The following is a 72,089-nucleotide window of genomic DNA, read 5'->3' on the forward strand; positions in this document are numbered from 1 at the left end:
TACCCCTAGTTGTCATCTTTATCTCTCCCTCCGTTTCTATCCACTTTTTCAATAAAGTGGCTAAATCCTGTCCAGCTCCCTGTGTCTCTTCCTCTCTACCTGCCTCAGCTCCCTGAGGACCAGCATATGGGGGAGGGGGTATTGGTACGGGCGGCACTTGATGTGGTAGCCTCCGTCTCACTACCACCACCTCGTCATCTGGGTTCTCCCGCCATCCCTGGTCAGCCAGGGAGGGGTATAATTCGGGTTTAGATGGTGTCTCTGTGGGAGCCGTGGGAGTCCTCTCTGTCTGCTCCTGGCTACCCAAACATTCATTTTTAGTAATTCCCTTACTTTTGGCCCCCTCCGCTCTCTTTCTAGCTTCTGCCAGCCAAACCCGAGCAGTGTCAAGGCCCTCTGTGCGCTGCGTCTCTGTCTTACCCCCACTGACCTTATGTTGTCACACTTATCTTCGTCTTCTGACGATATTGCGAAATCGTCGTCTGAAAAGGTAGACCAAAACGCAGCAGGCATGCGGTTGTTCATTTTTGAACATTTATTCACTCCAAAACGAACACAAAAAACAACAAACAAGGGAACGAACGATCTACTGACAGTCTGCAAGGTACAAGGCTAACACAGAACAATCTCCCACAAATAACAAACACACCCTAATATATGGGACTCTCAATTAAAGGCAAATAGACAACACCTGCCTTCAACTGAGAGTCCCAACCCCAATTAACCAAACATAGAAACAGACACACTAGACTAAATATAGAATACATGAAAACCAAACAGTGCCCAAAAACCCCGGAATACTTAAATCAAATGCCCCTTCAACAAACACACCACCCCGAACCACATAAAACGAATACCCTCTGCCACGTCCTGACCAAACTACAATACCAATTAACCTTATACTGGCCAGGACATGACATATGTATTTGTTTTACCATTAATTGCAATCTTTCAACATTCAGACATCCATCAAAATTGTATTTCTTTCTCCATTTCGGCCCAAAATAAATGTTCCTCTTATCTTTTCCCAGCATAAAACGTTCATCTCCCGTCAATACCGGGATTTCCTGTTTGTTTTCGTTATTAAACCTATAATTTGGAGAATATTTATTCGCACGCTATATTTCAAATTGCTTCTATCTCATCGCTCAAAAAGGACAAACGGCTTTTATCTTGCGCCTGTTGATTCTAGCAATATGTTTTCGTCTAGAATTTGGGGAATAATTATTCGCATGCTAAATTACAAATTGCTTCTATCTCATCGCTCAAAAAGGGCAAACGGCTTTTATCTTGCGCCTGTTGATTCTAGCAATATGTTTTCGTTATTAACCTTCTATTCGCAATATAGAGTTGTTCTGCTAGAATGATTATACGTATCTATCCTAACCCGGTCTTTATCTCGCTCATAGACAAACACTGCAACCCGTTTTATTTTTAGGTTTTTACTGTCTGTCTTTTTCTCGCGATTTATTGACAGAATTCTCCTCACACGCAATCCCTCATCCCAGCATAGTTACTCTATCTGTCTCAAAACTTTATCTACAGAGGGGACTGTCGATCAGACATTAGGTCGCATACGTATGCAACTATAAACTACTTTCCAGGGGTCGTAAAGCCCTAGTTAACAGCCTATTTATCTGTTGCTTCATGTAACTGTTGACACTAATATCTGTTTCTCACTCCACCATATTAGGTCTCACTTCACCCATAGATATCAGACCTAAAGCCGTATTTAGGTACCGACTATCCCCTTATGGTTTTTTGACCCTTGTGCTACGTTATCAGGTCTCACCACAAGCCCTAGTTTAGTTTTATGCAGTGGCCACAGTTGCTCAGGGTCGATTTCGGACCCTGCCTTGTTTTCGAATTCGCCGTTTTGAATTTACAACTAATTTCTGCCTTCCATTCGCGCAGAATACTTGATTCCCTTTAAAACCGATTTTTCTCCACGCGAACTTCTGAAGCCAGATCACCAGCTATAACATTCCCGACTTTCAGCGTCTAACACCCAGAGTACATTAAAATCCTCTACTTTCACTCTTATCAATCGCTTTTGCCTTTCATTCACAACAATCGCTTTCGCCTTACACTCTCAACAATTGCTTTTGCCTTTCATTCACAACAATCGCTTTTGCCTTTCATTCACAGCAATCGCTTTTGTCTTTCATTCACAACAATCGCTTTTGCCTTTCATTCACAACAATCGCTTTTCCCTTTCATTCACAACAATCGCTTTTGTCTCTCATTCACAACAATCGCTTTTGTCTTTCACTCACAACAATCGCTTTCTCATCAAATGCCAACACCCAATTGTGTCCCTTATTCCATCATGCAATGCAGACATACAGGTGTATTTCCCATTTCATCATACAATGCAGACATACAGGTGTATTTCTCATTTCACCATACAATGCAGACACACAGGTGTATCACTCATTTCACTATGCAATGCAGACCTATAGGTATATCACTCACCCCTTATTTAATGTAATCATACAGGTGCTATTCCCCCAAAAGTATGAATAAAGTCTACTAACCTTATAATTTGCAGCTGAGGTTTTCAATGTTCGTTGAATCTCGTCACCACCTCTGTCGCGTACCAGTTTGCCACCGGCCTGTAAAGAACCCACAGAAAAGGGCCAGGTCTTTGATTTACGGATATTTCATCCGCCCGTGCACGGTTTCGGTGTCTCCTTGGAACGACAGCGGCAGTTTGAGATCCGGCTCGAATAGGACCAATTGTTAAAGGAATTTTATATCTTGATGATAATAATCAATAATCAATTCGCCTTGACTAATGCCCAAGGTTTGTAAGTCAATGGGTTATAATAATTAGGCAAGGACTCAGCTTTCTGCAAAAGGTTTCTGTAGCTTTATTCATGAGAACGTTCTGAGGTCAGGATAACAAAACAGTCATTATAGTTCTTGCTTTCTTACGCACATGCATTTACACACAAACTGTTGGTGACATGCATCCCCCATAGACTTCACACACTTGTTTATCACTATCCAGAGCTCAGCCTGTTCTTTTCCCTCAAGGTTAGGAACTCTTTGAAGCTTTTACTCCCTTGACCATCTGTCTCCTGCTGCCCCTCCTAATGGCATACACACATTTCTTTCCCTCTCCAGTGGTTCCTGGACTTTCCGGAACTAATCAGACTAATCGATCCCTACATTGATCATTACATTGATTATTCATTAAACCTGCTATATGACTAATAATTCATCATGGTTTATTGATTCATTTACCTTTATTAGATAATTCTCTTATCACTCAGCCCCATAGAGATGACCCTACTGACAACATGCTAACTCAGCCCCATAGAGATGACCCTACTAACAACATGCTAACTCAGCCCCATAGAGATGTGACCCTACTGACAACATGCTAACTCAGTCCCATAGAGATGTGACCCTACTGACAAAATTCTAACTCAGCCCCATAGAGATGTGACCCTACTGACAAAATTCTAACTCAGCCCCATAGAGATGTGACCCTACTGACAACATGCTAACTCAGCCCCATAGAGATGTGACCCTACTGACAATATGCTAACTCAGCCCCATAGAGATGTGACCCTACTGACAACATGCTAACTCAGTCCCATAGAGATGTGACCCTACTGACAACATGCTAACTCAGTCCCATAGAGATGTGACCCTAATGACAAAATGCTAACTCAGCCCCATAGAGATGTGACCCTACTGACAACATGCTAACTCAGCCCCATAGTGATGGGACCCTACTGACAACATGCTTACTCAGCCCCATATCAAAGGTGTCACATGCACAGAATACAACAGGTGTATACTGTACCTTTTCAGTCAAACCCAGATATGGTCTCATCCTAACTCTGCCCAGTCAAACCCTAATCCCACAGTGTCCTGCCCAGATATAGTCTTATCCTAACTCTGCCCAGTCAAACCCAAACCCTAATCCCACAGTGTCCTGCCCAGCTATAGTCTTATCCTAACTCTGCCCAGTCAAACCCTAACCCTAATCCCACAGTGTCCTGCCCAGATATAGTCTTATCCTAACTCTCCCCAGTCAAACCCTAATCCCACAGTGTCCTGCCCAGCTATAGTCTTATCCTAACTCTGCCCAGTCAAACCCTAATCCTAATCCCACAGTGTCCTGCCCAGATATAGTTTTATCCTAACTCTCCCCAGTCAAACCCTAATCCCACAGTGTCTTGCCCAGCTATAGTCTTATCCTAACTCTGCCCAGTCAAACCCTAATCCTAATCCCACAGTGTCCTGCCCAGATATAGTCTTATCCTAACTCTCCCCAGTCAAACCCTAATCCCACAGTGTCCTGCCCAGATATAGTCTCATCCTAACTCTCCCCAGTCAAACCCAAATCTAATCCCACAGTGTCCTGCCCAGCTATAGTCAAACCCTGACACTTTCTGAGGGCCTTGCAGTCTTGTTAGTTCAGCTGGTTGGTGCAGTTGGTTAATGAAGAGAGACATTAAACTATTCACAGCATACACAGTGGTGAGAGGTTTAAACTCACGTTGATCTAAATCACCTGTCATGTGTTTTTGATTTGCAGGTTTGTTGATGTTTCATGACTTCCTGGAAGGGAGATAACTGGAACCTTGAAGCAGGAGAACAGCCAATCAGAACGTGTGTCTGCAGCTTTCACGTTAACGCATGGTTTTTACAGCAAGACCACTTTATTTGATTTCGCATGAGCATGATGAAAAACGTACTTTTCTGTCCACAACCTGGGCTCCAGCCGTGACCTGTCGTTACCACGGTGACAGGAGAACAGGGGTGTGGTCTTGCTCCATCATGGCGTCAGGACGACAGTAGCCACACCTCCAAGCATCTTCTCGGAACCAATCAGGCACAACAGGACGTTTGATTGACAGATTAGAGAAACACTTAGAGTCACCTTCTACAAACCTTATATTTTCTGTCCTGTAGCCACACCACTGGGGTGGGTGTATAATGTGGCTGTGTTTTTTAATGATAACGGGGGGTTTGGTTGGATATAAACGACACTGTAAAACCTTCTGAAGTTAGTCACTGATAGAAAGTTCTTTCTGCTCTGGTAGGAAAGCTTCGCAAAGCATTGGAATGAAATGCAAATATTTGATTCCACCTTTATGAAAACGCTTGGGTGTTACTGCACATGTCTAATTATCAGCAGGAAATGTTTGTCAAATCAAAATGGTAGCTTGATTTTAACCTAACTCCACTGCAACTCTCAAACATCACTTCTGTGAACAATATTTCCTCAGAGTACTAATATTTTGATGCATGAGATTCACCTGGTTTGACTTAGTTTTCCTCATTTGCGAACATTGTATTATGAAATAAGGTGTTTATTTCTATCAGTCTGTCTACTCTGCTCTGGCACTGACTGTTTTAAAGAAACATGAACTCACACAGCCACCTGGGGGACAGCAGGACAGAGAGGGAACCTTCATTCTAATGCTTTATGAGGGCCCGCTGTGTAACCTGGAATATGCCTCTACTATTAAAGACCTGGAGATATGAGAACTCCCAATTTATAATGTAGACTGGCACATTGGAAAGGGTTAGAGAGCTATTACCCCAATTTATAATGTAGACTGGCACATTGGAAAGGGTTAGAGAGATATTACCCCAATTTATAACGTAGACTGGCACATTGGAAAGGGTTAGAGAGCTATTACCCCAATTTATAACGTAGACTGGCACATTGGAAAGGGTTAGAGAGGTATTACCCCAATTTATAATGTAGACTGGCACATTGGAAAGGGTTAGAGAGGTATTACCCCAATTTATAACGTAGACTGGCACATTGGAAAGGGTTAGAGAGCTATTACCCCAATTTATAATGTAGACTGGCACATTGGAAAGGGCTAGAGAGCTATTACCCCAATATATAATGTAGACTGACACATTGGAAAGGCTTAGAGTGTTTACCCCAATTTATAATGTAGACTGGCACATTGGAAAGGGTTAGAGAGGTATTACCCCAATTTATAATGTAGACTGGCACATTGGAAAGTGTTAGAGAGTGTTTACCCCAATTTATAATGTAGACTGACACATTGGAAAGGCTTCGAGTGTTTACCCCAATTTATAATGTAGACTGGCACATTGGAAAGGCTTAGAGAGTGTTTACCCCATTTTATAATGTAGACTGGCACATTGGAAAGGGTTAGAGAGGTATTACCCCAATTTATAATGTAGACTGGCACATTGGAAAGGGTTAGAGAGGTATTACCCCAATATATAATGTAGACTGGCACATTGGAAAGGCTAAGAGAGCGTTTACCCCAATTTATAATGTAGACTGGCACATTGGAAAGGGTTAGAGAGCTATTACCCCAATATATAATGTAGACTGACACATGGGAAAGGCTTAGAGCGTTTACCCCAATTTATAATGTAGACTGGCACATTGGAAAGGGTTAGAGAGCGTTTACCCCAATTTATAACGTAGACTGACACATTGGAAAGGGTTAGAGAGCATTTACCCCAATTTATAATGTAGACTGGCACATTGGAAAGGGTTAGAGAGCTATTACCCCAATTTATAATGTAGACTGGCACATTGGAAAGGCTTAGAGAGCGTTTACCCCAATTTATAATGTAGACTGGCACATTGGAAAGGGTTACAGAGGTATTACCCCAATTTATAATGTAGACTGGCACATTGGAAAGGGTTAGAGAGGTATTACCCCAATTTATAACGTAGACTGGCACATTGGAAAGGGTTAGAGAGCTATTACCCCAATTTATAATGTAGACTGGCACATTGGAAAGGGCTAGAGAGCTATTACCCCAATATATAATGTAGACTGACACATTGGAAAGGCTTAGAGTGTTTACCCCAATTTATAATGTAGACTGGCACATTGGAAAGGGTTAGAGAGGTATTATCCCAATTTATAATGTAGACTGGCACATTGGAAAGTGTTAGAGAGTGTTTACCCCAATTTATAATGTAGACTGACACATTGGAAAGGCTTCGAGTGTTTACCCCAATTTATAATGTAGACTGGCACATTGGAAAGGCTTAGAGAGTGTTTACCCCATTTTATAATGTAGACTGGCACATTGGAAAGGGTTATAGAGGTATTACCCCAATTTATAATGTAGACTGGCACATTGGAAAGGGTTAGAGAGGTATTACCCCAATTTATAATGTAGACTGGCACATTGGAAAGTGTTAGAGAGTGTTTACCCCAATTTATAATGTAGACTGACACATTGGAAAGGGTTAGAGAGGTATTACCCCAATTTATAATGTAGACTGGCACATTGGAAAGGGTTAGAGATGTATTACCCCAATTTATAATGTAGACTGGCACATTGGAAAGGGTTAGAGAGGTATTACCCCAATTTATAATGTAGACTGGCACATTGGAAAGGGTTAGAGAGGTATTACCCCAATATATAATGTAGACTGGCACATTGGAAAGGCTAAGAGAGCGTTTACCCCAATTTATAATGTAGACTGGCAAATTGGAAAGGGTTAGAGAGCTATTACCCCAATTTATAATGTAGACTGGCACATTGGAAAGGGTTAGAGAGGTATTACCCCAATATATAATGTAGACTGGCACATTGGAAAGGCTAAGAGAGCGTTTACCCCAATTTGTAATGTAGACTGGTCCATTGGAAAGGGTTAGAGAGCTATTACCCCAATTTATAATGTAGACTGGCACATTGGAAAGGCTTAGAGAGTGTTTACCCCATTTTATAATGTAGACTGGCACATTGGAAAGGGTTAGAGAGGTATTACCCCAATATATAATGTAGACTGGCACATTGGAAAGGCTAAGAGAGCGTTTACCCCAATTTATAATGTAGACTGGCACATTGGAAAGGGTTAGAGAGCTATTACCCCAATATATAATGTAGACTGACACATGGGAAAGGCTTAGAGCGTTTACCCCAATGTATAATGTAGACTGGCACATTGGAAAGGGTTAGAGAGCGTTTACCCCAATTTATAACGTAGACTGACACATTGGAAAGGGTTAGAGAGCGTTTACCCCAATTTATAATGTAGACTGGCACATTGGAAAGGGTTAGAGAGGTATTACCCCAATTTATAATGTAGACTGGCACATTGGAAAGTGTTAGAGAGTGTTTACCCCAATTTATAATGTAGACTGACACATTGGAAAGGCTTCGAGTGTTTACCCCAATTTATAATGTAGACTGGCACATTGGAAAGGCTTAGAGAGTGTTTACCCCATTTTATAATGTAGACTGGCACATTGGAAAGGGTTAGAGAGGTATTACCCCAATTTATAATGTAGACTGGCACATTGGAAAGGGTTAGAGAGGTATTACCCCAATATATAATGTAGACTGACACATGGGAAAGGCTTAGAGCGTTTACCCCAATGTATAATGTAGACTGGCACATTGGAAAGGGTTAGAGAGCGTTTACCCCAATTTATAACGTAGACTGACACATTGGAAAGGGTTAGAGAGCGTTTACCCCAATTTATAATGTAGACTGGCACATTGGAAAGGGTTAGAGAGGTATTACCCCAATTTATAATGTAGACTGGCACATTGGAAAGTGTTAGAGAGTGTTTACCCCAATTTATAATGTAGACTGACACATTGGAAAGGCTTCGAGTGTTTACCCCAATTTATAATGTAGACTGGCACATTGGAAAGGCTTAGAGAGTGTTTACCCCATTTTATAATGTAGACTGGCACATTGGAAAGGGTTAGAGAGGTATTACCCCAATTTATAATGTAGACTGGCACATTGGAAAGGGTTAGAGAGGTATTACCCCAATATATAATGTAGACTGGCACATTGGAAAGGCTAAGAGAGCGTTTACCCCAATTTATAATGTAGACTGGCACATTGGAAAGGGTTAGAGAGCTATTACCCCAATATATAATGTAGACTGACACATGGGAAAGGCTTAGAGCGTTTACCCCAATTTATAATGTAGACTGGCACATTGGAAAGGGTTAGAGAGCGTTTACCCCAATTTATAACGTAGACTGACACATTGGAAAGGGTTAGAGAGCGTTTACCCCAATTTATAATGTAGACTGGCACATTGGAAAGGGTTAGAGAGCTATTACCCCAATTTATAATGTAGACTGGCACATTGGAAAGGCTTAGAGAGCGTTTACCCCAATTTATAATGTAGACTGGCACATTGGAAAGGGTTAGAGAGCTATTACCCCAATTTATAATGTAGACTGGCACATTGGAAAGGGTTACAGAGGTATTACCCCAATTTATAATGTAGACTGGCACATTGGAAAGGGTTAGAGAGGTATTACCCCAATTTATAACGTAGACTGGCACATTGGAAAGGGTTAGAGAGCTATTACCCCAATTTATAATGTAGACTGGCACATTGGAAAGGGCTAGAGAGCTATTACCCCAATATATAATGTAGACTGACACATTGGAAAGGCTTAGAGTGTTTACCCCAATTTATAATGTAGACTGGCACATTGGAAAGGGTTAGAGAGGTATTACCCCAATTTATAATGTAGACTGGCACATTGGAAAGTGTTAGAGAGTGTTTACCCCAATTTATAATGTAGACTGACACATTGGAAAGGCTTCGAGTGTTTACCCCAATTTATAATGTAGACTGGCACATTGGAAAGGCTTAGAGAGTGTTTACCCCATTTTATAATGTAGACTGGCACATTGGAAAGGGTTATAGAGGTATTACCCCAATTTATAATGTAGACTGGCACATTGGAAAGGGTTAGAGAGGTATTACCCCAATTTATAATGTAGACTGGCACATTGGAAAGTGTTAGAGAGTGTTTACCCCAATTTATAATGTAGACTGACACATTGGAAAGGGTTAGAGAGGTATTACCCCAATTTATAATGTAGACTGGCACATTGGAAAGGGTTAGAGAGGTATTACCCCAATTTATAATGTAGACTGGCACATTGGAAAGGGTTAGAGAGGTATTACCCCAATTTATAATGTAGACTGGCACATTGGAAAGGGTTAGAGAGGTATTACCCCAATATATAATGTAGACTGGCACATTGGAAAGGATAAGAGAGCGTTTACCCCAATTTATAATGTAGACTGGCACATTGGAAAGGGTTAGAGAGCTATTACCCCAATTTATAATGTAGACTGGCACATTGGAAAGGGTTAGAGAGGTATTACCCCAATATATAATGTAGACTGGCACATTGGAAAGGCTAAGAGAGCGTTTACCCCAATTTGTAATGTAGACTGGTCCATTGGAAAGGGTTAGAGAGCTATTACCCCAATTTATAATGTAGACTGGCACATTGGAAAGGCTTAGAGAGTGTTTACCCCATTTTATAATGTAGACTGGCACATTGGAAAGGGTTAGAGAGGTATTACCCCAATATATAATGTAGACTGGCACATTGGAAAGGCTAAGAGAGCGTTTACCCCAATTTATAATGTAGACTGGCACATTGGAAAGGGTTAGAGAGCTATTACCCCAATATATAATGTAGACTGACACATGGGAAAGGCTTAGAGCGTTTACCCCAATGTATAATGTAGACTGGCACATTGGAAAGGGTTAGAGAGCGTTTACCCCAATTTATAACGTAGACTGACACATTGGAAAGGGTTAGAGAGCGTTTACCCCAATTTATAATGTAGACTGGCACATTGGAAAGGGTTAGAGAGCTATTACCCCAATTTATAATGTAGACTGGCACATTGGAAAGGCTTAGAGAGCGTTTACCCCAATTTATAATGTAGACGGCACATTGGAAAGGGTTAGAGAGGTATTACCCCAATTTATAATGTAGACTGACACATTGGAAAGGCTTAGAGAGCGTTTACCCCAATGTATAATGTAGACTGACACATTGGAAAGGCTTAGTGAGCGTTTAGTCCAATTTATAATGTAGACTGGCACATTGGAAAGGCTTAGAGAGCGTTTACCCCAATTTATAATGTAGACTGGCACATTGGAAAGGGTTAACAGTTATCATATGTATTGGCTCTAAACCAATCATTGGTCATTATTTTATCAGAATAATGTTATGTTTTTAGCCTGCTGTGGTTTAAAGGGGCATTTTGGGTTTTGGTGCCATATTTCCTTCCGTTGTATCTATTCATATGAGACCACCTAAAGCATTGATTGATGATCTGGTAACATATGTATGACAACCAACATGGATGATCCAATTCATTATTTAAGCAGAAATAAATTGTGATTAAACTGAACATATCTGAGGTTGTGTTTTCATTCATTTCTACTGTATTTTCTAAATACTTTTGGGGATTTTATTTAACAATTTGCCAAGAATGTACATGTTGCAATACAGAAGGCCATATAAAAACATCTACATACATACTGTTTGAATAGTGTTCAGTTATGAGGTTGACTGTCATTTGTAACATACACTGAGAGTACAAAACATTAGGAACACCTGCTCTTTCAATGATAGACTGACCAGGTGAATCCAGGTGAAAGCAATGATCCCTTATTGATGTCACTTGTTAAATCCATTTCAATCAGTGTAGATGAAGGGGAGGAGACAGGAAGAATTTTTAAGCCTTGAGTCAATTTTCGTATTTGTATTTATTAAGGATCCCCATTAGTTCCTGTCAAGGCAGCAGCTACTCTTCCTGGGGTTTATTATGGATCCCCATTAGTTCCTGCCAAGGCAGCAGCTACTCTTCCTGAGGGTTTATTATGGATCCCCGTTAGTTCCTGCCAAGGCAGCAGCTACTCTTCCTGAGGTTTATTATGGATCCCCGTTAGTTCCTGCCAAGGCAGCACCTACTCTTCCTGAGGGTTTATTACGGATCCCCGTTAGTTCCTGCCAAGGCAGCAGCTAATCTTCCTGAGGGTTTATTACGGATCCCCGTTAGTTCCTGCCAAGGCAGCAGCTACTCTTCCTGAGGGTTTATTACGGATCCCCGTTAGTTCCTGCCAAGGCAGCAGCTACTCTTCCTGAGGGTTTATTACGGATCCCCGTTAGTTCCTGCCAAGGCAGCATCTACTCTTCCTGAGGGTTTATTACGGATCCCCGTTAGTTCCTGCCAAGGCAGCAGCTACTCTTCCTGAGGGTTTATTACGGATCCCCGTTAGTTCCTGCCAAGGCAGCAGCTACTCTTCCTGGGGTTTATTGGTTCCTGCCAAGGCAGCAGCTACTCTTCCTGGGGTTTATTATGGATCCCCATTAGTTCCTGCCAAGGCAGCAGCTACTCTTCCTGAGGGTTTATTATGGATCCCCGTTAGTTCCTGCCAAGGCAGCAGCTACTCTTCCTGAGGTTTATTATGGATCCCCGTTAGTTCCTGCCAAGGCAGCACCTACTCTTCCTGAGGGTTTATTACGGATCCCCGTTAGTTCCTGCCAAGGCAGCAGCTAATCTTCCTGAGGGTTTATTACGGATCCCCGTTAGTTCCTGCCAAGGCAGCAGCTACTCTTCCTGAGGGTTTATTACGGATCCCCGTTAGTTCCTGCCAAGGCAGCAGCTACTCTTCCTGAGGGTTTATTACGGATCCCCGTTAGTTCCTGCCAAAGCAGCAGCTACTCTTCCTGAGGGTTTATTACGGATCCCCGTTAGTTCCTGCCAAGGCAGAAGCTACTCTTCCTGAGGGTTTATTACGGATCCCCGTTAGTTCCTGCCAAGGCAGCAGCTACTCTTCCTGAGGGTTTATTACGGATCCCCGTTAGTTCCTGCCAAGGCAGCAGCTACTCTTCCTGAGGGTTTATTACGGATCCCCGTTAGTTCCTGCCAAGGCAGCAGCTACTCTTCCTGGGGTTTATTAGTTCCTGCCAAGGCAGCAGCTACTCTTCCTGGGGTTTATTATGGATCCCCATTAGTTCCTGCCAAGGCAGCACCTACTCTTCCTGGGGTTTATTATGGATCCCCATTAGTTCCTGCCAAGGCAGCAGCTACTCTTCCAGGGGTCTAGCAACATTAAGGCAGTTATACACAATACAAATATTACATGACATTACATAACACTTTTCACAACGCACTGTGTTCCCTCAGGCCACTACTCTACTATCACATATATACAATACAACATCCATGTGTATGTGTGAGTAGGGACATGGATTGTGTATGTGTGTGTGTAGAGACATGGATTGTGTGTGTGTGTGTGTGTGTGTGTGTGTAGAGACATGGATTGTGTATGTGTGTGTGTGTAGAGACATGGATTGTGTGTGTGTGCCATTCAGAGGGTGAAGTTGTAAGGGCCATTGAGCTGGTATGGTAGCAGGCACCAGACACACTGGTTTGTGTCAATAACTGCAATGCTGCTGGGTTTTCACGCTCAAACAGTTTCCCGCGTGTAACAAGCATGAACGGTCCACCACCCAAAGGACATCCAGCCAACTTGACAGAACTGTGGGAACCTGGGCCTTAGAGTCAACATGGACCAGCATCCCTGTGGAAGTCTTTCAACACCTTGTAGAGTCCATGCCCCGACGAACTGAAGCTGTTCTGAGGGCAAAAAGGGAGTGCAACTCAATATGAGGAAGGTGTTCTTAATATTTTGTCCACTCATTGTGGATGTAGCGTTGTTATTTCTGGACCATTCATTTGAGCAGTGCCTCCTGCATTTAATAATATCCTCTTGAAGCGCTCGTCCCGCATGCGGGATCAACATCCAGCGAAAAATCATATCGCCATATTCATAACCGAACCATAGCAAAATGTAATATTTTTTTTCTTCTCAAATATAGGACTATTTTATACCGTTTTATAGATACACCTCTCCTGAATCAAACCACGTAGTTCCACAGGTGGCGACGGGGGGGGGGGGGGGTCACTGTCTACACAAACATCATCACAACAGTCAACATTAACCACTCCGTTCTGTTGACGTTGCAGGAAGGCCGATGGCGGACTCTTCTAGTGAGAGCCGTCCTGACGGGGCCTGGCAGCAGTTCATCTCCTCGTCTAACGTGTCCAAACCAGGCGTACTAATTTCTCCGCTCAGAACAACCGACTCGCTAGAGAGTGTTGAACATCGAGCTAGAAACATCCAGACAGAAATATACAGCAGGAAGAGAACAGGGACCTACGCCAAGCTAGCAGCAATATTATGAGTAGTAGCTAGAAACATCCAGACAGAAATATACAGCAGGAAGAGAACAGGGACCTACGCCAAGCTAGCAGCAATATTATGAGTAGTAGCTAGAAACATCCAGACAGAAATATACAGCAGGAAGAGAACAGGGACCTACGCCAAGCTAGCAGCAATATTATGAGTAGTAGCTAGCTTTGTGTAAATAAAGTGTGAATTCAAAACTGGCTAATGTAATGTAACAGCTGGCCAATCTAACAGGCATCTATAAATATTAATCAACAAGGTTGTCATGAGAGTATTTCCATTTATGTTAACTGGGTTATGCTTCATTAGTCTCATCACCTAACTAACGTTAGCTTAGCAACTTGCTACACAAAATCAAATGTTATTGGTCACATTTGATAAGAATATATGAGTATAAAATATATGGATGAGCAGTGACAGAGCGGCTAAGACGCAATAGATAGTAAAGACTAGATAGTGAAGGATACAGTATGCAGTATATGCATATGAGATGAGTAATGTAGGATATGTAAACATTATTAAAGTGGCATTATTAAAGTGACTAGTGTTCCATTATTACAGTGACCAGTGTTCCATTATTACAGTGACTAGTGTTCCATTTATTAAAGTGACTAGTGTTCCATTATTAAAGTGACCAGTGTTCCATTATTAAAGTGGCCAGTGTTCCATTATTAAAGTGACTAGTGTTCCATTATTAAAGTGACCAGTGTTCCATTATTAAAGTGGCCAGTGTTCCATTATTAAAGTGACCAGTGTTCCATTATTAAAGTGACCAGTGTTCCATTATTAAAGTGACCAGTGTTCCATTATTAAAGTGACCAGTGTTCCATTATTAAAGTGACTAGTGTTCCATTATTAAAGTGGCCAGTGTTCCATTATTGCAGTGACTAGTGTTCCATTATTAAAGTGACCAGTGTTCCATTATTAAAGTGACCAGTGTTCCATTATTAAAGTGACCAGTGTTCCATTATTAAAGTGACCAGTGTTCCATTATTAAAGTGACCAGTGTTCCATTATTACAGTGGCCAGTGTTCCATTATTAAAGTGACTAGTGTTCCATTATTAAAGTGGCTAGTGTTCCATTATTAAAGTGACTAGTGTTCCATTATTAAAGTCTGTAGGTAGGCTGCCACCTCTCTAGTGGTGTCTCTTTAACAATCTGATGGCCTTGAGATAGAAGCTGTTTATTAATCTGTCCCAGCTTTGATCTGTCCCAGCTCTCTGTCCCAGCTTTGATCTGTCCCAGCACTCTGTCCCAGCTTTGATCTGTCCCAGCTTTGATCTGTCCCAACTCTCTGTCCGAGCTTTGATCTGTCACAGCTTTGATCTGTCCCCGCTTTGATCTGTCCCCGCTCTGATCTGTCCCAGCTCTCTGTCCCAGCTTTGATCTGTCCCAGCTCTGATCTGTCCCAGCTCTGATTTGTCCCAGCTTTGATCTGTCCCAGCTTTGATCTGTCCCAGCTTTGATCTGTCCCAGCTCTCTGTCCCAGCTTTGATCTGTCCCAGCTTTGATGTGTCCCAGCTTTGATCTGTCCCAGCTTTGATCTGTCCCAGCTTTGATGCACCTGTACTGACCTCTCCTTCTGGATGATAGCGCGGTGAACAGGCAGTGGCTCGGGTGGTTATTGTCCTTGATGATCTTTTTGTCCTTCCTGTGACATCGGGTGGTGTAGGTGTCCTGGAGGGCAGGTAGTTTTCCCCCGGTGATGCGTTATGCAGACCTCACTACCCTCTGGAGAGCCATGCGGTTGTGGGTTGTACAGCTGCCGTACCAGGCGGTGATACAGCCCGACAGGATGCTCTCGATTCTGCATCTGTAAAAGTTAGTGAGGGTTTTCGGTGACAAGCCACATTTTTTCAGCCTCCTAAGGTTGAAGAGGCGTTGTTGCGCTGATGCGTGAACCATTTCAGTTTGTCGGTGATATGTACACAGAGGAACTTAAAACTTTCCACCTTCTCCACTGCTGTCCCGTCGATGTAGATAGGGGGGTGCTCCCTCTGCCGTTTCCTGAAGTCCATGATCAGCTCCTTTGTTTTGTTGACATTGAGTGTGAGGTTTTTTTCCTGACACCACACTGCGAGGGCCCTCACCTCCTCCCTGTAGGCCGTCTCGTCGTTGTTGGTAATCAGGCCTACTACTGTTGTGTCGTCTGCAAACTTGATTGAGTTGGAGGCGTGCATGGCCACGCAGTCGTGGGTGAACAGGGAGTACAGGAGAGGGCTGAGAACGAACCCTTGTGGCGCCCCAGTGTTGAGGATCAGCAAAGTGGAGGTGTTGTTACCTACCTTCACCACCTGGGGGCGGCCCATCAGGAAGTCCAGGACCCAGTTGCACAGGACGGGGTCGAGACCCAGGGTCTCAAGCTTAATGATGAGTTTGGAGGGTACTATGGTGTTGAACGAATTGCAAAAATCACTGAAGCTGGACTCTTATATCTCCCTCTCTGACTTTAAGCATCAGATGTCAGAGTAGCTTACCGATCACTGTACCTGTACACAGGCCATCTGTAAATAGCCCATCCAACTACCTCATCCCCATATTGTTATTTTCCTCTTGCACCCCAGTATCTCTACTTGCACATCATCATCTGCACATCTATCACTACAGTATTAATGCTAAATTGTAATTATTTCACCTCTATGGCCTATTTATTGCCTTACCTCCCTATTCTTCTACATTTGCACACACTGTACATAGATGTTTCTATTGTGTTATTGACTCTACATTTGTTTATATGTAACTCTGTGTTGTTGTTTGTGTCGCACTGCTTTGCTTCGTCTTGGCCAGGTCGCAGTTGTAAATGAGAACTTGTTCTCAACTGGCCTACCTGGTTAAATAAAGGACTTGTTCTCAACTGGCCGACCTGGTTAAATAAAGGTGAAATAAAACTGTTGATGGCTATTTAACAGTCAGTCAATCAATCAATCAAATGTATTTATAAAGCCCTTCTTACATCAGCTGATGTCACAAAGTACTGTACAGAAACCCAGCCTAAAACCCCAAACAGCAAGCAATGCAGGTGTAGAAGCACGGTGGCTAGGAAAAACTCCCTAGAAAGGCCAGAACCTAGGAAGAAACCTAGAGAGGAACCAGGGTAATAGGTGGTGGCTAGGAAAAACTCCCTAGAAAGGCCAGAACCTAGGAAGAAACCTAGAGAGGAACCAGGCTATGAGGGGTGGCCAGTCCTCTTCTGGCTGTGCCGGGTGGAGATTATAACAGCACATGGCCAAGATGTTCAAATGTTCATAAATGACCAGCAGGGTCAAATAATAATAATCATAGTAGTTGTCGAGGGTGCAACAAGTCAGTAACACAAGAGTAAGTGTCAGTTGGCTTTTTCATAGCCGATCATTGAGAGTATCTCTACCGCTCCTGCTGTCTCTAGAGAGTTGAAAACAGCAGGTCTGGGACAGGTAGCACATCCGGTGAACAGGTCAGGGTTCCAGCAGGTCTGGGACAGCAGGTCTGGGACAGGTAGCACATCCGGTGAACAGGTCAGGGTTCCAGCAGGTCTGGGACAGCAGGTCTGGGACAGGTAGCACGTCCGGTGAACAGGTCAGGGTTCCAGCAGGTCTGGGACAGCAGGTCTGGGACAGGTAGCACGTCCGGTGAACAGGTCAGGGTTCCATAGCTGCAGGCAGAACAGTTGGAACTGGAGCAGCAGCACGGCCAGGTGAATTCCTCCCCGAGGCTGGTGGTGTCTACAACCACTATGATTATTATTATCTGACCCTGCTGGTCATCTATGAACGTTTCAACATCTTGAAGAACAATCTGGCCTTAATGGCCATAAACTCTTATAATCTCCACCCGGCACAGCCAGAAGAGGACTGGCCACCCCTCAGAGCCTGGTTCCTCTCTAGGTTTCTTCCTAGTTTCTGCCTTTCTAGGGAGTTTTTCCTTGCCACCGTGCTTCTACATCTGCATTACTTTCTGTTTGGGGTTTAAGGCTGGTTCTGTATAAGCACTTTGTGACATCGGCTGGTGTAAAAAGGGCTTTCTAAATACATTAGATTTGGAACAGGCAACACTACCTGAACCGCAACAGGGTTCTCCTTTGGACCGTATCTGTTGGCCTCATTAACCTCAGAGAACTCAAGTTCAAGTCTTGTGCCCCGAGGCTGGTGTTGTTTTAGTCAACTGAGTTTGAATTCCTCCCCAAGGCTGGTGTTGTTTTAGTCAACTGAGTTTGAATTCCTCACCGAGGCTGGTGTTGTTTTAGTCAACTGAGTTTGAATCAGAAATGACCTTCTACATTTCTATGGTGGAATCTGTAATGCTTCTGCTTTCCAGACTGAATAGGGTTACAGCATACCGACGTCCTGGTAGGATACATGGATAAAGCCCTAAGGGTCCCAACATACCGACATCCTGGTAGGATACATGAAACAGTTTGATCAGAAGAGATGTGTAAAGTCCCTAATTTTACATTTTAGTCATTTAGCAGACACTCTTATCCAGAGCGACTTACAGTAGTGAATGCATACATTTCATTTCATGCATTTTTTTTTGTACTGGCCCCACGTGGGAATCGAACCCACAACCCTGGCGTTGCACACACCATGCTGGCGTTGCAAACACCATGCTCTACCAACTGAGCCACAGGGAAGGCCTAACAGGTGTATAATACCTTATTTATTATAATAATATAGCAGTGCATTCTATAGTTTTACTACGCTATAATCTGCCAGTTGGGGAGGACTCCTTTTGACAGGTCTCATGGCTTCAGTCTACTCAGAGGTGTGGGTGAGAAACTCTCTGTGTTTGATGCCACCTGGGAGTGATGCAATGTGAACTCAATACTGAGGATACACTCTTAGAAAAAAGGGTTCCAATGGGGTTCTTCAGCTGTCCCCATAGGAGAACCCTTTTTGGTTCCAGGGAAAACCCTTTTTGGTTCCACACATACCCTTTTGGGTTCCATGTGGAACCCTCTGTGGAAAGGGTCCTACTGTATATGGTACCTAAAAAGGGTTCTACCTGGAACCAAAAGGGTTCTACCTGCAACCAAAAGAGTTCTACCTGGAACCAAAAGGGTTCTACCTGGAACCAAAAGAGTTATACCTGGAACCAAAAGGGTTCTACCTGGAACCAAAATAGTTCTACCTGGAACCAAAAATAGTTCTTTAAAGGTTTCTCCAATGGGGACAGCTAAAGATCCATTTTAGGTTCTAGATAGCACCTGTTTTTTCTAAGAGTGTACGGCATGAGACACCGCTACAAATGGCTCAAAATTCAACTCTGTGCAAACCTGCCCTGTCATCAAGAAGCCCCAATCAGAACCATGTCAGATTGGAACAGCTGATTGCAGTAGAATTCAATCTTGTTTTGTGTCTCTGCATGTCAACCAACATCAACTGTTGAATTGTTGTGGTTCAGTCAGTTGTGGTTAAATGTGACTCATTTCTATCCGATCATGCGTCCTGGTTAGGATCTGTTGTACACATCTCCTCTGATAACACAAACAGTTTGAATGTTAGCTTTACCACACGCTCATTTAGCATTTACTGACTTAGCAGTTTGAATGTTAGCTTTACCCGCACGCTCATTTAGCATTTACTGACTTAGCAGTTTGAATGTTAGCTTTACCGCACGCTCATTTAGCATTTACTGACTTAGCAGTTTGAATGTTAGCTTTACCGCACACTCATTTAGCATTTACTGACTTAGCAGTTTGAATGTTAGCTTTACCGCACGCTCATTTAGCATTTACTGACTTACCAGTTTGAATGTTAGCTTTACCGCACGCTCATTTAGCATTTACTGACTTACCAGTTTGAATGTTAGCTTTACCGCACGCTCATTTAGCATTTACTGACTTACCAGTTATTTAGTTTAGAATGTTTCTAAAGCTATCCCTTGGCTGTGATTTCAGTCTGGTTCACTTATTTTTTATACAGTAAAAATAAATATTTTTCTATGTTCGTTTTGTGATGTTTATTATGTTGAACACAGGATAATGTGGTTTCTGTTAATGATGGTAATACATATAACACAGAACCCATCAGACATCAGACTGACATCAGTGTAATGCTGCAACCTGCCATGCTTCAGGCTGGGATTCAATCCCAGCGCGGGTTTAAAGGCATTGTTCCTTCATTCGTGGAGATCCCATTCACTGGAAACGCTGCATATATCAGCTCCATAGGAACTTGTCTTTAAAAACCGCAATACCTATAACCCGCGATCGGAATGAATCCCTGCCGTAGAATCATCCAGAAATCACATTCCATTTCAAGATAACATTAGAATGATCCAGTAATCACATTCCATTACAAGATAACATTAGAATGATCCAGTAATCACATTCCATTACAAGATAACAGAATGATCCAGTAATCATCACATTCCATTACAAGATAACATTAATCACATTCCATTACAAGATACCATTAGAATGATCCAGTAATCATCACATTCCATTACAAGATACCATTAGAATGATCCAGTAATCATCACATTCCATTACAAGATAACATTAGAATGATCCAGTAATCACATTCCATTACAAGATAACATTAGAATGATCCAGTAATCATCACATTCCATTACAAGATAACATTAGAATGATCCAGTAATCACATTCCATTACAAGATAACATTAGAATGATCCAGTAATCACATTCCATTACAAGATAACTGTAACGGTCGTCGTAGTAAATGGACCAAAGCGCAGCAGGTTGAGTGCTCATAAAATATTTATTTTGAACACTTAAGAAAACAAAACAAGAAAACGTACGAACGAACAGGATTACAGGCTAAACCCCTTTTATGCAATCACAACTTCCCACAAAACCCAAACGAAACACACCCCTCTATATAGGACCTTCAATCAGAGGCAACGTGGAGCAGCTGCCTCCAATTGAAGGCCAAATCAATAAACTAAACATAGAACTAAAACGACTAGAACATAGAAATATACTAACATAGAACATAGCCCAAAAACCCCGGAAAACACTAACCAAACACCCCTCTACATAAACACACACCCCGAACCACATAAAATAAATACCCCCTGCCACGTCCTGACCAAACTACAATAACAAATAACCCCTTTACTGGTCAGAATGTGACAATAACATTAGAATGATCCAGTAATCACATTCCATTTCAAGATAACATTAGAATGATCCAGTAATCACATTCCATTACAAGATAACATTAGAATGATCCAGTAATCATCACATTCCATTTCAAGATAACATTAGAATGATCTAGAAATCATCACATTCCATTACAAGACAATGTTACATAATACTAATTCATTATGCCTTGTTGAAGCTGTTACCACAGCTTGTTTCTAGCAGCTTGGTCAAGGTGTTGTTACCTTTGGCATATCATTACATTGCACCTGTATAATATGACTGATGTCTGTTAGAATCACCACAGCCAATAGGATTAGAGAATCACCACAGCCAGTAGGGTTAGAGAATCACCACAGCCAATATGGTTGCAGAATCACCACAGCCAGTAGGGTTAGAAAATCACCACAGCCAGTAGGGTTAGAGAATCACCACAGCCAGTAGGATTAGAGAATCACCACAGCCAGTAGGATTAGAGAATCACCACAGCAAATAGGATTAGAGAATCACCACAGCCAGTAGGGGTAGAGAATCACCACAGCCAGTAGGGTTAGAGAATCACCACAGCCAGTAGGGTTAGAGAATCACCACAGCCAATAGGGGTAGAGAATCACCACAGCCAATAGGGGTAGAGAATCACCACAGCCAATAGGGTTAGAGAATCACCACAGCCAATAGGGGTAGAGAATCACCACAGCCAATAGGGTTAGAGAATCACCACAGCCAATAGGGGTAGAGAAGTATTATTATCCGTAGAACTGCAGGGACCCCGTAGTAACACCCCCTCCCTCCCCCACAGTTAGCCGGTTAGCGTCCCACGCTAATGTTGCAGGTCTTGCAACTGGGGTCCTTCTTAGCATTGATGGTAGACATGCTACTGAGCTGGTGTCCTTGGATCTCCTCCACGCTGCCTAGGGCCAGGTCCACCTCCAGAATCACATCCTGGGCGTGGTGGAACACCAGCCGCCCCTCCTCCTCCTCCTGGGTGCATGTCAGGAAGCGGTTGTCTGAAATGTCCAGCGCCGGGAGGCGGCCCTTACAGAATAGGTCCCCTGGATAGCCCTCTGGGGCCAGCACCAGAATCACGTAATGGTAAGCTGTGTACATGCAGTAGAAGTCCCCGAAGTACAGGTTGGTCTTGGTGTTGAACAGGGCCTCGGCCTGGATCTCGAAGCGGTAGCGTCCGTAGGGGGAGTCCTGCGGGGGCTTGCCTGTGTTGAACTCCGTGTTGCAGCTGAAGTAGATGCCTTCCAGCTTGCCACTGATGGGAGAGCCGTGGCTGCCACTGTTGTCCTTTACAGCCGGGAGCATCCGGTTGTCCTGTGTCTCTCTGGAATCACAAGAGGGGCTTATCACCACACCAGACCACGTTAATCAACCACAGAGACAGACAATCAGCAAGGAAACAGAACTCTGAGTCTACAACAGGTCATCTTCCCATTAGTCCTATCCTGCTTGAAGGACAAGCAAAAATAGCTTTTAGGAACACAAACCTTTCCTCGTTACTCACCACGGGTCACTTTTACAATGTCAGAATGTATCTCAACAGAATCACACTTTGAGAATCTTAATCATTTGACAGATACTGAGAGAGGTAAGAGGTTCCATAATGCAGAACCAGAAGCTGTCAGTGTCTGCTGAGGAGGAGAGGCTTTGACCTGAGTGCTCTTCACTGTGATAATACTATAAATAATAAACCAGATCAGATATTTCTATCTGAGATAATACTATATATAAATAAAAAAACAGATCAGTGCTACATTAGTCTGTTACTGGCTGATGTTTGGATCACAGGAGAGCAATATTATTATCAATACAATTATTTTTTACCTTTATTTAACTAGGCAAGTCAGTTAAGAACAAATTCTTATTTTCTTATTTTTCGCCCTTCCATTTCTCATATGTCCATTTGTTTTGTCTTGTTCCATACACACCTGGTTCTCATTCCCCAATTAATCTACATGTATTTAGTCCTCTGTTCCCCATCATGTCTTTGTGTGTAATTGTTTATTGTTATGTGCGATGTTCACGTGCTATACTTTTGTACATATTCCGTGTTTTCTTTTGGGCACTTTGATGTCATTTTGTGCCTCTTTCTTGACCGGAATAAAAGTGCGGCTGTTAAATCTACTCTGCTCTCCTGCACCTGACTTCGCCTCCCGTACACAGCCGTAACAGAATTACACACCGAACGATGGAGTCAGCAGGAGCAGGTACCCCGGTTAGAGGAGTCGAGGAGTGCGTCCAGGAACATTCGGCTATGTTACATCATCTTGGTCCCATGATGGATCGCGTTGTCAAGACTATGGACCACTGGGAGAGACAGGAAGTCTCTCCAGTGCCTCGACCAGCGCAACCGAGGTTACCTCTACCCGTCCCATTTGGAGCCAGTTCCAGTGGGATACGTCTCTCCCTTCCCAGGGAGTATGATGGGACGGCCACACAGTGCCAGGGATTCCTGTTACAACTGGACCTATACCTGGCCAATGAGCACCCAGCTACCTCGGGAAGGGAGAGAGTGTCTGCCCTCGTCTCATGCCTCTCAGGGAGCGCTCTGGAGTGGGCAAACGCCGTGTGGGGAGAAGATGACACGTCGTTGGACCACTTCGAGGAGTTCACCCGTCGCTTCCGGGCCGTCTTCAACCATCCACCCGAAGGGAGAGAGGCGGGAGAACGGCTCTTCCATTTGAGGCAGGGGACAAGGTGCGCCCAGCAATTCCGGACCTTGGCCGCCGGAGCAGGCTGGAGCAACAGGGCCCTCATCGACCAATATCGGTGCAGCCTGCGCGAGGACGTCCAACGTGAGCTGGCCTGCAGGGATGCCACCATCTCCTTTGACCAACTGGTGTATTTGTCCATCCGGTTGGATAACCCGCTGGTCACCCGCGGATGTCCAGAGGGGGCTCTGTCGGTGCCATCTTCCAGCACCCCCGCTCCGGTACCCATGGAGTTGGGAGGGGCTGCGCGTAGGGAGACTGGAGGAGGAGCCATCACGCGCACCATCTGTGGCCGTAGAGGGCACACTGCTGGTCGGTGCCGTGTCGGTTCCTCTGGGAGTCGAGGTAACAGGTAGGGCACTCTGCCGTCACCCCAGGTTAGTCTGCACCACACTCATCCAGAGTCCTCTGTTGACCACCTGTTTATACCTGTTTGTTTCCCTGATTTTTCCCGGCATTGCCAGCATAAGGCGCTCGTCGATTCAGGCGCAGCTGGGAATTTTATCGACAGAGCGTTAGCCCTTAGTTTAGGGATCCCCATTATTCCTGTAGGTAGACCTTTCCCGGTTCATGCTTCTGGATAGTCAACCATTAGAGTCCGGGCTAATCAGGGAAGCCACCATCTCCCTGGCCATGGAGACACAGGGGGGTCACGAGGAGAAAATCAGTCTCTTTCTCGTTGACTGTCCTGCGTTTCCCGTGGTACTGGGCCTTCCCTGGTTAGCTCATCATAACCCCACTATGTCCTGGCAACAGAGGGCTCTCACGGGGTGGTCGCGAGAGTGCTCGGGGAGGTGTGTAGGGGTTTCCGTTGGTGCTACTACGGTGGAAAGTCCAGACCAGGTCTCCACCATGTGCATCCCCCCAGAATATGCCGATTTGGCTCTCGCCTTCTGTAAAAAGAAGTACCTCGTGGAGTGGGAGGGGTACGGTCCGGGGGAGGTGCTGGATTCCGGTTGCGGATGTGTTGGACCCCGAACTGCTGCGAGAGTTTCACCGTCGTTGGCCGGATCGCCCTGCGCTTCGCCCTCCGGGTTGTCCCCGAGGCCGCTGGAGCCGCGCGTCAAAGGGGGGTACTGTCACAACTTCCGCCGAAGTCGGCTCCTCTCCTTGTTCGAGCGGCGTTCGATGTCACCGGCTTTCTAGCCATCGCCGCTCCATTTGTCATATGTCCATTTGTTTTGTCTTGTTCCATACACACCTGGTTTTCATTCCCCAATTAATCTACATGTATTTAGTCCTCTGTTCCCCATCATGTCTTTGTGTGTAATTGTTTATTGTTATGTGCGATGTTCACGCGCTATACTTTTGTACATGTTCCGTGTTTTCTTTTGGGCACTTTGATGTCATTTTGTGCCTCTTCCTTGACCGGAATAAAAGTGCGCCTGTTAAATCTACTCTGCTCTCCTGCACCTGACTTCGCCTCCCGTACACAGCCGTAACAGCGATTCGATCTTGCAACACTATTACCTAAACTATTATTAATACAATACTAGTACCAATACAATTACGAATACAATACTATTACCTAAACTATTATCAATACAATACTATTACCAATACTATTAAGAATACAATACTATTACCAATACAATTATGAATACAGTACTATTACCTATACTATTATCAATACAACACTATTATGAATACAATACTAGTACCAATTCTATTAAGAATACAATACTATTACCTATACTATTATCAATACAATACTAGTACCAATACTATTAAGACCACAATACTATTACCAATTACTATTAAGAATACAATACTATTACCTATACTATTATCAATACAATACTAGTACCAATACTATTAAGAACACAATACTATTACCAATACTATTATTAATACTATTATCAATACAATACTATTACCTATACTATTATCAATACAATACTAGTACCAATACTATTTTTATTTTTTTTACATTTTACATTTTAGTACATTTAGCAGACGCTCTTATCCAGAGCGACTTACAGTAGTGAATGCATACATTTCATTTTATGCATTTTTTTTTGTTTTTGTTCTGGCCCTCCCGTGGGAAACGAACCCACAACCCTGGCGTTGCACACAGCATGCTCTACCAACTGAGCCACAGGGAAGGCCACTATTAAGAATACAATACTATTACCAATTCTATTAAGAATACAATACTATTACCAATAATATTATAAATACAATACTATTACCAATACTATTACCAATCCTATTATGAATAAATTACTATTACCTATACTATTATCAATACAATACTATTACCAATACTATTACCAGTACCATTAAGAATACAATACTATTACCAATACTATTATCAATACAATACTATTATCAATACAATACTATTACCAGTACCATTAAGAATACAATACTATTACCAATACTAGTATCAATACAATACTATTACCAATACTAGTATCAATTCAATACTATTACCAATACTAGTATCAATTCAGTACTACCATCTACTCTCTCATTACCAATAGAAAGCTGTTGAGCTTTTAAAGGATGAGAGATAATGCTGTAAGAGATAATGCTGTAAGAGATAATGCTTTACGTACCTCGTTTTATTGAAGTAGTCCTCCTGCTGGTTCCGATAAAACACTGAGAAGCTCAACATCCTGCCAGCTACCCCCTCAGCCTTCTCCAGCAACTGTGCCAGATGCACAGCAGAGTAGTCTGAAATAATAATAATGCACAGTAGAGTAGTCTGGGAGAAAATAATAATAATGCACAGTAGAGTAGTCTGGGAAAAAATAATAATGCACAGTAGAGTAGTCTGGAAAAAAAAAATTATGCACAGTAGAGTAGTCTGGGGAAAAATAATAATGCACAGTAGAGTAGTCTGTGAAAAAATAATAATGCACAGTAGAGTAGTCTTGGAAAAAATAATAATGCACAGTAGAGTAGTCTGGGAAAAAATAAATAATAATACTAGTTATTTGAATCAAATCAAAGTTTATTTGTCACATGCCCTGAATACAACAGGTGTAGTAGACCTTACAGTGAAATGCTGAATACAACAGGTGTAGTAGACCTTACAGTGAAATGCTGAATACAACAGGTGTAGTAGACCTTACAGTGAAATGCTGAATACAACAGGTGTAGTAGACCTTACAGTGAAATGCTGAATACAACAGGTGTAGTAGACCTTACAGTGAAATACTGAATACAACAGGCTCTAACCAATAGTGCAAAAAGGTATTAGGTGAACAATAGATAAGTAAAGAAATAAAGCAACAGTAAAAAGACAGTGAAAAACAGTAGTGAGGCTATATACAGTAGTGAGGCTATATACAGTAGAGAGGCTATATACAGTAGAGAGGCTATATACAGTAGAGAGGCTATATACAGTAGAGGGGCTATATACAGTAGAGAGGCTCCATACAGACACCAGTTAGTCAGGCTGATTGAGGTAGTATGTACATGTAGATATGGTTAAAGTGACTATGCATATATGATGAACAGAGAGTAGCAGTAGCGTAAAAGAGGGGTTGGCGGGTGGTGAGACACAATGCAGATAGCCCAGTTAGCCAATGTGCGGGAGCACTGGTTGATCGGGCCAATTGAGGTAGTATGTACATGGATGTACAGTTAAAGTGGCTATGCATATATGATAAATAGAGAGTAGCAGCAGCGTAAAAGAGGGGTTGGGGGGGCACATAATGCAAATAGTCCGGGTAGCCATTTGATTACCTGTTCAGGAGTCGTATGGCTTGGGGGTAAAAACTGTTGAGAAGCCTTTTTGTCCAAGACTTGGCTCTCCGGTACGCTTGTCATGCGGAAGCAGAGAGAACAGTCTATGACTGGGGTGGCTGGGGTCTTTGACAATCTTTAGGGCCTTCCTCTGACACTGCCTGGTGTAGAGGTCCTGGATGGCAGGAAGCTTTGCCTCAGTGATGTACTGGGCCGTACGCACTACCCTCAGTAGTGCCTTGTGGTCGGAGGCCGAGCAGTTGCCGTACCAGGCAGTGATGCAACCAGTCAGGATGCTCTCGATGTTGCAGCTGTAGAACCTTTTGAGGATCTCAGGACCAATGCCAAATCTTTTTAGTTTCCTGAGGAGGAATAGTCTTTGTCGTGCCCTCTTCACGACTGTCTTGGTGTGTTTGGACCATTCTAGTTTGTTGGTGATGTGGACACCAAGGAACTTGAAGCTCTCAACCTGCTCCACTACAGCCCCGTCGATGAGAATGTGGGCGTACTCGGTCCTCCTTTTCCTGTAGTCCACAATTATCTCCTTAGTCTTGGTTACGTTGAGGGATAGGTTGTTATTCTGGCACCACCCGGCCAGGTCTCTGACCTCCTCCCTATAGGCTGTCTCGTCGTTGTCGGTGATTAGGCCTACCACTGTTGTGTCGTCTGCAAACTTAATGATGGTGTTGGAGTCGTGCCTGGCCATGCAGTCGTGGGTGAACAGGGAGTACAGGAGGGGACTGAGCACGCACCCCTGGGGATCTCCAGTGTTGAGGATCAGCGTGGCGGATGTGTTGTTACCTACCCTTATCACCTGGGGGTGACCCATCAGGAAGTCCAGGATCCAGTTGCAGAGGGAGGTGTTTAGTCCCAGGGTCCTTAGCTTAGTGATAAGCTTTGAGGGCACTATGGTGTTGAACGCTGAGCTATAGTCAATGAATAGCATTCTCACATAGGTGTTCCTTTTGTCCAGGTGGGAAAGGGCAGTGTGGAGTGCAATAGAGATCGCATCAGCTGTGGATCTGTTTGGGCGGTATGCAAAATGGAGTGGGTCTTGGGTTTCTGGGATAATGGTGTTGATGTGAGTCATTACCAGCCTTTCAAAGCACTTTATGGCTACGGACGTGAGTGCTACGGGCCTGTAGTCATTTAGGCAGGTTGCCTTTGTGTTCTTGGGCACAGGGACTATGGTGGTCTGCTTGAAACAGACCAAACTTGCACTTTTTGATAAGCTATTCAACAGGGGATTAAAACCTGAGGAAGTTGTCATTTGGTTGCCAGTTGGTTGTCAGTTGGTTGTTGTGACCCTGGAGGATTGGAGCCGTCTGTCTCTATGACGATGACTTTGGTGCTATTCATAGTCCTCCATTAAGAAATCACTGTCACATCTCTGCTGCTATGTAACTCTAAACCATCAGCTGTCTGTCTGCTCATTGACACGGTTCTTCCCTCAATTAAACTCTCTCTCCCCCACCAGCTCTCTCGAATTATCCCTCCACCTCTTTCTACATCTTCATGCACTCTCTCTCCGGTTTCTCTCTCTATTTCATCACTCTTTCTTTTCTGTTTGTCACCCCGTCTCTCCTCTATTTCATCACTCTTTCTATCTCTGTTTGTCACCCCGTCTCTCCTCCCCTTGTTCTCACCTGCAGTGTAGAATTCAATGATCTCACTCCATTCAGAGACAGCATAGTTCCCGTCACTCTGCTTGGAGGCGGTCTGGACAGCTACAGTGTAATCTGTCCTGGGGCTCAGGAACCAGTGGCCTCTCACTGTCATGGGCAGTGGCACCGCCTTCGCCACCAGCTTAGTGGGGACATCCTGAAACACAGGGACAGACAACCAGTTTAACTTTTTAGTGACAGGGGGCAGTATTCGGAAATTCAGATGAATGACGTGCCCAAATTAAACTGCCTGCTACTTGGGCCCAGAAGGTAAGATATGCATATTATTAGTATTTGGATAGAAAACACTCTGAAGTTTCTAAAACTGTTTGAATGATGTCTGTGAGTATTACAGAACTCATATGTCAGGCAAAAACCTGAGAAAAATCCAACCAGGAAGTTTGACCTCACATGGTTGTAGTCATTTCAAATGATGTTCTATCTAAACTACAGTGTCTGTGATGTCATATTGCACTTCCTAAGGCTTCCACTAGATGTCAACAGTCATTAGAACCTTGTTTGAGGCTTCTACAATGCAATTTGATTGAATAATACCTGGAACAGTAAGTGGTCGACCTGGTGTCATTGACTTACCTCGTGCGCACTCACGTAGGGCTAGCCATTTTTATTTTTCTTCTGTAATGAATCTGCTATTGTCCGGTTGGAATATTATCAAAATTCTATGTGAACCTGTTAGGGCTAGGGGGCAGTATTTACACGGCTGGATAAAAAAACATACCCGATTTAATCTGGTTACCACTCCTACCTAGTAACTAGAATATGCATATACTTATTACATATGGATAGAAAACACCCTAAAGTTTCTAAAACTGTTTGAATGGTGTCTGTGAGTATAACAGAACTCAAATGGCAGGTCAAAACCTGAGAGATTCCTTTACAGGAAGTGGCCAGTCTGACCATTTCTTGAACTTCTTTTCCATCTCTATCTTTTACTAAGGATCTCTGCTCTAACGTGACACTTCCTACGTCGTCCATAGGCGCTCAGAGCCCGGGAAAAACCTGAATGTCGTCATCCCAGCCCCAGGCTGAAACACATTATCGCCTTTCTCAAGTGGCCGATCAAGGGACTCTGGGTTTAGGCGCGTGACCTGACCGCCCCCGTCTTTGTGATTTTTTCCTCTGTTTGCCGAAAAGGAGATTCCCGGTCGGAATATTATCGCTTTTCTACGAGAAAAATAGCATAAAAATTGATTTTAAACAGCGGTTGACATGCTTCGAAGTACGGTAATGGAATATTTAGAATTTTTTTGTCACGAATTGCGCCATGCGCGAGACCCTTCTTTACCATTTCGGATAGTGTCTGGAACGCACGAACAAAACGCCGCTATTCGGATATAACGATGGATTATTTTGGACCAAACCAACATTTGTTATTGAAGTAGCAGTCCTGGGAGTGCATTCTGACGAAGACAACAAAAGGTAATCAAACTTTTATAATAGTAAATATGATTATGGTGAGTGCTAAACTTGCCGGGTGTCTAAATAGCTAGCCCGTGATGCCTGGGCTATGTACTTAGAATATTGCAAAATGTGCTTTCACCAAAAAGCTATTTTAAAATCGGACATATCGAGTGCATAGAGGAGGTCTGTATCTATAATTCTTAAAATAATTGTTATGCTTTTTGTGAACGTTTATCGTGAGTAATTTAGTAAAATGTTACCGAATTCCCCGGAAGTTTGCGGGGGGTATGCTAGTTCTGAACGTCACATGCTAATGTAAAAAGCTGGTTTTTGATATAAATATGAACTTGATTGAACAAAACATGCATGTATTGTATAACATAATGTCCTAGGGTTGTCATCTGATGAAGATCATCAAAGGTTAGTGCTGCATTTAGCTGTCTTCTGGGTTTTTGTGACATTATATGCTAGCTTGAAAAATGGGTGTCTGATTATTTCTGGCTTGGTACTCTGCTGACATAATCTAATGTTTTGCTTTCGTTGTAAAGCCTTTTTGAAATTGGACAGTGTGGTTAGATTATCGAGAGTCTTGTCTTTAAATAGCTGTAAAATAGTCATATGTTTGAGAAATTGAAGTAATAGGATTTTTAAGGTTTTGAAAATCGCGCCACAGGCTTCAAGTGGCTGTTACGTAGGTGGGACGAATTTGTCCCGCCTAGCCCAGAGAGGTTAAAAACACCCTAAAGATTGATTGTGAACATGGTTTGACATGTTTCTACAAACGCTGAGGGAACTTTATAACTTTTCGCCGACGGTGGATAGATGCATTTTGGAATGGTGATCTGGATGGAATGGTGATCAAAACGGATTTATTTCGACATAAATTATGGACTTTATCGAACAAATTAACATTTTTTGTGGAAGTGGGAGACCTTCCGAGTGCATTCAGCCGAAGATCAGCAAAGTTAAGATAATATTTTTAACATATTTCAGCGTTTTGTGGATGCCGTGGCTGGACGACTAACTGAATAGCTTGGGGCTCAGTACTCAGAATATTGAACAATGTGCTTTCTCCGTAAAGTTATTTTGAAATCTGACAAAGCGGTTGCATAAAGGAATAGTTCATCTATACTTCTTTAATTAATTATATATTTTGTCAACGTTTATGATGAGTATTTCTGTAAATTATGGTGCCCATTCACCGTAAATTTTGGGGTGAATACATTTTCTGAACTTCACGCGCCACTGTAAAATGGTTTTTTTGGATATAAATATGAACTTGATGGAACAAAAAATGCATGTATTGTCTAACATAATGTCCTAGGAGTGTCATCTGATGAAGATTGTCAAAGGTTAGTGCATAATTTTAGCTGCTTTTGTGCTTTTGGACGGATGTCCTTGCTAGGAAAATGGCTGTGTTGTTGTTTTTTTGCTGTGGTGGTATCCTAACATAATCTAATGTTTTGCTTTCGCTGTAAAGCCTTTTTGAAATCGGACAACGTGGTTGGATTCAGGAGAGGTTTATCTTTCAAATGGTGTAAAATAGTCGTATGTTTGAGAAAATTGAATTGTGGTATTTTAGTTGTTTTTGTATTTCGCTCCATGCGATCCCATTGGCTGTTGGCTAGGGGTTCGCTAGCGGAACGCCTAGATGTAAGAAGTTAAGGAGAAGTGTATCTATAATTCTTTGAATAACAGTTTAATATTTGATCAATGTTTATGATGAGTATTTCTGTAAATTGATGTGCTCATTCACCGGAAGTTTTGGGAGGCAAAACATTACACGCCAATGTAAAATGGGGTTTTTGGATATAAATATGAACTTTATCGAGCAAAACATACATGTATTGTGTAACATGAAGTCCTATGAGTGCCATCTGATGAAGATCATCAAAGGTTAGTGATTAATTTCAGCTGTATTTCCGGTTTTTGTGACACCTCTCCTTGCTTGGAAAATGGCTGTGTGGTTTTTCTTGTCTCGGCGCTGTCCTAACATAATCTAATGCTATGCTTTCGCCGTAAAGCCTTTTTGAAATCGGACAATGTGGTTGGATTAAAGAGAAGTTCATCTTTAAAATGGTGTATAATAGTTGTATGTTTGAGAAATTTAAATTATGAGATTTTTGTTGTTTTGAATTTGCCGCCCTGCTATTTCACTGGCTGTTGAATAGAGTGTCCCGCGGGTGGGACGCTAGCGTCCCACATTTCCCAGAGAGGTTAATGAGGACATAATAAAACACAAGGAGAGACAACCAGCTTAGTGGGGACATCCTGAAACACAGACAGACAACCAGTTTAGTGGAGACATCATGAAACACAGGGACAGACCACCAGTTTAGTGGAGACATCCTGAAACACAGACAGACAACCAGCTTAGTGGGGACATCCTGATACACAGAGACAGACAACCAGTTTAGTGGGGACATCCTGAAACAGAGACAGACAACCAGTTTAGTGGAGACATCCTGAAACACAGACAGACAACCAGCTTAGTGGGGACATCCTGAAACACAGGGATAGACAAACAGTTTAGTGGGGACATCCTGAAACACAGAGACAGACAACCAGCTTAGTGGGGACATCCTGATACACAGGGATAGACAAACAATTTAGTGGGGACATCCTGAAACACAAGGACAGACAAATCCGTTTCATGGGGACATGGACTGAGGCAGAAAGCAGGATGTAGTAAACCATGATATAGTGTATGCTACCCTGCTGGAAGCTACATTCTGTCCTCTAACCCTAAAGTAAGCCTTATTTGTATTTTGTATTTATTATGGATCCCAATTAGTTCCTGCCAAAGCAGCAGCTACTCTTCCTGGGGTTAATTATGGATCCCCATTAGTTCCTGCCAAGGCAGCAGTTACTCTTCCTGGGGTTTATTATGGATCCCAGTTAGTACCTGCTAAGGCAGCAGCTACTCTTCCTGGGTTTTTTTACGGATCCCCATTAGTTCCTGCCAAGGCAGCAGCTACTCTTCCTGGGGTTTATTACGGATCCCCATTAGTTCCTGCCAAGGCAGCAGTTACTCTTCCTGGGGTTTATTATGGATCCTCGTTAGTTCCTGCCAAGGCAGCAGCTACTCTTCCTGGGGTTTATTATGAATCCCCGTTAGTTCCTGCCAAGGCAGCAGCTACTCTTCCTGGGGTTTATTATGGATCCCCATTAGTTCCTGCCAAGGCAGCAGCTACTCTTCCTGAGGGTTTATTACGAATCCCCGTTAGTTCCTGCCAAGGCAGCAGCTACTCTTCCTGGGGTTTATTATGAATCCCCGTTAGTTCCTGCCAAGGCAGCAGCTACTCTTCCTGGGGTTTATTATGGATCCCCATTAGTTCCAGCCAAGGCAGCAGCTACTCTTCCTGGGGTTTATAATGGATCCCCATTAGTTCCTGCCAATGCAACAGCTACTCTTCCTGGGGTTTATTATGGAACTCCATTAGTTCCTGCCAAGGCAGCAGCTACTCTTCCTGGGGTTTATTATGGATCCCCGTAAGTTCCTGCCAAGGCAGCAGCTACTCTTCCTGGGGTTTATTATGGATCCCCATTAGTTCCTGCCAAGGCAGTAGCTACTCTTCCTGGGGTTTATAATGGATCCCCGTTAGTTCCTGCCAAGGCAGCAGCTACTCTTCCTGGGGTTTATAATGGATCCCCATTAGTTCCTGCCAATGCAACAGCTACTCTTCCTGGGGTTTATTATGGAACTCCATTAGTTCCTGCCAAGGCAGCAGCTACTCTTCCTGGGGTTTATTATGGATCCCCGTAAGTTCCTGCCAAGGCAGCAGCTACTCTTCCTGGGGTTAATTATGCATCCCCATTAGTTCCTGCCAAGGCAGCAGTTACTCTTCCTGGGGTTTATTATGGATCCCAGTTAGTACCTGCTAAGGCAGCAGCTACTCTTCCTGGGTTTTTTTTACGGATCCCCATTAGTTCCTGCCAAGGCAGCAGCTACTCTTCCTGGGGTTTATTACGGATCCCCATTAGTTCCTGCCAAGGCAGCAGTTACTCTTCCTGGGGTTTATTATGGATCCTCGTTAGTTCCTGCCAAGGCAGCAGCTACTCTTCCTGGGGTTTATTATGAATCCCCGTTAGTTCCTGCCAAGGCAGCAGCTACTCTTCCTGGGGTTTATTATGGATCCCCATTAGTTCCTGCCAAGGCAGCAGCTACTCTTCCTGAGGGTTTATTACGAATCCCCGTTAGTTCCTGCCAAGGCAGCAGCTACTCTTCCTGGGGTTTATTATGAATCCCCGTTAGTTCCTGCCAAGGCAGCAGCTACTCTTCCTGGGGTTTATTATGGATCCCCATTAGTTCCTGCCAAGGCAGCAGCTACTCTTCCTGGGGTTTATTATGGATCCCCATTAGTTCCAGCCAAGGCAGCAGCTACTCTTCCTGGGGTTTATAATGGATCCCCATTAGTTCCTGCCAATGCAACAGCTACTCTTCCTGGGGTTTATTATGGAACTCCATTAGTTCCTGCCAAGGCAGCAGCTACTCTTCCTGGGGTTTATTATGGATCCCCGTAAGTTCCTGCCAAGGCAGCAGCTACTCTTCCTGGGGTTTATTATGGATCCCCATTAGTTCCTGCCAAGGCAGTAGCTACTCTTCCTGGGGTTTATAATGGATCCCCGTTAGTTCCTGCCAAGGCAGCAGCTACTCTTCCTGGGGTTTATTATGAATCCCCGTTAGTTCCTGCCAAGGCAGCAGCTACTCTTCCTGAGGGTTTATTACGAATCCCCGTTAGTTCCTGCCAAGGCAGCAGCTACTCTTCCTGGGGTTTATTATTAATCCCCGTTAGTTCCTGCCAAGGCAGCAGCTACTCTTCCTGGGGTTTATTATGGATCCCCATTAGTTCCTGCCAAGGCAGCAGCTACTCTTCCTGGGGTTTATTATGGATCCCCATTAGTTCCAGCCAAGGCAGCAGCTACTCTTCCTGGGGTTTATAATGGATCCCCATTAGTTCCTGCCAATGCAACAGCTACTCTTCCTGGGGTTTATTATGGAACTCCATTAGTTCCTGCCAAGGCAGCAGCTACTCTTCCTGGGGTTTATTATGGATCCCCGTAAGTTCCTGCCAAGGCAGCAGCTACTCTTCCTGGGGTTTATTATGGATCCCCGTAAGTTCCTGCCAAGGCAGCAGCTACTCTTCCTGGGGTTTATTATGGATCCCCATTAGTTCCTGCCAAGGCAGTAGCTACTCTTCCTGGGGTTTATAATGGATCCCCGTTAGTTCCTGCCAAGGCAGTAGATACTCTTCCTGGGATTTATTATGGATCCCCATTAGTTCCTGCCAAGACAGCAGCTACTCTTCCTGGGGTTTATTATGGATCCCCATTAGTTCCTGCCAAGGCAGCAGCTACTCTTCCTGGGGTTTATTATGGATCCCCATTAGTTCCTGCCAAGGCAGCAGCTACTCTTCCTGGGGTTTATTATGGATCCCCATTAGTTCCTGCCAAGGCAGCAGCTACTCTTCCAGGGGTTTATTATGGATCCCCATTAGTTCCTGCCAAGGCAGCAGCTAATCTTCCTGAGGTCCAAAATTATTAACCTCTATGGGCTACTCAACAGCCAGTTGAATCCTGTGGCGCGTTATTCAAATCCTTAGATATGCTATTACTTCAATTTTTCAAAAATATGACTATTTTACACCATTTTAAAGATAAGAGTCTCGTTAATCTAACCACACTGTCCGATTTCAAAAAGGCTTTACAACGAAAGCAAAACATTAGATTATGTCAGCAGAGTACCGAGCCAGAAAAAAATCAGACACCCATTTTTTAAGCTAGCATATAATGTTACATAAACCCAAACCACAGCTAAATGTAGCACTAACCTTTGATGATCTTCATCAGATGACAACCCTAGGACATTATGTTATACAATACATGCATGTTTTGTTCAATCAAGTTCATATTTATATCAAAAACCAGCTTTTTACATTAGCATGTGACTAGCATGTGACTAGCATTCCCACCGAACAGTGCTGGTGAATTTACTCATGATAAATGTTAACAAAAAGCATAACAATTATTTTAAGAATTATAGATACAGAACTCCTCTATGCACTCAATAAGTCCGATTTTAAAATAGCTTTTCGGTGAAAGCACATTTTGCAATATTCTCAGTAGATAGCCCGGCATCACAGGGCTAGCTATTTAGACACCCAGCAGGTTTAGCACTCATCAAAGTCAGATTTACTATAATAAAAATGTTCTTACCTTTGTTGTCTTCGTCAGAATGCACTCCCAGGACTTCTACTTCAATAACAAATGTTGGTTTGGTCCAAAATAATCCATCGTTATAGCCAAACAGCGGCGTTTTGTTCGTGCGTTCTAGACACTATCCTAAAGGCTAAATAAGGGTGACGAGCATGGCGCAATTCGTGACAAAAGAATTCTAAATATTCCATTACCGTACTTCGAAGCATGTCAACCGCTGTTTAAAATACATTTTTATGCCATTTTTCTCATAAAAAAAGCGATAATATTCCGACCGGGAATCTGCGTTTAGATAAACAGACAAAGGAAAACAAAGCATTCGGTCGAAGCGGGCACGCGCCTAAGCCCATAGTACTCTGAGTGGCCACTTGCCAAAAGCGATAAAGTGTTTCAGCCAGAGCCTGCCTCGATATCGTTCAACGTTTTCCCGGGCTCTGAGACCCTATGGAAGACGTAGGAAGTGTCACGTCATTGCACAGATCCTGAGTCTTCAATAAAAAGAGCCAAGATGAAACACTACTTCTCAGACAGGCCACTTCCTGCTTGAAATCTTCTCAGGTTTTGGCCTGCCATAGGAGTTCTGTTATACTCACAGACACCATTCAAACAGTTTTAGAAACTTTGGAGTGTTTTCTATCCAAAGCCAATAATTATATGCATATTCTAGTTACTGGGCAGGAGTAGTAACCAGATTAAATCGGGTACGTTTTTTTATCCAGCCGTGTCAATACTGCCCCCTATCCCCAACAGGTTAAGGTAGTGTCATGACGTTGGCCTCTTTGAGTACAGGGAGGACAGTTGACCCCCTCCCCCCTTGCACCATCCCCCAACCTACCTTCCCCAACCCAGTCCCTGTGTGAAGGAGTGGTAAAATTCCAGAGAAGAGTCTCTGGCCACATGTCCCATAGAGAGACACAGGAAATTCTTCCAACTCACAGAATTGAGGGGAACCGAGTGACATTTGTGTTCTGGAGAAGGTATGGAAGATTGGTGAAGAATCCAGCTACGAACTGGTCCACTTGGTACAATTTTGTGATACTCAGAAGAGACAATATAGCCATATTACCATAAAACGGTTTATATAATAGCCTCAGCGATGAGACTTGCATCCACATGGTTGTATAAAATGTATTAATAAGGATAAAGCTATTTGTAATATATTGAGATGCTATGTTCTGATGTTAATGTGATAGAATTGTATTTCTGTACCAAGCTTAACTCAGTCATCGGCACGCCCCCAGGGACACAGACAGGACCAGGCGTAATTTGACAAGCCTGTTCTATGGTCACTATAAAACCCACCCTGATTTACATTTCTAACAGACCCGGCCTCCACTCCATTGCGAGTTGGCCAATAGGTTTGACCATCCAAGTACTCTACTGAAAGTGAACTATACCACGTGGTTAACTTTTAGACTATTGATACCGACAGAATAAGAACAAGTCTTTGATATTAATTAATAGTCTGCAGCTAGAAATGATATCATTGAACGCGAAGACCAACGAAACATCCATTCTATGACGACATTAATGAATGTCGCTTTGAAAGATCCATTCTAACCGAGAGAGAGAGAGATGAGAGAACTCTCCAACAGAACGACGCTCCAACAAGGATCCCGACGACACACTGAGCGTAAATATATATTGATTGCAATTGTTCTCGAATGAGTGAGCGTTCATGTGCAAAGGATTAGCATATCAATTGTTAATATTAATGAACTCTGTAGGGTCTTCTCAGCTGCCCTTTATGACCCATTGTTCAACAAGACACCAGCCATGCCTGTTAGCCACTAGGGCACATTAATCTACCAATTCTTTGTGATGATAATTACTGTTTGTATACTTTCTGTGAATTACTTAGTTTAGTAAATAAATGATTTTAAGACAATTGATGTATGGATGACTCTTAGTAAAGGCTGGGTTCGTGCAGATACAATTTACGACGTTTGGATTGAGACTGGACGCGAGGTAAAATACACCATTTAAACCAGAAAATAATCGGCCTATACTATAATAGAATATAATATATAATGTTATAATGTAGGAAAGTTATATTAGGAAAATTATAACTTTGTAATCTGAATATTTTCCTTGGTGCCCCGATCTCCTAGTTAATTACAATTAAACGAGTAATCAGTTTAATCGCGTGATAATAATTACAGGGAGTTAATTGATAAACATGTCTTCAGTTTAATGGTACCCCAAAGACACGACAGTAGTTACCGTAAATTCCGGACTATAAACCGCAATATTTTTCCCAGGCTTTGAACCTCGCGGCTTAAACAATGACGCGGCTAATATATGGATTTTTCCCGCTTTCAAATTTTTTTTTCTCCAAAAAACACATTCTGTGACGTGCTCAGTTTTTTGGCGGCATGAAGCTTTCATTAGACCAATTCAATTGCCGAACGGGTTAAGGTAAACAAATTTTTTCTTTACTGTTTAGATTAAATCGAGCGCTCTCAAACTTCCCATCATTCTGATTACGGTAGTCATTTTGTCACCCTCATCATGGCAAAGACACGGAGAAATGCATATGATGCAGCTTTCAAGTTGAAGGCGATTGATCTGGCTGTTGGAAAAGGAAATAGAGCTGCTGCACGGGAGCTTGGTCTTAATGAGTCTCAGCTATTACCCACTATCCACTAGCCTTTACAGCCTCAGCTATTACCCACTACCCACTAGCCTCTACAGGCTCAGCTATTACCCACTACTCACTAGCCTCTACAGCCTCAGCTATTACCCACTACCCACTAGCCTCTTGCCTCTACATTCTCAGCTATTACCCACTATCCACCAGCCTCTACACTCTCAGCTATTACCCACTATCCACTATCCACTAGCCTCTACAGACTCAGCTATTACCCACTAGTCTCTAGCCTCTACAGTCTCAGCTATTACCCACTACCCATTAGACTCAAGCCTCTACAGTCTCAGCTATTACCCACTACCCACTAGACTTTAACCCCCTCAGCTATTACCCACTAGCCTCTACAGCCTCAGCTATTATCCACTAGCCTCTAGCCTCTACCCTGTAGCCAGGCTCAGAAACGTTACTGGAGGCTTAAGGGATTAACAGCTGATCTGCACCATCAAATCACTGAGAGCAGAACCCAAAGGTCAGAGATCTATTAGGGATAGTGTTCCATACACATACAGTTGAAGTTTACATACACTTAGGTTGGAGTCATTAAAACTCATTTTTCAATCACTCCACAAATTTCTTTAACTTGGGTGAAACGTTTCGGGTAGCCTTCCACAAGCTTCCCACAATAAGTTGGGTGAATTTTGGCCCATTCCTCCTGACAGAGGTGGTGTAACTGAGTCAGGTTTGTAGGCCTCCTTTGCTCGCACATGCTTTTTCAGTTCTGTAGTGGGTAATAGCTGAGCCTGTAGAGGCTAGTGTGTAGCGTTTCTTCCAAAGTTGTGACAAATGGCTTAAGGACAACAAAGTCAAGGTATTGGAGTGGCCATCACAAAGCCCAGACCTCAATCCTATAGAAAATTTGTGGGCAGAACTGAAAAAGCATGTGCGAGCAAAGGAGGCCTACAAACCTGACTCAGTTACACCACCTCTGTCAGGAGGAATGGGCCAAAATTCACCCAATTTATTGTGGGAAGCTTGTGGAAGGCTACCCGAAACGTTTCACCCAAGTTAAACAATTTATAGGCAATGCTACCAAATACTAATTGAGTGTCTTCACGAATGTGCAAAAAATATATACACTGCTCAAAAAAAAAGGGAACACTTAAACAACACATCCTAGATCTGAATGAAAGAAATAAGCTTATTAAATACTTTTTTCTTTACATAGTTGAATGTGGTGACAACAAAATCACACAAAAATAATCAATGGAAATCCAATTTATCAACCCATTTATCAACCCACAGGCTGATCCAACTTTGATGTAATGTCCTTAAAACAAGTCAGAATGACGCTCAGTAGTGTGTGTGGCCTCCACGTGCCTGTATGACCTCCCTACAATACCTGGGCATGCTCCTGATGATGTGGCGGATGTGCTCCTGAGGGATCTCCTCCCAGACCTGGACTAAAGCATCCGCCAACTCCTGGACAGTCTGTGGTGCAACGTGGCGTTGGTGGATGGAGCGAGACATGATGTCCCAGATGTGCTCAATTGGATTCAGGTCTGGGGAACGGGCGGGCCAGTCCATAGCATCAATGCCTTCCTCTTGCAGGAACTGCTGACACACTCCAGCCACATGAGGTCTAGCATTGTCTTGCATTAGGAGGAACCCAGGCCAACCGCACTAGCATATGGTCTCACAAGGGGTCTGAGGATCTAATCTCGGTACCTAATGGCAGTCAGGCTACCTCTGGCGAGCACATGGAGGGCTGTGCGGCCCCCTAAAGAAATGCCACCCCACACCATGACTGACCCACCGCCAAACCGGTCATGCTGGAGGATGTTGCAGGCAGCAGAACGTTCTCCACGGCGTCTCCAGACTCAGTCACGTATGTCACATGCTCAGTGTGAACCTGCTTTCATCTGTGAAGAGCACAGGGCGCCAGTGGCGAATTTGCCAATCTTGGTGTTCTCTGGCAAATGCCAAACGTCCTGCACGGTGTTGGGCTGTAAGCACAACCCCCACCTGTGGACGTCGGGCCCTCATACCACCCTCATGGAGTCTGTTTCTGACCGTTTGAGCAGACACATGCACATTTGTGGCCTGCTGGAGGTCCTTTTGCAGGGCTCTGGCAGTGCTCCTCCTGCTCCTCCTTGCACAAAGGCGGAGGTAGCGGTCCTGCTGCTGGGTTGTTGCCTTCCTACAGCCTCCTCCACGTCTCCTGATGTACTGGCCTGTCTCCTGGTAGCGCCTCCATGCTCTGGACACTACGCTGACAGACATAGCAAACCTTCTTGCCACAGCTCGCATTGATATGCCATCCTGGATGAGCTGCACTACCTGAGCCACTTGTGTGGGTTGTAGACTCCGTCTCATGCTACCACTAGAGTGAAAGCACCGCCAGCATTCAAAAGTGACCAAAACATCAGCCAGGAAGCATAGGAACTGAGAAGTGGTCTGTGGTTACCACCTGCAGAACCACTCCTTTATTGGGGGTGTCTTGCTAATTGCCTATAATTTCCACCTGTTGTCTATTCCATTTGCACAACAGCATGTGAAATTTATTGTCAATCAGTGTTGCTTCCAAAGTGGACAGTTTGATTTCACAGAAGTGTGATTGACTTGGAGTTACATTGTGTTGTTTAAGTGTTCCCTTTATTTTTTTGAGCAGTATATTTACGTTCGTTCAAACATGTCAAACGTTATATAACATAAATCTTTAGGGCCTTTTTCAACCAGAGCTTCAATAATATTCAAGGCGGACGATTGCATTGTCTTACTAAACCTTTCGGAACAAAAGGGTTCCCATGGGCGCCCGCGTCATAGTAGTAATGGCCCTCCCCCTGTGTCCAACTTCCCAAGCCTCTCTTTGGGTCAGTTTCTACCATAGAAGACTCAAACCACTTTGTAAAGACTGTTGACATCTAGTGGAAGCCTTAGGAAGTGCTAAATGATTAATAAGTCCCTGTGTGTTTTAATGGAAAAGGTTTGAAGTGATTCCACACATCAGATTTCCATTTCCTGTTAGGATTTGTCTCAGGGTTTTGACTGCCATATGAGTTCTGTTATACTCACAGACACCATTCAAACAGTTTTAGAAACTTTAGAGTGTTATCTATCCAAATCTACTAATTATATGCATATTCTAGTTACTGGGCAGGAGTAGTAACCAGATTAAATCGGGTACGTTTTTTATCCGGCCGTGCAAATACTGCCCCCTATCCCCAACAGGTTTTAACATGTAGTGGACGTCGTTGCTGATGCCTGAGCTTACAGCCCTGTGTCTCTCTGCAGACCTGCTACAAAGCCATGTATTAGTACCAGCAGCATTACAGCAGTGGGAAATGAAACATTAAAGGGAAATATCAAATGTGTTGCAGTGAAAGACCAGTCTCACTATTCATTACCCACTGCCCACTACCCACTATGCATTACCCACTATTCATTACCCACTACGCATTACCCACTATTCATTACTCACTGGTCACTACAGTCTCACTATTCATTACCCACTACACATTACCCACTATGCACTACCCACTGCCCACTATTCATTACCCACTAAGCACTGGTCTCTGCAGTCTCACTATTCATTACCCACTACGCACTACCCACTATTCATTACCCACTACGCATTACCCACTATTCACTACCCACTACGCATTACCCACTGCGCATTACCCACTATTCACTACCCACTACGCATGACCCACTATTCACTACCCACTACGCATTACCCACTACGTATTACCCTCTACGCACTACCCACTATTCATGACCCACTATTCATTACCCACTACGCATTACCCACTATTCACTACCCACTACGCATTACCCACTTGCATTACCCACTACGCATTTTCCCTACCCATTACCCACTACGTACTACCCACTATTCATGACCCACTATTCATTACTTATTTTTTCCTAGCCACCGTGCTTCTTTCATATGCATTGCTTGCTGTTTGGGGTTTTAGGCTGGGTTTCTGTACAGCACTTTGAGATATCAGCTGATGTACGAAGGGCTATATAAATAAATTTGATTTGATTACCCACTACGCATTATCCACTATTCAATACCCACTACGCATTACCCACTGGTCTCTACAGTCTCACTATTCATTACCCACTATGCACTATCCACTACACATTAACCACTGGTCTCTACAGTCTTTCTATTCATTACCCACTAGCATCTACAGTCTCACTATTCATTACCCACTACGCACTACCCACTACGCACTACCAACTACGCATTACCCACTGGTCTCTACAGTCTTACTATTCATTACCCACTATACACTACCCACTACGCACTACCCACTACCCACTACGCATTACCCACTGGACTCTACAGTCTTACTATTCATTACCCACTAGCCTCTACAGTCTTACTATTCATTACCAACTACGCACTGGTCTCTACAGTCTTACTATTCATTACCCACTACGCACTGGTCTCTACAGTCTTAATATTCATTACCCACTATGCACTGGTCTCTACAGTCTTACTATTCATTACCCACTACGCACTGGCCTCTACAGCCTCACTATTCATTACCCACTACGCATTTACCCACTATTCATTACCCACTACCCACTGGTCTCTAAAGTCTTACTATTCATTACCCACTAGGCTCTACAGTCTTACTATTCATTACCCACTACGCACTACCCACTACGCATTACCCACTACCCACTGGCCTCTACAGGCTTACTATTCATTACCCACTATGCACTGGTCTCTACAGTCTTACTATTCATTACCCACTACGCACTGGTCTCTACAGCCTCACTATTCATTACCCACTACGCATTACCCACTATTCATTACCCACTACCCACTGTCCTCTACAGTCTTACTATTCATTACACACTGGACTCTACCCACTGGCCTCTACAGAATCACTATTCATTACCCACTACGCATTTACCCACTATTCATTACCCACTACCCACTGGCCTCTACAGGCTTACTATTCATTACCCACTATGCATTACCCACTGGCCTCTACAGCCTCACTATTCATTACCCACTACGCACTACCCACTACGCATTACCCACTACCCACTGGCCTCTACAGGCTTACTATTCATTACCCACTATGCATTACCCACTGGCCTCTACAGACTCAGCTATTACCCACTACACACTATCCACTAGCCTCTACAGTCTTAGCTATTCATTACCCACTGGTCTCTACAGTCTCAGCGATTACCCACTATCCACTAGCCTCTACAGCCTCAGCTATTACCCACTATCCACTAGCCTCTACAGCCTCAGCTATTATCCACTACCCACTATCCACTAGGCTCTACAGCCTCAGCTATTCCAGACTACCCACCAGCCTCTACAGGCTCAGCTATTACCCACTATCCACTATCCACTGGACTCTACAGTCTCAGCTATTACCCACTACCGACTAACCTCTACAGGCTCAGCTATTACCCACTATCCACTGGTCTCTACAGTCTCAGCTATTACCCACTATCCACTAGCCTCTACAGCCTCAGCTATTACCCACTATCCACTGGTCTCTACAGGCTCAGCTATTACCCACTACCCACTATCCACTAGCCTCTACAGCCTCAGCTATTACCCACTATCCACTAGCCTCTACAGGCTCAGCTATTACCCACTACCCACTGCCCTCTACAGCCTCAGCTATTACCCACTACCCACTAGCCTCTACAGACTCAGCTACTACCCACTATCCACTAGCCTCTACAGCCTCAGCTATTACCCACTATCCCAGGCCTCAGCCCGCTCCCCCTCCACAGCCCGCCGCCCCCCCCCCCTCAGCCGCTCCCCCCACGGCCCTCGCCTCAGCCCACTATCCCAGCCCTCAGGCCGCTCCCTCCACAGCCCGGCTCAGCTATTACCCACTATCCCAGCCCTCAGCCCGCCCCCTCCCTAGCCCAGCCATATAGACTCAGCTATTACCCACTACCCACTATCGTCTAGCCTCTACAGCCTCAGCTATTATCCACTAGCCTCTAAAGCCTCAGCTATTACCCACTACCCACTATCCACTAGCCTCTACAGGCTCAGCTATTACCCACTATCCACTAGCCTCTACAGCCTCAGCTATTACCCACTATCCACTAGCCTCTACAGACTCAGCTATTACCCACTACCCACTGGTCTCTACAGTCTTACATATTTCCCACTATCCACTAGGCTCTACAGCCTCAGCTATTACCCACTATCCACTAGCCTCTAAAGCCTCAGCTATTACCCACTATCCTCTAGCCTCTACAGTCTCAGCTGTTACCCACTATCCTCTAGCCTCTACAGTCTCAGCTATTGCCTACAGACTCAGCTATTACCCACTAACCACTAGCCTACAGACTCAGCTATTACCCACTACCCACTATCCACCAATCTCTACAGCCTCAGCTATTACCCACTATCCACTACAGGCTCAGCTATTACCCACTATCCCCTAGCCTCTACAGGCTCAGCTATTACCCACTATCCTCTAGCCTCTACAGCTCAGCTAATACCCACTATCCACTAGCCTCTAGCCTACAGACTCAGCTATTACCACCTATCCACCAGACTCTACAGCTCAGCAATTACCCACTATCCACTAGCTTCTAGCCTACAGCCTCAGCTATTACCCACTACCTACTAGCCTCTACAGCCTCAGCTATTACTCACTACCCACTAGCCTCTAGCCTCTACAGCCTCAGCTATTACCCACTATCCACTAGCCTCTAGCCTCTACATCCTCTACAGTCTCAGCTATTACCCACTACCCACTAGTCTCTACAGCCTCAGCTATTACCCACTATCCACTAGCCTCTACAGGCTCACCTATTACCCACTATCCACTAGCCTCTACAGCCTCAGCTATTACCCACTATCCACTAGCCTCTACAGGCTCAGCCATTATCCACTACCCAATATCCACTAGCCTCTACAGCCTCAGCTATTCCACACTACCCACCAGCCTCTACAGGCTCAGCTATTACCCACTATCCACTATCCACTGTTCTCTACATTCTCAGCTATTACCCACTACCGACTAGCCTCTACAGGCTCAGCTATTACCCACTATCCACTAGCCTCTACAGCCTCAGCTATTACCCACTAGCCTCTACAGGCTCAGATATTACCCACTATCCACTACAGTCTCAGCTATTACCCACTATCCACTACAGGCTCAGCTATTACCCACTATCCACTACAGTCTCAGCTATTACCCACTATCCACTACAGTCTCAGCTATTACCCACTACCCACTAGCCTCTACAGCCTCAGCTATTACCCACTATCCACTGGTCTCTACAGGCTCAGCTATTACCCACTACCCACTATCCACTAGCCTCTACAGGCTCAGCTATTACCCACTATCCACTAGCCACTACAGCATCAGCTATTACCCCCTATCCACTAGCCTCTACAGACTCAGCTATTACCCACTACCCACCAGGCTCTACAGTCTCAGCTATTACCCACTATCCACTACCCACTAGCCTCTACAGGCTCAGCTATTACCCACTATCCACTACAGTCTCAGCCATTACCCACTACCCACTGGACTCTACAGTCTTAAATATTTCCCACTATCCCCTGCCTCTACAGACTCAGCAATTACCCACTATCCTCAGCTATTACCCACTACCCACTGGCCTCTAAAGTTTCAGCTATTACCCACTACCATCTACAGACTCAGCTATTACCCACTATCCACTAGCCTCTACAGCCTCAGCTATTACCCCCTATCCACTAGCCTCTAGCCAATATAGACTCAGCTATTACCCACTACCCACTATCGTCTAGCCTCTACAGCCTCAGCTATTACCCACTATCCACTAGCCTCTACAGGCTCAGCTATTACCCACTATCCACTAGCCTCTACAGCCTCAGCTATTATCCACTATCCACTAGCCTCTACAGACTCAGCTATTACCCACTACCCACTGGTCTCTACAGTCTTACATATTTCCCACTATCCACTAGCCTCTATAGCTTCAGCTATTATCCACTAGCCTCTACAGGCTCAGCTATTACCCACTATCCTCTAGCCTCTACAGCCTCAGCTATTACCCACTATCCTCTAGCCTCTACAGCCTCAGCTGTTACCCACTATCCTCTAGCTTCTACATTCTCAGCTATTACCCACTATCCACTACCCACTAGCCTACAGACTCAGATATTACCCACTACCCACTAGCCTACAGACTCAGCTATTACCCACTACCCACTAGCCTACAGACTCAGCTATTACCCACTACCCACTATCCACCAGACTCTACAGCCTCAGCTATTACCCACTATCCTCCAACATCTACAGACTCAGTTAATACCCACTATCCACTAGCCTCTAGCCTACAGACTCAGCTATTACCCACTATCCACCAGCCTCTACAGCTCAGCATTTACCCACTATCCACTATCCTCTAGCCTACAGACTCAGCTATTACCCACTACCTACTAGCCTCTACAGCCTCAGCTATTACCCACTATCCACTAGCCTCTACAGCCTCTACAGGCTCAGCTATTACCCACTATCCACTAGCCTCTAGCCTCTACATCCTCTATAGCCTCAGCTATTACCCACTACCCACTAGCCTCTACAGCCTCAGCTATAACCCACTATCCACCAGCCTCTACAGGCACAGCTATTACCCACTAGCCTCTTGCCTCTACAGCCTCAGCTATTACCCACTACCCACTAGCCTCTAAGGGCTCAGCTATTACCCACTACTCACTAGCCTCTACACTCTCAGCTATTACCCATTATCCACTAGCCTCTAGCCAATATAGACTCAGCTATTACCCACTACCCACTATCGTCTAGCCTCTACAGCCTCAGCTATTACTCACTACCCACTATCCACTAGCCTCTACAGGCTCAGCTATTACCCACTATCCACTAGCCTCTAAAGCCTCAGCTATTACCCACTATCCACTAGCCTCTACAGACTCAGCTATTACCCACTACCCACTGGTCTCTACAGTCTTACATATTTCCCACTATCCACTAGCCTCTATAGCCTCAGCTATTACCCACTATCCACTATCCACTAGCCTCTACAGCCTCAGCTATTACCCAATATCCTCTAGCCTCTACAGCCTCAGCTGTTACCCACTATCCTCTAGCATCTACAGGCTCAGCTATTACCCACTAGCCTACAGACTCAGCTATTACCCACTACCCACTAGCCTACAGACTCAGCTATTACCCACTATCCACTACCCACCAATCTCTACAGCCTCAGCTATTACCCACTATCCACTATCCACTACAGGCTCAGCTATTACCCACTATCCCCTAGCCTCTACAGGCTCAGCTATTACCCACTATCCTCTAGCCTCTGCAGACTCAGCTAATACCCACTATCCACTAGCCTCTACAGCCTCAGCTCTTACTCACTACCCACTAGCCTATAGCCTCTACAGCCTCAGCTATTACCCACTATCCACTAGCCTCTAGCCTCTACAGCCTCTACAGGCTAAGCTATTACCCACTATACACTAGCCTCTACATCCTCTACAGTCTTACCCACTACCCAATAGCCTCTACAGTCTCAGCTATTACCCACTATCCACTAGACTCCACAGCCTCAGCTATTACCCACTATCCACTAGCCTCTACAGCCTCAGCTATTACCCACTAGCCTCTACAGGCTCAGATATTACCCACTATCCACTACAGACTCAGCTATTACCCACTATCCACTACAGTCTCAGCTATTACCCACTATCCACTACAGTCTCAGCTATTACCCACTATCCACTACAGTCTCAGCTATTACCCACTACCCACTAGCCTCTACAGCCTCAGCTATTACCCACTATCCACTGGTCTCTACAGGCTCAGCTATTACCCACTTCCCACTATCCACTAGCCTCTACAGGCTCAGCTATTACCCACTATCCACTAGCCACTACAGCCTCAGCTATTACCCCCTATCCACTAGCCTCTACAGCCTCAGCTATTACCCACTATCCTCTAGCCTCTACATTCTCAGCTATTACCCACTACCCACTACCCACCAATCTCTACAGCCTAAGCTATTACCCACTATCCACTATCCACTACAGGCTCAGCTATTACCCACTATCCCCTAGCCTCTACAGGCTCAGCTATTACCCACTATCCTCTAGCCTCTGCAGACTCAGCTAATAACCACTATCCACTAGCCTCTAGCCTACAGACTCAGCTATTACCCACTATCCACCAGCCTCTACAGCTCAGCAATTACCCACTATCCACTAGCCTCTAGCCTACAGGCTCAGCTATTACCCACTACCTACTAGCCTCTACAGCCTCAGCTATTACTCACTACCCACTAGCCTCTAGCCTCTACAGCCTCTACAGGCTAAGCTATTACCCACTATCCACTAGCCTCTACATCCTCTACAGTCTCAGCTATTACCCACTACCCACTAGCCTCTACAGCCTCAGCTATTACCCACTATCCACCAGCCTCTACAGGCTCAGCTATTACCCACTATCCACTAGCCTCTACAGCCTCAGCTATTACCCACTATCCACTAGCCTCTACAGGCTCAGCCATTATCCACTACCCAATATCCACTAGCCTCTTCAGCCTCAGCTATTCCACACTACCCACCAGCCTCTACAGGCTCAGCTATTACCCACTATCCACTGGGCTCTACAGTCTCAGCTATTACCCACTACCGACTAGCCTCTACAGGCTCAGCTATTACCCACTATCCACTGGTCTCTAAAGCCTCAGCTATTACCCACTATCCACTAGCCTCTACAGCCTCAGCTATTACCCACTATCCACTAGCCTCTACAGCCTCAGCTATTACCCACTAGCCTCTACAGGCTCAGATATTACCCACTATCCACTACAGACTCAGCTATTACCCACTATCCACTACAGTCTCAGCTATTACCCACTATCCACTACAGTCTCAGCTATTACCCACTATCCACTACAGTCTCAGCTATTACCCACTACCCACTAGCCTCTACAGCCTCAGCTATTACCCACTATCCACTGGTCTCTACAGGCTCAGCTATTACCCACTTCCCACTATCCACTAGCCTCTACAGTTTCAGCTATTACCCACTATCCACTAGCCACTACAGCCTCAGCTATTACCCACTATCCACTAGGCTCTACAGCCTCAGCTATTACCCTGTAACCACTAGGCTCTTGACTCAGCTATTACCCACTACCCAATATCCTCTACAGTCTCAGCTATTACCCACTATCAACTGGCCTCTAAAGTCTCAGGTATTACCCACTATCCACTAGCCTCTACAGCCTCAGCTATTATCCACTATCCACTAGCCTCTACAGCCTCAGCTATTACCCACTATCCACTAGCCTCTAGCCAATATAGACTCAGCTATTACCCACTACCCACTATCGTCTAGCCTCTACAGCCTCAGCTATTACCCACTACCCACTATCCACTAGCCTCTACAGGCTCAGCTATTACCCACTATCCACTAGCCTCTAAAGCCTCAGCTATTACCCACTATCCACTAGCCTCTACAGACTCAGCTATTACCCACTACCCACTGGTCTCTACAGACTTACATATTTCCCACTATCCACTAGCCTCTATAGCCTCAGCTATTACCCACTATCCACTAGCCTCTACAGCCTCAGCTATTACCCACTATCCTCTAGCCTCTACAGCCTCAGCTGTTACCCACTATCCTCTAGCTTCTACATTCTCAGCTATTACCCACTATCCACTACCCACTAGCCTACAGACTCAGATATTACCCACTACCCACTAGCCTACAGACTCAGCTATTACCCACTACCCACTAGCCTACAGACTCAGCTATTACCCACTACCCACTATCCACCAGTCTCTACAGCCTCAGCTATTACCCACTATCCACTATCCACTACAGGCTCAGCTATTACCCACTATCCCCTAGCCTCTACAGGCTCAGCTATTACCCACTATCCTCTAGCCTCTACATACTCAGCTATTACCCACTATCCTCTAGCCTCTACAGACTCAGCTAATACCCACTATCCACTAGCCTCTAGCCTACAGACTCAGCTATTACCCACTATCCACCAGCCTCTACAGCTCAGCAATTACCCACTATCCACTATCTTCTAGCCTACAGACTCAGCTATTACCAACTACCTACTAGCCTCTACAGCCTCAGCTATTACTCACTACCCACTAGCCTCTAGCCTCTACAGCCTCAGCTATTACCCACTATCCACTAGCCTCTACAGCCTCTACAGGCTCAGCTATTACCCACTATCCACTAGCCTCTAGCCTCTACATCCTTTACAGCCTCAGCTATTACCCACTATCCACCAGCATCTACAGGCACAGCTATTACCCACTAGCCTCTATCCTCTACTGTCTCAGCTATTACCCACTACCCACTAGCCTCTACAGGCTCAGCTATTACCCACTACTCACTAGCCTCTACACTCTCAGCTATTACCCACTATCCACTAGCCAATATAGACTCAGCTATTACCCACTACCCACTATCGTCTAGCCTCTACAGCCTCAGCTATCACCCACTACCCACTATCCACTATTCTCTACAGGCTCAGCTATTACCCACTATCCACTAGCCTCTACAGCCTCAGCTATTACCCACTATCCACTAGCCTCTACAGACTGAGCTATTACCCACTACCCACTGGTCTCTACATTCTTACATATTTCCCACTATCCACTATCCTCTACAGCCTCAGCTATTACCCACTATCCACTATCCACTAGCCTCTACAGGCTCAGCTATTACCCACTATCCTCTAGCATCTACAGCCTCAGCTTTTACCCACTATCCTCTAGCATCTACAGTCTCAGCTATTACCCACTAGCCTACAGACTCAGCTATTACCCACTACCCACTAGCCTACAGACTCAGCTATTACCCACTACCCACTAGCCTACAGACTCAGCTATTACCCACTACCCACTATCCAACAATCTCTACAGCCTCAGCTATTACCCACTATCCACTACAGGCTCAACTATTACCCACTATCCTCTAGCCTCTACAGACTCAGCTAAGACACACTATCCACTAGCCTCTAGCCTACAGACTCAGCTAATACCCACTATCCACTAGCCTCTAGCCTACAGACTCAGCTATTACCCACTATCCACCAGCCTCTACAGCTCAGCAATTACCCACTATCCACTAGCCTCTAGCCTACAGCCTCAGCTATTACCCACTACCTACTAACCTCTACAGCCTCAGCTATTACTCACTACCCACTAGCCTCTAGCCTCTACAGCCTCAGCTATTACCCACTATCCACTATCCACTAGCCTCTACAGGCTCAGCTATTACCCACTATCCACTAGGCTCTACAGCCTCAGCTATTACCCTGTAACCACTAGCCTCTTGACTCAGCTATTACCCACTACCCAATATCCTCTACAGTCTCAGCTATTACCCACTATCAACTGGCCTCTAAAGTCTCAGGTATTACCCACTATCCACTAGCCTCTACAGCCTCAGCTATTATCCACTATCCACTAGCCTCTACAGCCTCAGCTATTACCCACTATCCACTAGCCTCTAGCCAATATAGACTCAGCTATTACCCACTACCCACTATCGTCTAGCCTCTACAGCCTCAGCTATTACCCACTACCCACTATCCACTAGCCTCTACAGGCTCAGCTATTACCCACTATCCACTAGCCTCTAAAGCCTCAGCTATTACCCACTATCCACTAGCCTCTACAGACTCAGCTATTACCCACTACCCACTGGACTCTACAGACTTACATATTTCCCACTATCCACTAGCCTCTATAGCCTCAGCTATTACCCACTATCCACTAGCCTCTACAGCCTCAGCTATTACCCACTATCCTCTAGCCTCTACAGCCTCAGCTATTACCCACTATCCTCTAGCCTCTACAGCCTCAGCTGTTACCCACTATCCTCTAGCTTCTACATTCTCAGCTATTACCCACTATCCACTACCCACTAGCCTACAGACTCAGATATTACCCACTACCCACTAGCCTACAGACTCAGCTATTACCCACTACCCACTAGCCTACAGACTCAGCTATTACCCACTACCCACTATCCACCAGTCTCTACAGCCTCAGCTATTACCCACTATCCACTATCCACTACAGGCTCAGCTATTACCCACTATCCCCTAGCCTCTACAGGCTCAGCTATTACCCACTATCCTCTAGCCTCTACATACTCAGCTATTACCCACTATCCTCTAGCCTCTACAGACTCAGCTAATACCCACTATCCACTAGCCTCTAGCCTACAGACTCAGCTATTACCCACTATCCACCAGCCTCTACAGCTCAGCAATTACCCACTATCCACTATCTTCTAGCCTACAGACTCAGCTATTACCAACTACCTACTAGCCTCTACAGCCTCAGCTATTACTCACTACCCACTAGCCTCTAGCCTCTACAGCCTCAGCTATTACCCACTATCCACTAGCCTCTACAGCCTCTACAGGCTCAGCTATTACCCACTATCCACTAGCCTCTAGCCTCTACATCCTTTACAGCCTCAGCTATTACCCACTATCCACCAGCATCTACAGGCACAGCTATTACCCACTAGCCTCTATCCTCTACTGTCTCAGCTATTACCCACTACCCACTAGCCTCTACAGGCTCAGCTATTACCCACTACTCACTAGCCTCTACACTCTCAGCTATTACCCACTATCCACTAGCCAATATAGACTCAGCTATTACCCACTACCCACTATCGTCTAGCCTCTACAGCCTCAGCTATCACCCACTACCCACTATCCACTATTCTCTACAGGCTCAGCTATTACCCACTATCCACTAGCCTCTACAGCCTCAGCTATTACCCACTATCCACTAGCCTCTACAGACTGAGCTATTACCCACTACCCACTGGTCTCTACATTCTTACATATTTCCCACTATCCACTATCCTCTACAGCCTCAGCTATTACCCACTATCCACTATCCACTAGCCTCTACAGGCTCAGCTATTACCCACTATCCTCTAGCATCTACAGCCTCAGCTTTTACCCACTATCCTCTAGCATCTACAGTCTCAGCTATTACCCACTAGCCTACAGACTCAGCTATTACCCACTACCCACTAGCCTACAGACTCAGCTATTACCCACTACCCACTAGCCTACAGACTCAGCTATTACCCACTACCCACTATCCAACAATCTCTACAGCCTCAGCTATTACCCACTATCCACTACAGGCTCAACTATTACCCACTATCCTCTAGCCTCTACAGACTCAGCTAAGACACACTATCCACTAGCCTCTAGCCTACAGACTCAGCTAATACCCACTATCCACTAGCCTCTAGCCTACAGACTCAGCTATTACCCACTATCCACCAGCCTCTACAGCTCAGCAATTACCCACTATCCACTAGCCTCTAGCCTACAGCCTCAGCTATTACCCACTACCTACTAACCTCTACAGCCTCAGCTATTACTCACTACCCACTAGCATCTAGCCTCTACAGCCTCAGCTATTACCCACTATCCACTAGCCTCTAGCCTCTACAGCCTCTACAGGCTAAGCTATTACCCACTATCCACTAGTCTCTACATCCTCTACAGTCTTACCCACTACCCACTAGCCTCTACAGTCTCAGCTATTAACCACTATCCACTAGACTCCACAGCCTCAGCTATTACCCACTATCCACTAGCCTCTACAGCCTCAGCTATTACCCACTAGCCTCTACAGGCTCAGATATTACCCACTATCCACTACAGACTCAGCTATTACCCACTATCCACTACAGTCTCAGCTATTACCCACTATCCACTACAGTCTCAGCTATTACCCACTATCCACTACAGTCTCAGCTATTACCCACTACCCACTAGCCTCTACAGCCTCAGCTATTACCCACTATCCACTGGTCTCTACAGGCTCAGCTATTACCCACTTCCCACTATCCACTAGCCTCTACAGGCTCAGCTATTACCCACTATCCACTAGCCACTACAGCCTCAGCTATTACCCCCTATCCACTAGCCTCTACAGCCTCAGCTATTACCCACTATCCTCTAGCCTCTACATTCTCAGCTATTACCCACTACCCACTACCCACCAATCTCTACAGCCTCAGCTATTACCCACTATCCCCTAGCCTCTACAGGCTCAGCTATTACCCACTATCCTCTAGCCTCTGCAGACTCAGCTAATACCCACTATCCACTAGCCTCTAGCCTACAGGCTCAGCTATTACCCACTACCTACTAGCCTCTACAGCCTCAGCTATTACTCACTACCCACTAGCCTCTAGCCTCTACAGCCTCAGCTATTACCCACTATCCACTAGCCTCTAGCCTCTACAGCCTCTACAGGCTAAGCTATTACCCACTTTCCACTAGCCTCTACATCCTCTACAGCCTCAGCTATTACCCACTACCCACTAGCCTCTACAGCCTCAGCTATTACCCACTATCCACCAGCCTCTACAGGCTCAGCTATTACCCACTATCCACTAGCCTCTACAGCCTCAGCTATTACCCACTATCCACTAGCCTCTACAGGCTCAGCCATTATCCACTACCCAATATCCACTAGCCTCTTCAGCCTCAGCTATTCCACACTACCCACCAGCCTCTACAGGCTCAGCTATTACCCACTATCCACTGGGCTCTACCATCTCAGCTATTACCCACTACCGACTAGCCTCTACAGGCTCAGCTATTACCCACTATCCACTGGCCTCTAAAGTCTCAGCTATTACCCACTATCCTCTAGCATCTACAGGCTCAGCTATTACCCACTAGCCTACAGACTCAGCTATTACCCACTACCCACTAGCCTACAGACTCAGCTATTACCCACTACCCACTACCCACCAATCTCTACAGCCTCAGCTATTACCCACTATCCACTATCCACTACAGGCTCAGCTATTACCCACTATCCCCTAGCCTCTACAGGCTCAGCTATTACCCACTATCCTCTAGCCTCTGCAGACTCAGCTAATACCCACTATCCACTAGCCTCTACAGCCTCAGCTCTTACTCACTACCCACTAGCCTATAGCCTCTACAGCCTCAGCTATTACCCACTATCCACTAGCCTCTAGCCTCTACAGCCTCTACAGGCTAAGCTATTACCCACTATACACTAGCCTCTACATCCTCTACAGTCTTACCCACTACCCAATAGCCTCTACAGTCTCAGCTATTACCCACTATCCACTAGACTCCACAGCCTCAGCTATTACCCACTATCCACTAGCCTCTACAGCCTCAGCTATTACCCACTAGCCTCTACAGGCTCAGATATTACCCACTATCCACTACAGACTCAGCTATTACCCACTATCCACTACAGTCTCAGCTATTACCCACTATCCACTACAGTCTCAGCTATTACCCACTATCCACTACAGTCTCAGCTATTACCCACTACCCACTAGCCTCTACAGCCTCAGCTATTACCCACTATCCACTGGTCTCTACAGGCTCAGCTATTACCCACTTCCCACTATCCACTAGCCTCTACAGGCTCAGCTATTACCCACTATCCACTAGCCACTACAGCCTCAGCTATTACCCCCTATCCACTAGCCTCTACAGCCTCAGCTATTACCCACTATCCTCTAGCCTCTACATTCTCAGCTATTACCCACTACCCACTACCCACCAATCTCTACAGCCTCAGCTATTACCCACTATCCACTATCCACTACAGGCTCAGCTATTACCCACTATCCCCTAGCCTCTACAGGCTCAGCTATTACCCACTATCCTCTAGCCTCTGCAGACTCAGCTAATACCCACTATCCTCTAGCCTACAGACTCAGCTATTACCCACTATCCACCAGCCTCTACAGCTCAGCAATTACCCACTATCCACTAGCCTCTAGCCTACAGGCTCAGCTATTACCCACTACCTACTAGCCTCTACAGCCTCAGCTATTACTCACTACCCACTAGCCTCTAGCCTCTACAGCCTCTACAGGCTAAGCTATTACCCACTATCCACTAGCCTCTACATCCTCTACAGTCTCAGCTATTACCCACTACCCACTAGCCTCTACAGCCTCAGCTATTACCCACTATCCACCAGCCTCTACAGGCTCAGCTATTACCCACTATCCACTAGCCTCTACAGCCTCAGCTATTACCCACTATCCACTAGCCTCTACAGGCTCAGCCATTATCCACTACCCAATATCCACTAGCCTCTTCAGCCTCAGCTATTCCACACTACCCACCAGCCTCTACAGGCTCAGCTATTACCCACTATCCACTGGGCTCTACAGTCTCAGCTATTACCCACTACCGACTAGCCTCTACAGGCTCAGCTATTACCCACTATCCACTGGTCTCTAAAGCCTCAGCTATTACCCACTATCCACTAGCCTCTACAGCCTCAGCTATTACCCACTATCCACTAGCCTCTACAGCCTCAGCTATTACCCACTAGCCTCTACAGGCTCAGATATTACCCACTATCCACTACAGACTCAGCTATTACCCACTATCCACTACAGTCTCAGCTATTACCCACTATCCACTACAGTCTCAGCTATTACCCACTATCCACTACAGTCTCAGCTATTACCCACTACCCACTAGCCTCTACAGCCTCAGCTATTACCCACTATCCACTGGTCTCTACAGGCTCAGCTATTACCCACTTCCCACTATCCACTAGCCTCTACAGTTTCAGCTATTACCCACTATCCACTAGCCACTACAGCCTCAGCTATTACCCACTACCCAATATCCTCTACAGTCTCAGCTATTACCCACTATCAACTGGCCTCTAAAGTCTCAGGTATTACCCACTATCCACTAGCCTCTACAGCCTCAGCTATTATCCACTATCCACTAGCCTCTACAGCCTCAGCTATTACCCACTATCCACTAGCCTCTAGCCAATATAGACTCAGCTATTACCCACTACCCACTATCGTCTAGCCTCTACAGCCTCAGCTGTTACCCACTACCCACTATCCACTAGCCTCTACAGGCTCAGCTATTACCCACTATCCACTAGCCTCTAAAGCCTCAGCTATTACCCACTATCCACTAGCCTCTACAGACTCAGCTATTACCCACTACCCACTGGTCTCTACAGACTTACATATTTCCCACTATCCACTAGCCTCTATAGCCTCAGCTATTACCCACTATCCACTAGCCTCTACAGCCTCAGCTATTACCCACTATCCTCTAGCCTCTACAGCCTCAGCTATTACCCACTATCCTCTAGCCTCTACAGCCTCAGCTGTTACCCACTATCCTCTAGCTTCTACATTCTCAGCTATTACCCACTATCCACTACCCACTAGCCTACAGACTCAGATATTACCCACTACCCACTAGCCTACAGACTCAGCTATTACCCACTACCCACTAGCCTACAGACTCAGCTATTACCCACTACCCACTATCCACCAGTCTCTACAGCCTCAGCTATTACCCACTATCCACTATCCACTACAGGCTCAGCTATTACCCACTATCCCCTAGCCTCTACAGGCTCAGCTATTACCCACTATCCTCTAGCCTCTACATACTCAGCTATTACCCACTATCCTCTAGCCTCTACAGACTCAGCTAATACCCACTATCCACTAGCCTCTAGCCTACAGACTCAGCTATTACCCACTATCCACCAGCCTCTACAGCTCAGCAATTACCCACTATCCACTATCTTCTAGCCTACAGACTCAGCTATTACCAACTACCTACTAGCCTCTACAGCCTCAGCTATTACTCACTACCCACTAGCCTCTAGCCTCTACAGCCTCAGCTATTACCCACTATCCACTAGCCTCTACAGCCTCTACAGGCTCAGCTATTACCCACTATCCACTAGCCTCTAGCCTCTACATCCTTTACAGCCTCAGCTATTACCCACTATCCACCAGCATCTACAGGCACAGCTATTACCCACTAGCCTCTATCCTCTACTGTCTCAGCTATTACCCACTACCCACTAGCCTCTACAGGCTCAGCTATTACCCACTACTCACTAGCCTCTACACTCTCAGCTATTACCCACTATCCACTAGCCAATATAGACTCAGCTATTACCCACTACCCACTATCGTCTAGCCTCTACAGCCTCAGCTATCACCCACTACCCACTATCCACTATTCTCTACAGGCTCAGCTATTACCCACTATCCACTAGCCTCTACAGCCTCAGCTATTACCCACTATCCACTAGCCTCTACAGACTGAGCTATTACCCACTACCCACTGGTCTCTACATTCTTACATATTTCCCACTATCCACTATCCTCTACAGCCTCAGCTATTACCCACTATCCACTATCCACTAGCCTCTACAGGCTCAGCTATTACCCACTATCCTCTAGCATCTACAGCCTCAGCTTTTACCCACTATCCTCTAGCATCTACAGTCTCAGCTATTACCCACTAGCCTACAGACTCAGCTATTACCCACTACCCACTAGCCTACAGACTCAGCTATTACCCACTACCCACTAGCCTACAGACTCAGCTATTACCCACTACCCACTATCCAACAATCTCTACAGCCTCAGCTATTACCCACTATCCACTACAGGCTCAACTATTACCCACTATCCTCTAGCCTCTACAGACTCAGCTAAGACACACTATCCACTAGCCTCTAGCCTACAGACTCAGCTAATACCCACTATCCACTAGCCTCTAGCCTACAGACTCAGCTATTACCCACTATCCACCAGCCTCTACAGCTCAGCAATTACCCACTATCCACTAGCCTCTAGCCTACAGCCTCAGCTATTACCCACTACCTACTAACCTCTACAGCCTCAGCTATTACTCACTACCCACTAGCCTCTAGCCTCTACAGCCTCAGCTATTACCCACTATCCACTAGCCTCTAGCCTCTACAGCCTCTACAGGCTAAGCTATTACCCACTATCCACTAGTCTCTACATCCTCTACAGTCTTACCCACTACCCACTAGCCTCTACAGTCTCAGCTATTAACCACTATCCACTAGACTCCACAGCCTCAGCTATTACCCACTATCCACTAGCCTCTACAGCCTCAGCTATTACCCACTAGCCTCTACAGGCTCAGATATTACCCACTATCCACTACAGACTCAGCTATTACCCACTATCCACTACAGTCTCAGCTATTACCCACTATCCACTACAGTCTCAGCTATTACCCACTATCCACTACAGTCTCAGCTATTACCCACTACCCACTAGCCTCTACAGCCTCAGCTATTACCCACTATCCACTGGTCTCTACAGGCTCAGCTATTACCCACTTCCCACTATCCACTAGCCTCTACAGGCTCAGCTATTACCCACTATCCACTAGCCACTACAGCCTCAGCTATTACCCCCTATCCACTAGCCTCTACAGCCTCAGCTATTACCCACTATCCTCTAGCCTCTACATTCTCAGCTATTACCCACTACCCACTACCCACCAATCTCTACAGCCTCAGCTATTACCCACTATCCCCTAGCCTCTACAGGCTCAGCTATTACCCACTATCCTCTAGCCTCTGCAGACTCAGCTAATACCCACTATCCACTAGCCTCTAGCCTACAGACTCAGCTATTACCCACTATCCACCAGCCTCTACAGCTCAGCAATTACCCACTATCCACTAGCCTCTAGCCTACAGGCTCAGCTATTACCCACTACCTACTAGCCTCTACAGCCTCAGCTATTACTCACTACCCACTAGCCTCTAGCCTCTACAGCCTCAGCTATTACCCACTATCCACTAGCCTCTAGCCTCTACAGCCTCTACAGGCTAAGCTATTACCCACTTTCCACTAGCCTCTACATCCTCTACAGCCTCAGCTATTACCCACTACCCACTAGCCTCTACAGCCTCAGCTATTACCCACTATCCACTAGCCTCTACAGGCTCAGCCATTATCCACTACCCAATATCCACTAGCCTCTTCAGCCTCAGCTATTCCACACTACCCACCAGCCTCTACAGGCTCAGCTATTACCCACTATCCACTGGGCTCTACCATCTCAGCTATTACCCACTACCGACTAGCCTCTACAGGCTCAGCTATTACCCACTATCCACTGGCCTCTAAAGTCTCAGCTATTACCCACTATCCACTAGACTCTACAGGCTCAGCTATTACCCACTATCCACTAGCCTCTACAGCCTCAGCTATTACCCACTAGCCTCTACAGGCTCAGATATTACCCACTATCCACTACAGACTCAGCTATTACCCACTATCCACTACAGTCTCAGCTATTACCCACTATCCACTACAGTCTCAGCTATTACCCACTATCCACTACAGTCTCAGCTATTACCCACTACCCACTTGCCTCTACAGCCTCAGCTATTACCCACTATCCACTTGTCTCTACAGGCTCAGCTATTACCCACTTCCCACTATCCACTAGCCTCTACAGTTTCAGCTATTACCCACTATCCACTAGCCACTACAGCCTCAGCTATTACCCCCTATCCACTAGCCTCTACAGCCTCAGCTATTACCCACTATCCTCTAGCCTCTACATTCTCAGCTATTGCCCACTATCCTCTAGCCTCTACAATTACCCACTATCCACTAACCTCTACAGCCTCAGCTATTACCCACTACCCACCAGGCTCTACAGCCTCAGCTATTACCCACTACCCACTAGCCTCTACAGGCTCAGCTATTACCCACTATCCACTAGACTCTAAAGGCTCAGCTATTACCCACTATCCACTACAGTCTCAGCTATTACCCACTACCCACTATCCACTAGCCTCTACAGACTCAGCTATTACCCACTATCCACTAGCCTCTACAGCCTCAGCTATTACCCACTATCCACTAGGCTCTCCACTAGCCTCTTGACTCAGCTATTACCCACTACCCAATATCCTCTAAAGTCTCAGGTATTACCCACTATCCACTAGCCTCTACAGCCTCAGCTATTATCCACTATCCACTAGCCTCTACAGCCTCAGCTATTACCCACTATCCACTAGCCTCTAGCCAATATAGACTCAGCTATTACCCACTACCCACTATCGTCTAGCCTCTACAGCCTCAGCTATTACCCACTACCCACTAGCCTCTAGCCTCTACAGCCTCTACAGGCTAAGCTATTACCCACTATCCACTAGTCTCTACATCCTCTACAGTCTTACCCACTACCCACTAGCCTCTACAGTCTCAGCTATTAACCACTATCCACTAGACTCCACAGCCTCAGCTATTACCCACTATCCACTAGCCTCTACAGCCTCAGCTATTACCCACTAGCCTCTACAGGCTCAGATATTACCCACTATCCACTACAGACTCAGCTATTACCCACTATCCACTACAGTCTCAGCTATTACCCACTATCCACTACAGTCTCAGCTATTACCCACTATCCACTACAGTCTCAGCTATTACCCACTACCCACTAGCCTCTACAGCCTCAGCTATTACCCACTATCCACTGGTCTCTACAGGCTCAGCTATTACCCACTTCCCACTATCCACTAGCCTCTACAGGCTCAGCTATTACCCACTATCCACTAGCCACTACAGCCTCAGCTATTACCCCCTATCCACTAGCCTCTACAGCCTCAGCTATTACCCACTATCCTCTAGCCTCTACATTCTCAGCTATTACCCACTACCCACTACCCACCAATCTCTACAGCCTCAGCTATTACCCACTATCCCCTAGCCTCTACAGGCTCAGCTATTACCCACTATCCTCTAGCCTCTGCAGACTCAGCTAATACCCACTATCCACTAGCCTCTAGCCTACAGACTCAGCTATTACCCACTATCCACCAGCCTCTACAGCTCAGCAATTACCCACTATCCACTAGCCTCTAGCCTACAGGCTCAGCTATTACCCACTACCTACTAGCCTCTACAGCCTCAGCTATTACTCACTACCCACTAGCCTCTAGCCTCTACAGCCTCAGCTATTACCCACTATCCACTAGCCTCTAGCCTCTACAGCCTCTACAGGCTAAGCTATTACCCACTTTCCACTAGCCTCTACATCCTCTACAGCCTCAGCTATTACCCACTACCCACTAGCCTCTACAGCCTCAGCTATTACCCACTATCCACTAGCCTCTACAGGCTCAGCCATTATCCACTACCCAATATCCACTAGCCTCTTCAGCCTCAGCTATTCCACACTACCCACCAGCCTCTACAGGCTCAGCTATTACCCACTATCCACTGGGCTCTACCATCTCAGCTATTACCCACTACCGACTAGCCTCTACAGGCTCAGCTATTACCCACTATCCACTGGCCTCTAAAGTCTCAGCTATTACCCACTATCCACTAGACTCTACAGGCTCAGCTATTACCCACTATCCACTAGCCTCTACAGCCTCAGCTATTACCCACTAGCCTCTACAGGCTCAGATATTACCCACTATCCACTACAGACTCAGCTATTACCCACTATCCACTACAGTCTCAGCTATTACCCACTATCCACTACAGTCTCAGCTATTACCCACTATCCACTACAGTCTCAGCTATTACCCACTACCCACTTGCCTCTACAGCCTCAGCTATTACCCACTATCCACTTGTCTCTACAGGCTCAGCTATTACCCACTTCCCACTATCCACTAGCCTCTACAGTTTCAGCTATTACCCACTATCCACTAGCCACTACAGCCTCAGCTATTACCCCCTATCCACTAGCCTCTACAGCCTCAGCTATTACCCACTATCCTCTAGCCTCTACATTCTCAGCTATTGCCCACTATCCTCTAGCCTCTACAATTACCCACTATCCACTAACCTCTACAGCCTCAGCTATTACCCACTACCCACCAGGCTCTACAGCCTCAGCTATTACCCACTACCCACTAGCCTCTACAGGCTCAGCTATTACCCACTATCCACTAGACTCTAAAGGCTCAGCTATTACCCACTATCCACTACAGTCTCAGCTATTACCCACTACCCACTATCCACTAGCCTCTACAGACTCAGCTATTACCCACTATCCACTAGCCTCTACAGCCTCAGCTATTACCCACTATCCACTAGGCTCTCCACTAGCCTCTTGACTCAGCTATTACCCACTACCCAATATCCTCTAAAGTCTCAGGTATTACCCACTATCCACTAGCCTCTACAGCCTCAGCTATTATCCACTATCCACTAGCCTCTACAGCCTCAGCTATTACCCACTATCCACTAGCCTCTAGCCAATATAGACTCAGCTATTACCCACTACCCACTATCGTCTAGCCTCTACAGCCTCAGCTATTACCCACTACCCACTATCCACTAGCCTCTACAGGCTCAGCTATTACCCACTATCCACTAGCCTCTAAAGCCTCAGCTATTACCCACTATCCACTAGCCTCTACAGACTCAGCTATTACCCACTACCCACTGGTCTCTACAGACTTACATATTTCCCACTATCCACTAGCCTCTATAGCCTCAGCTATTACCCACTATCCACTAGCCTCTACAGCCTCAGCTATTACCCACTATCCTCTAGCCTCTACAGCCTCAGCTATTACCCACTATCCTCTAGCCTCTACAGCCTCAGCTGTTACCCACTATCCTCTAGCTTCTACATTCTCAGCTATTACCCACTATCCACTACCCACTAGCCTACAGACTCAGCTATTACCCACTACCCACTATCCACCAGTCTCTACAGCCTCAGCTATTACCCACTATCCACTATCCACTACAGGCTCAGCTATTACCCACTATCCCCTAGCCTCTACAGGCTCAGCTATTACCCACTATCCTCTAGCCTCTACATACTCAGCTATTACCCACTATCCTCTAGCCTCTACAGACTCAGCTAATACCCACTATCCACTAGCCTCTAGCCTACAGACTCAGCTATTACCCACTATCCACCAGCCTCTACAGCTCAGCAATTACCCACTATCCACTATCTTCTAGCCTACAGACTCAGCTATTACCAACTACCTACTAGCCTCTACAGCCTCAGCTATTACTCACTACCCACTAGCCTCTAGCCTCTACAGCCTCAGCTATTACCCACTATCCACTAGCCTCTACAGCCTCTACAGGCTCAGCTATTACCCACTATCCACTAGCCTCTAGCCTCTACATCTTCTACAGCCTCAGCTATTACCCACTACCCACTAGCCTCTACATCCTCAGCTATAACCCACTATCCACCAGCATCTACAGGCACAGCTATTACCCACTAGCCTCTAGCCTCTACTGTCTCAGCTATTACCCACTACCCACTAGCCTCTACAGGCTCAGCTATTACCCACTACTCACTAGCCTCTACACTCTCAGCTATTACCCACTATCCACTAGCCAATATAGACTCAGCTATTACCCACTACCCACTATCGTCTAGCCTCTACAGCCTCAGCTATCACCCACTACCCACTATCCACTATTCTCTACAGGCTCAGCTATTACCCACTATCCACTAGCCTCTACAGCCTCAGCTATTACCCACTATCCACTAGCCTCTACAGCCTCAGCTATTACCCACTATCCACTAGCCTCTACAGGCTCAGCTATTACCCACTATCCTCTAGCCTCTACAGCCTCAGCTTTTACCCACTATCCTCTAGCATCTACAGTCTCAGCTATTACCCACTAGCCTACAGACTCAGCTATTACCCACTACCCACTAGCCTACAGACTCAGCTATTACCCACTACCCACTAGCCTACAGACTCAGCTATTACCCACTACCCACTATCCACCAATCTCTACAGCCTCAGCTATTACCCACTATCCACTATCCACTACAGGCTCAGCTATTACCCACTATCCCCTAGCCTCTACAGGCTCAACTATTACCCACTATCCACCAGCCTCTACAGCTCAGCAATTACCCACTATCCACTAGCCTCTAGCCTACAATCTCAGCTATTACCCACTACCTACTAGCCTCTACAGCCTCAGCTATTACTCGCTACCCACTAGCCTCTAGCCTCTACAGCCTCAGCTATTACCCACTATCCACCAGCCTCTAGCCTCTACAGCCTCTACAGGCTCAGCTATTACCCACTATCCACTAGCCTCTACAGCCTCAGCTATTACCCACTATCCACTAGCCTCTACAGGCTCAGCCATTATCCACTACCCAATATCCACTAGCCTCTACAGTCTCAGCTATTCCACACTACCCACCAGCCTCTACAGGCTCAGCTATTACCCACTATCCACTGGCCTCTACAGACTCAGCTATTACCCACTAACCGACTAGCCTCTACAGGCTCAGCTATTACCCACTATCCACTGGTCTCTAAAGTCTCAGCTATTACCCACTAGCCTCTACAGGCTCAGCTATTACCCACTATCCACTAGCCTCTACAGCCTCAGCTATTACCCACTAGCCTCTACAGGCTCAGATATTACCCACTATCCACTACAGTCTCAGCTATTACCCACTATCCACTACAGGCTCAGCTATTACCCACTATCCACTACAGTCTCAGCTATTACCCACTACCCACCAGGCTCTACAGTCTCAGCTATTACCCACTATCCACTACCCACTAGCCTCTACAGGCTCAGCTATTACCCACTATCCACTGGTCTCTACAGTCTCAGCTATTACCCACTACCGACTAGCCTCTACAGGCTCAGCTATTACCCACTATCCACTGGTCTCTAAAGTCTCAGCTATTACCCACTATCCACTAGACTCTACAGCCTCAGCTATTACCCACTATCCACTAGCCTCTACAGCCTCAGCTATTACCCACTAGCCTCTACAGGCTCAGCTATTACCCACTATCCACTACCCACTAGCCTCTACAGGCTCAGCTATTACCCACTATCCACTGGTCTCTACAGTCTCAGCTATTACCCACTATCCACTAGACTCTACAGACTCAGCTATTACCCACTATCCACTAGCCTCTACAGGCTCAGCTATTACCCACTACCCACTGCCCTCTAAAGTTTCAGCTATTACCCACTACCCACTAGCCTCTACAGACTCAGCTATTACCCACTATCCACTAGCCTCTACAGCCTCAGCTATTACCCACTACCCACTATCCTCTACAGTCTCAGCTATTACCCACTATCCACTGGCCTCTAAAGGCTCAGCTATTACCCACTATCCACTAGCCTCTACAGCCTCAGCTATTATCCACTATCCACTAGCCTCTACAGCCTCAGCTATTACCCACTATCCACTAGCCTCTAGCCAATATAGACTCAGCTATTACCCACTATCCACTAGCCTCTAGCCAATATAGACTCAGCTATTACCCACTATCCACTAGCCTCTAGCCAATATAGACTCAGCTATTACCCACTACCCACTATCGTCTAGCCTCTACAGCCTCAGCTATTACCCACTACCCACTATCCACTAGCCTCTACAGGCTCAGCTATTACCCACTATCCACTAGCCTCTAAAGCCTCAGCTATTACCCAATATCCACTAGCCTCTACAGACTCAGCTATTACCCACTACCCACTGGTCTCTACAGACTTACATATTTCCCACTATCCACTAGCCTCTATAGCCTCAGCTATTACCCACTATCCACTAGCCTCTACAGTCTCAGCTATTACCCACTATCCTCTAGCCTCTACAGCCACAGCTATTACCCACTATCCTCTAGCCTCTACAGCCTCAGCTGTTACCCACTATCCTCTAGCTTCTACATTCTCAGCTATTACCCACTATCCACTACCCACTAGCCTACAGACTCAGATATTACCCACTACCCACTAGCCTACAGACTCAGATATTACCCACTACCCACTAGCCTACAGACTCAGCTATTACCCACTACCCACTAGCCTACAGACTCAGCTATTACCCACTACCCACTATCCACCAGTCTCTACAGCCTCAGCTATTACCCACTATCCACTACAGGCTCAGCTATTACCCACTATCCCCTAGGCTCTACAGTTTCAGCTATTACCCACTATCCTCTAGCCTCTACAGCCTCAGCTAATACCCACTATCCACTAGCATCTAGCCTACAGACTCAGCTATTACCCACTATCCACCAGCCTCTACAGCTCAGCAATTAACCACTATCCACTATCCTCTAGCCTACAGACTCAGCTATTAGCAACTACCTACTAGCCTCTACAGCCTCAGCTATTACTCACTACCCACTAGCCTCTAGCCTCTACAGCCTCAGCTATTACCCACTATCCACTAGCCTCTACAGCCTCTACAGGCTCAGCTATTACCCACTATCCACTAGCCTCTAGCCTCTACATCCTCTACAGCCTCAGCTATTACCCACTACCCACTAGCCTCTACAGACTCAGCTATAACCCACTATCCACCAGCATCTACAGGCACAGCTATTACCCACTAGCCTCTACTGTCTCAGCTATTACCCACTACCCACTAGCCTCTACAGGCTCAGCTATTACCCACTACTCACTAGCCTCTACACTCTCAGCTATTACCCACTATCCACTAGCCTCTACAGGCTCAGCTATTACCCACTATCCACTAGCCTCTACACTCTCAGCTATTACCCACTATCCACTAGCCTCTAGCCAATATAGACTCAGCTATTACCCACTACCAACTATCGTCTAGCCTCTACAGCCTCAGCTATTACCCACTACCCACTATCCGCTATTCTCTACAGGCTCAGCTATTACCCACTATCCACTAGCCTCTACAGCCTCAGCTATTACCCACTATCCACTAGCCTCTACAGACTGAGCTATTACCCACTACCCACTGGTCTCTACAGTCTTACTTATTTCCCACTATCCACTAGCCTCTACAGCCTCAGCTATTACCCACTATCCACTATCCACTCGCCTCTACAGTCTCAGCTATTACCCACTATCCTCTAGCCTCTACAGCCTCAGCTGTTACCCACTATCCTCTAGCATCTACAGTCTCAGCTATTACCCACTAGCCTACAGACTCAGCTATTACCCACTACCCACTAGCCTACAGACTCAGCTATTACCCACTACCCACTAGCCTACAGACTCAGCTATTACCCACTACCCACTATCCACCAATCTCTACAGCCTCAGCTATTACCCACTATCCACTATCCACTAAAGGCTCAGCTATTACCCACTATCCCCTAGCCTCTACAGGCTCAACTATTACCCACTATCCTCTAGCCTCTACAGACTCAGCTAAGACCCACTATCCACTAGCCTCTAGCCTACAGACTCAGCTATTACCCACTATCCACCAGCCTCTACAGCTCAGCAATTACCCACTATCCACTAGCCTCTAGCCTACAGTCTCAGCTATTACCCACTACCTACTAGCCTCTACAGCCTCAGCTATTACTCGCTACCCACTAGCCTCTACAGCCTCAGCTATTACCCACTATCCACTAGCCTCTAGCCTCTACAGCCTCTACAGGCTCAGCTATTACCCACTATCCACTAGCCTCTAGCCTTTACATCCTCTACAGCCTCAGCTATTACCCACTACCCACCAGCCTCTACAGGCTCAGCTATTACCCACTATCCACTAGCCTCTAGCCTCTACAGCCTCTACAGGCTCAGCTATTACCCACTATCCACTAGCCTCTAGCCTCTACAGCCTCTACAGCCTCAGCTATTACCCACTACCCACTAGCCTCTACAGGCTCAGCCATTATCCACTACCCAATATCCACTAGCCTCTACAGCCTCAGCTATTCCACACTACCCACCAGCCTCTACAGGCTCAGCTATTACCCACTATCCACTGGTCTCTACAGACTCAGCTATTACCCACTAACCGACTAGCCTCTACAGGCTCAGCTATTACCCACTATCCACTGGTCTCTAAAGTCTCAGCTATTACCCACTAGCCTCTACAGGCTCAGCTATTACCCACTATCCACTAGCCTCTACAGCCTCAGCTATTACCCACTAGCCTCTACAGGCTCAGATATTACCCACTATCCACTACAGTCTCAGCTATTACCCACTATCCACTACAGGCTCAGCTATTACCCACTATCCACTACAGTCTCAGCTATTACCCACTATCCACTACACTCTCAGCTATTACCCACTATCCACTACAGTCTCAGCTATTACCCACTACCCACTAGCCTCTACAGCCTCAGCTATTACCCACTATCCACTGGTCTCTACAGGCTTAGCTATTACCCACTACCCACTATCCTCTACAGGCTCAGCTATTACCCACTAGCCACTACAGCCTCAGCTATTACCCCCTATCCACTAGCCTCTACAGCCTCAGCTATTACCCACTATCCACTGGTCTCTACAGGCTCAGCTATTACCCACTATCCTCTAGCCTCTACAGTCTCAGCTATTACCCACTAGCCTACAGGCTCAGCTATTACCCTCTAGCCTCTACAGTCTCAGCTATTACCCACTAGCCTCTACAGGCTCAGCTATTACCCACTATCCACTACCCACTAGCCTCTACAGGCTCAGCTATTACCCACTATCCACTGGTCTCTACAGTCTCAGCTATTACCCACTATCCACTAGACTCTACAGACTCAGCTATTACCCACTATCCACTAGCCTCTACAGGCTCAGCTATTACCCACTACCCACTGCCCTCTAAAGTTTCAGCTATTACCCACTACCCACTAGCCTCTACAGACTCAGCTATTACCCACTATCCACTAGCCTCTACAGCCTCAGCTATTACCCACTACCCACTATCCTCTACAGTCTCAGCTATTACCCACTATCCACTGGCCTCTAAAGGCTCAGCTATTACCCACTATCCACTAGCCTCTACAGCCTCAGCTATTATCCACTATCCACTAGCCTCTACAGCCTCAGCTATTACCCACTATCCACTAGCCTCTAGCCAATATAGACTCAGCTATTACCCACTATCCACTAGCCTCTAGCCAATATAGACTCAGCTATTACCCACTATCCACTAGCCTCTAGCCAATATAGACTCAGCTATTACCCACTACCCACTATCGTCTAGCCTCTACAGCCTCAGCTATTACCCACTACCCACTATCCACTAGCCTCTACAGGCTCAGCTATTACCCACTATCCACTAGCCTCTAAAGCCTCAGCTATTACCCAATATCCACTAGCCTCTACAGACTCAGCTATTACCCACTACCCACTGGTCTCTACAGACTTACATATTTCCCACTATCCACTAGCCTCTATAGCCTCAGCTATTACCCACTATCCACTAGCCTCTACAGTCTCAGCTATTACCCACTATCCTCTAGCCTCTACAGCCACAGCTATTACCCACTATCCTCTAGCCTCTACAGCCTCAGCTGTTACCCACTATCCTCTAGCTTCTACATTCTCAGCTATTACCCACTATCCACTACCCACTAGCCTACAGACTCAGATATTACCCACTACCCACTAGCCTACAGACTCAGATATTACCCACTACCCACTAGCCTACAGACTCAGCTATTACCCACTACCCACTAGCCTACAGACTCAGCTATTACCCACTACCCACTATCCACCAGTCTCTACAGCCTCAGCTATTACCCACTATCCACTACAGGCTCAGCTATTACCCACTATCCCCTAGGCTCTACAGTTTCAGCTATTACCCACTATCCTCTAGCCTCTACAGCCTCAGCTAATACCCACTATCCACTAGCATCTAGCCTACAGACTCAGCTATTACCCACTATCCACCAGCCTCTACAGCTCAGCAATTAACCACTATCCACTATCCTCTAGCCTACAGACTCAGCTATTACCAACTACCTACTAGCCTCTACAGCCTCAGCTATTACTCACTACCCACTAGCCTCTAGCCTCTACAGCCTCAGCTATTACCCACTATCCACTAGCCTCTACAGCCTCTACAGGCTCA

At 45.5% G+C, this 72,089-nt stretch overlaps 2 protein-coding genes across 12 annotated transcripts in view; one reads left to right on the top strand and one right to left on the bottom strand.

Moving 5' to 3' along the window:
* ank3b (ankyrin 3b) overlaps positions 1 to 11,177 on the top strand; it is a 692,976-nt gene extending 681,799 nt beyond the window's left edge. For all 11 annotated transcript variants that reach the window (XM_082965026.1, XM_082965032.1, XM_082965030.1 and 8 more), the window contains one exon: positions 4,556 to 11,177. The gene's annotated coding sequence lies outside the window, so the exon portion shown is untranslated. The remainder of the gene's footprint in view (positions 1 to 4,555) is intronic.
* An 8,725-nt stretch (positions 11,178 to 19,902) lies between these two features.
* On the bottom strand, positions 19,903 to 30,581 carry LOC106577184 (phytanoyl-CoA hydroxylase-interacting protein-like). Its single transcript, XM_014155009.3, has 3 exons — positions 29,168 to 30,581; positions 26,387 to 26,504; positions 19,903 to 22,438 (listed from the first exon to the last, which is right to left on the bottom strand). Exons 1-3 carry the CDS (start codon positions 29,298 to 29,300, stop codon positions 21,916 to 21,918), a joined length of 774 nt encoding a protein of 257 aa, XP_014010484.1. The 5' UTR covers positions 29,301 to 30,581; the 3' UTR covers positions 19,903 to 21,915.
* Positions 30,582 to 72,089: the final 41,508 nt, after the last annotated feature.

This window comes from Salmo salar, chromosome 18 (genome assembly GCF_965601325.2).
Source record: "Salmo salar chromosome 18, fSalSal1, whole genome shotgun sequence".
NCBI lineage: Eukaryota > Metazoa > Chordata > Actinopteri > Salmoniformes > Salmonidae > Salmo > Salmo salar.

Coding starts and splice junctions, on each gene's coding strand:
- LOC106577184 (XM_014155009.3), bottom strand. CDS start 29,300: ATGACAGTGAGAGGCCACTGGTTCCTGAGCCCCAGGACAGATTACACT. Junction 26,505..29,167: donor CATTGAATTCTACACTGCAG/GTGAGAACAAGG, acceptor TTATTATTTCAG/ACTACTCTGCTGTGCATCTG. Junction 22,439..26,386: donor GACTACTTCAATAAAACGAG/GTACGTAAAGCA, acceptor TTGTGATTCCAG/AGAGACACAGGACAACCGGA.